Source organism: Notamacropus eugenii, chromosome 2, assembly GCF_028372415.1.
Source record: "Notamacropus eugenii isolate mMacEug1 chromosome 2, mMacEug1.pri_v2, whole genome shotgun sequence".
Lineage (NCBI taxonomy): Eukaryota > Metazoa > Chordata > Mammalia > Diprotodontia > Macropodidae > Notamacropus > Notamacropus eugenii.
In genome coordinates, this window is record NC_092873.1 from 536,419,120 (window position 1) to 536,490,365 (window position 71,246).

The 71,246-nt window shown below is 45.9% G+C and overlaps 1 protein-coding gene across 3 annotated transcripts; it reads left to right on the plus strand.

Annotated features, from left to right (window-relative positions):
• Positions 1 to 2,183: 2,183 nt before the first annotated feature.
• Positions 2,184 to 28,297, plus strand: LHX8 (LIM homeobox 8). Of its 3 annotated transcripts, none has more exons than XM_072649865.1 (9): positions 2,184 to 2,587; positions 5,105 to 5,191; positions 5,567 to 5,728; positions 9,305 to 9,426; positions 11,505 to 11,725; positions 13,268 to 13,371; positions 18,244 to 18,339; positions 26,573 to 26,756; positions 27,679 to 28,297. In XM_072649865.1, the coding sequence occupies exons 1-9, from the start codon at positions 2,507 to 2,509 to the stop codon at positions 27,753 to 27,755; spliced, it is 1,134 nt and encodes a 377-aa protein (XP_072505966.1). In that variant the 5' UTR covers positions 2,184 to 2,506; the 3' UTR covers positions 27,756 to 28,297. The 3 variants fall into 3 exon arrangements, with proteins under 3 accessions (XP_072505966.1, XP_072505967.1, XP_072505965.1); XM_072649866.1 differs by lacking the exon at positions 2,184 to 2,587 and adding an exon at positions 3,448 to 3,552; XM_072649864.1 differs by lacking the exon at positions 2,184 to 2,587 and adding an exon at positions 4,299 to 4,431.
• Positions 28,298 to 71,246: the final 42,949 nt, after the last annotated feature.

The following is a 71,246-nucleotide window of genomic DNA, read 5'->3' on the forward strand; positions in this document are numbered from 1 at the left end:
AGAGACAGACAGAGAGACAGACGGGGGCAGGGGAGGAATGGGGAAAAACGCCAGCCACCTCGAGACCCTCCTTTGTTTGTAACAACCTCAAAAGACGGAGCGCACACTTCGAAGGAGAAGAGAACTTTCTCCGAGGAAGATAATTCGGAAACCGGAGTGGGGGGGGGGGGGGGGGGAGAGTCTGAATTGGGTTCCGCTCCAATTCAAATCAGCTGAAGCACCTGGTATATTTGAACTTCTCGCTACACCCACACCTACACACACACACACACACACACACACACACACACACACACACACACACACAGAGACAGAGACAGAGAGAGACAGAGACTTCTAAACTGTAAAGCCCGGGTGTTTGCTTCCAGTGCAGCCAGAACAGACTAACACCCTCCCCCACCCCAATACATCGATTAAAATGGACAAAAATAAAGGAAAACTCGAAGACAAAGAAATGACCACTTTAGCTGTAACTATATACCAGGACTGGAAATTTGATTTCATTCTGTTCCTGGTCCTACTTTAGACCCGGGTTGATGGATCCAGCATTCTGCACCTCCTCTGCCTTTCCGTTCAGAGAAACCGTCTCGAAGCAGATTCTATTTCATGGGAAATTAATTGTGAGGATTTCCACTCCCACTCCCTTATGATACAGGTTTATTTTTTTTTAATGAAAGGTACAAGCCCTCAGTCCCACCTCCTAAAAGCAGACTAGCCTTCTTCCATGTCCAAATCTGAGTTCCATAAAGTAATATAATAGACAAAATTCTTACGATATAATGTAATAGAATAAGAATATGGCACGCATTAATCGTACACCGCTCTGACGGGTTTAAGCGATGGTTAACTGGTCAGAACTATCATTTGCAGAATTTCTAATAGAAACTTGTGGGCAATTATAGCGAATTGGGTTATGGAATAAACAAGGATGTTTTATAGAGAAGTGTGTGTGTGCGCGCCCGCGCGCGTGTGTTTATGAAAAAAGGTACCTTGGGGGGCAAAGTCAATTGGCGTGAGTTGATCTGAGCAGTTGCATTTTTGAGACTCAAGCCATCGAATCCAGTGGAGTCCCGCCTCACGCCCTGGACAGTACTCTTGATACCCATTCCTACACAATTTTATATTTGCTTTGCTGGAGACATTTCAGAGATAGGAATAAAGAGAAATAAAAAACTAAATTAGATTCAACTGCATGCATATACTTTAGTTAAACACCAATCTAAAAGGTTGAAATGAAAGAGAAGTGGACCCCATCTGTATTGATTTTTTAAATTTTATTTTATTTTTTAAAATATGAAAAGTACAGTTGTTTAACAAAGTGATTTAGTTCTCTGTACATGTGCATATACATATAATATATATTTATCTTCCATTAAAGAACAAAAAAAAATACGCCCCAAGGAAGCTGTAGGATCTACTCCTCACACCCTAAAGAACAACCTTTTATCTAACACCTCGCACTCTCCTCACCCCCTGACGACCCTCCCCGGCTGTGGACGGCGACTCGTCGGGTTCCAGTTGGGTCTGGGTCGAGATGAAAGAGTCATCCTAATTAGCAACACGCTTCCTGTTTTTCTTGCGGGCTTGATTTCAGATCTACTGGCAAACATAAGCTTTTGCATTGCTCAAATAAATTGGTCTTTATTTTAATGAGAAAATTTTAGCAAAGGGACTTAGAAGCCCTGAAATAAATGGACAGCCAGGCTGGAAGCGGGGCTTTTCTGTGCTAGACCGCATCAACCCAGAGAAGGAGGGAGAGAGGGAAGGAAGGAGAGAAGCTTCAGTAGATATGGCCCAAAGAATTCCCAGTTCCCACTCAGTCCTCTTTCCCTTCTGTTTGTCTTCTGGGTTATTTCAGAAAAGAGATGTAACCTGAATCTGTGTTTAGGTTATGGTTGCCGAGTAAGGGCTAGAGAGCTACGACAAGCCAGGGGGACAGAGATTTTTCAGTCAAAAGTTAACAGGCTTTCCCCGTGTGTGTTTAATACAAAACCCCGAGTGAGCTGGATTGTTCTGATAAAGATCTTAACATGTAGAGAAGGCGGGTTTTACATGAGGAGGTGAGGCTAGTCATCCAGGAAAAGCCCCCCCTCTCCCTTCGTGGAAGGTTCCACCCCCTGGAAAACAAAACTTAGCCTTTTTTTTTTTTTTTTTTGCTTTTTTCCCCCCTTCTCTTTCCTGGAGCGAACTGCCATCAGTGAAGCGGGGAACGGATCCTCAGGAGTCGCTCACAGATTGCTCGCTATCTCCAAGGCCTTCTTGGATTTCTCTTTCTTTCTTTTTCTTTCTTAATTTCTTTCTTTCTCTCTTTTTCTTTCTTTCTTTCCCTCTCCATCTCTCTCTCTTTCTTTCTCTCTTTCTTTCCCTTTCTCTTTCTTTCTTTCTTTCCTTCTTTCTCCCCTTTTCAGCTATTCAGAGTGTGTCCCCTTGGGTACGAGTTAAAGCCGGAACGAGAGTCCTGGGCCCTTCCTGGAACTGGTATGTGATAACCGGGCCTCCCTGTGCCATGTATTGGAAGAGCGATCAGATGTTTGTGTGTAAACTAGAAGAAAAAGACGTGCCTGAACTGGCTGTTTCCACTGAGAAGGTGAGCCGGCAGAACAGACGCCTTCCTGCCGTCCCTGCGTAGGTCTGCCCATCCGCTTGTCCCGGGCGCAGTCCCCTGAGCTGCCCCAGCTGCTGGGCGCGGGCGCATTTCCCTTTGCAGCTCTGACTTGGGGGTATGATTGCTTATTTAACCACCATCTCACCCCTCCCAACTCCACCGCCAGGACAAACCAAATCTGAGTTATGGAAGGTGCCGTGTGAGAATCGAAGCCTTCGGTGTAAAGCTGCTTCGGGTACAAGTGAGTGGGAGGTCTGGTTTTTCTCGTTCGGGGTCATGGTTGCGGCGGTGGGGGTAGCGACGTGGGGCAGGCTGGTTAGCATTAGGATCTTTGTGGTGGCCAGGAGCTGCGGGCGTCTCCCGCATCGTCCTTTCCTGGGGCTTCGCCACCTCCCGGGTCAGCTCTCGGAACGAAGTGGAAGGGCATCGCCTTGGAGCCCAGCAATGGGGCCTGGCCAACCCAAGGGCGCTCGGAGAGCTCCCCTCCGGGTCGAGACAAAAGCACCCACCTAAAGGAGTTAGGGTTTTTGGGACCTCCTCGGCGTGCACAATCTGCTGCTCTGGGAAAAGAGCCGCGCGCTCTTCCTTGTATCTTTCGAGTCTGTGGGCCCTCTGCCCCACCCCACCCCCACCTCCCCCCCGAAGGTCCCGCTCCAGCCGAGGCCCGCAGCAGAGGGCCGGGAGGTGGCGGCTCTTAACGAATCCTCTCCATCAATCCCCTTAGCATGCCTGGGTGACGCCCGTCCCGCCTGAACGCTGGGAGCCGCCGCTGACAGGAGGCGGGAGAAAGGGTGCGTGCACACAATCACGCACATAGAGACACGCACACACACACACACACACACACGCGCGCGCACACACGTCTGAGTGCTGGCTGCCGTCTACCCTTCGGCCAGGTTTGCGGCCGAATTGGTGGCCGCCGTGGGACCTCCCCTGCAACGGCACGGGTTTGGTCAAGGTCTCGGGCTCCCGGGGCATGGGGGGTGAGGGCCGTCCAGGCTGCGGGCGGGAGGGTAGCTGGAATGGAAAGTTCGAGTCCGAAAAAGAGGAGGAAGCAAGAGGCGGTGGCGGCAGCCGCCTGGGGTTTGAGCCTCATCCCCGCAAACCTGAGGACAATCTGTGCCCACGATCTGGCGGGGAGCTAGTTGGAGGAAGGGAGGAAGGAAGGGAGGAAGGAAGGAAGGGAGAGAAAGAAAAGAAAGAAAGAGAGAGGAGAAAGAGAAAAAAGAGAAAGGAAGAAAGAAAAGAGAAAGAGGAGAAAGAAAGGAGAGAAAGGAAAGAGAGAAAGGAAAAAGAGAGGAGAGAGAAAGAGAAAAAAGAGAGGAAGAAGGAAAAAGAAAGAGAAAGAAAGAAAAAGAAAGAAAGAAAGAATCGAGGGGAAGGTGGGTTAGAGTGGGAGGGATTTTTGTTGTGCTCGTTGCTTTTTAATGGCTCACATTCGGTTCAGCTGGATGCTACCTTCCTTTGCCGGACTCGCTTTGGGTCAGTTTACCTATAATGCTTGGGCAGCTCTAAGGTTGACTCTTTTTCATTGAGCTATTAAGTAGCGATTTAGACCTAAAAGAAGCAGCCCAGGAAATCCACCCCCGACGCCCCCGCAGGCCCTGCCCCCTCCCCTGTCGCCGCGGCCACGGGGCTAATTGCGGCCCGTGTGCGGAGGGGCCGGCTGCGGGCTCCCGCGCCATCTGAAGCATTTTCATTCAAATTGCCGTCGGAACAAACCCCAGGCTGCGGCAATCCCGCCGCAATTAGCGTTCAAGTGTCCTATTAAACCTCTTCACCTTTGGGGTTAGCCAATTCAGAAAGGGCCCCCTTTGAAAACATACGTATGTCTTGCTCTTTTAATTGCGGCTATTAAAGAAATCAAGTTTCGAAGCGCCCCCCCTCCCCAGCCCCCCCCTGATCCTTTTCTTTTCTCCCCTCTCCCCTCTCCTCCTCCTTCCCCCTACCCCCCACACCCCTCCTGGAGCCCAGGGATCCCAGCTCCGCCGTGATTGACGCCTACAAAAAAAAACCGCTTTGTCCGTGGCTGGTGATTAACTTGTTACCCCCAGCGGGGGGGCAGGGGGCCCTTCGGAGCCCCGCAGCAGCAGGCGGGCGGGCGCGGTTCAGGCTCCCAGTCCTCGGGGGGCAGCCCGGCGGGGGGACGGGAGGGGGTCCCGGACGGGCCTTCCTGCCCAGCGCCGTCATCCCGTCATCCGTCCTTCTCTCTTTCTCTCTCTCTTTCTCTGTCTCGCCGTCATCCCGTCATCCGTCCTTCTCTCTTTCTCTCTCTCTCTTTCTCTGTCTCTATCCTCTCTCTCTCCCCATCTCTCTCTTTCCATCTTTCTCTCTGTCTCATTCTCTCTCTCTGTCTCTCTCACTATCTCTCTCTCTCTCTCTCTCTCTCTCTCTCTCTCTCTCTCTCTCTCTCTCTCTCTCTCTCTCCCCCTCTCTCCCCCCCTTCCCTATCTGTCTCTCTCTCTCTCCCCTCCTCTCTTTCTCTCTCTCCCTCCCTAGTTCCCCAGGCTCATGTCTGAGGAGTGCGGGCGGACTGCAGCGCTGGCGGCAGGGAGGACACGGAAAGGCGCCGGGGACGGGGGCCTGGTAAGTGTGAGCGCCAGTGTTTGCGGGGAAGGGGGACGCGAGCACAGCCCCGCTTGGTCCCCGGGGCGGCCCGGGTTGGGAAGGCGCTGGACCCTCCCATTCCATCGGGATCGGCCTCAGCTGGGGTAGAGTCAGTGAGCCACGTGTGTTGTGTGTGTGTTATGTGTTTGTGTGTGTGTTGTGTGTGTGCTGTGTGTGTTTGTGTGTGTGCGCGCGCGCGCACGCGGGGGGGAGGCGGGCGGGGGCGGATCCGGCCCGACGAGCGCCCGGGGGTCACGGGCAGGGCACAGCCCGCGGCCACACCGGCCCCGTGGGCCTCGGAGCCGTCGGGGGCTACAAGGGGAGCTGCGCGCCGGGCTCTGCTTCCTTCGCCAGGTGAGCCCCGAGGGCGCGGCAGACGAGGACTCGAGCTCCTCCTCGGCCCCACTGTCGCCGTCCTCGTCGCCCAGGTCCATGGCCTCCGCCCCCGGCTGCCCCCCGGCCAAATGCGTGTGCAGCAGCTGCGGCCTGGAGATCGTGGACAAATACCTGCTTAAGGTAAGGCCGCCCAGCAGGGCTATCCCGCCGGCCCGGGAGCCGGCCCACGGGGGACGCGAGGAAGCCCTCCCGGCCGGAGCCCCAGCCTTCCCCGTGGGGAGAAGGGATGGCTCGAGGTCTCCCTTCCTCGTGTGCCTGCGCTCCCCAAATCCTGACCCCTCCCCAGACCTACCCTGTGCCAAAGCCGACGGGAGTGGGCAGCCTTGGCTTTGCTCCCCTCCGGGTTCCCTCCACCTCGCCAGTCTCACCCGAAGGTGCTACTGCGCCCAGAGCCATCACCCCCGTCCCTGACAGAGAGGGTCCCCCGTTTGACTTGTGCCTCTCGCTGGTGAGGTCACTGCTCTTTGCCCTTATCTTGTTTCATCTGGGCCACCTGGGACACTCACAAGACCCCCCTCCCACGGTGCACTAAGATCCTCTTGAGCTCTCTCTTCCTTAGCTTATCTCGGCCTCTTCGGGTTCCCCAGTCCCCCTTCCCGGATTTCTGGCCTCTGCCGGGGCGCTCTTTGCTTACTTGAATCAGTTTGGTTTGGAGGTTTGGCCGTGGGCCTCACTGTGGCATGGATGCTGCTAGCTGCCCCTCCTCCACCCCCTTTTTGTATTAGTATTGAAAGGCTTGGATGTCCCTGGGAGTGAGGGGGTCCTCTATCCCAGCAGGACTTTGCCCATTTCATGAGCTCCCCAGCAGCGAACTGGGGAATGGTCATTTTCTTTCGGGAGGCCACTGGGACATGGAACTTGGAAAATAGTGTAATTTCCCCCTTAAAGTATGATCGTTGGTTCGTTTACAGAATGGGATTGCCCCTTTAGGTTTCAGGGAAATCTGCCTTTATTTTTTCATAGCTTTATTTTAGCTTTTCATAAATGCAATTAAAAAGTTCAAAAGCTAATCTCAATAGTAGAATTTGAAGGTGATCTCTTAATATGTCTTTTAAAAAACTTAGATCATAAATTTTTATTTTCCCAAATTGGTAATATTGTTCCGAGCAAAATAGACGAGATTAATTCTACTGTACTATCCTAGGCCTGCCTTTTTACCTGGAGCTAAGCCTTTCGGTGATCACCCTCAGATTTGATCAGACCCCTGCAGAACCGATGGCCATATTTGAGAATACATTGGTGAAAGAGCTGGTGCGTTCAGAGGCTTTGACTTTTGCCTCTCTGATATAAAAAGCTACTTCCTAAGAGAATTGTAGTGATTAGGAGCACTGGAGTTGGACCCTCCAGGCCTCAGCTATACTCCACCAGTTTGGGGAAAGGTTAGGGGTCCAAGTGTTAAGGATCTTTTGGAATATTCTGATATGGCCTAAAACCCACGCTTGATCCCTGGCTTAAAGTTTCACTGGAATATGCCGCCACTGAGAACATCAGGTTATTGTATTTGGCAGAAAAATGGATCCATGACTGAGCGTGACTTCTTGGTACTGTCTAGTGGGCCTGGTTTTTGTCAGACTTCGGTTCAGATCCAAACCAATGCCCGCATTCTGTCTTTCACGCTCTCACCAAGAGGGACTCTGTCAGATGGCTTGTTTAGTTCCTATTGAAGTACATCGTCCCTTTGGGGGAATTTAGCAAGCTGGTGTGGCATCATATGCCAATATGGTTAGATGTACATTCTCTCAAACTTTGCCTTAGTTCAGTTTGGGGGAGCTTTTTAAAAATGGAGAGAGGCTTTCTTTTAAAAAGATTATAACTCTCTAAAGGAAAACCCCAAATCTCCCTTTGAAGGAAGATAGATCTGATAGATTAGACATGAACCCGGCTTTACCACAAGGCAAAGGGCCTTTTCTCGAGGTTCTGAAGCTTTCAATCATTGGTGCTGAGAAAGCCCTGATAGAACAAAAAAGAGAAAGGTCTGCCTTGGCTCCTCCTTTCTCAGCTAACGCGTCAGCCCTCATACTTGGGGTTCTGCATGGCACTGGATTTCCAACCTGCCGTTTTACAATGACCACCGATAGTTCCAAGGAAATGCCGACTTTCTTAGGAAGAGATCTGAAGTTTGTGCAGCTTGTTTGCTCAGTTACCCTATAAACCAGGCTGCTTGCTTGGTTTGGAAGAGGTCTGGGTTGGTGTATAATTGGGAAAGGAAGCCGAAGGGGCAGCTTGAGTCTCTAGTCATGCATTTCATTTTGGTCAGACCCTTTGGCTGCTATGGGACCTCCTTCTCTGCAGGCTCAGATGAGATCCTGCTTGCACCACGCTTGCCAGACTCCCAGAAGCATCCTTACTGTTTGAAGGTCAGATGCTTGGATGGTGTTGCCTTTGGAGGAGGGTTACAGGGCCAGAAACGTTGTTGTGCAGAAGACATAGTTCTGTTGGTTTGAGAAGTCAGTCTCATTGATGTGTCCACCCACCATCAGGGACGTAGCCATTTGGCACCAGCACTAGGATTCTGTCACCTGGGACCTAATTAGAAACCAGCACCTCGCTGGAATTTTTAGACAAGAAGTCAGCCCCACAAACACATTTTTGTTACTGATTTCAGTAACAGATTTGTGCCCTCTCCTCCCCCCCCCCCCCCCACTTATTTTTCTGGTACTATCACCTGGGTGACATCTTTGAATATTTCATGTCAGAGTTGAAGTGGTATTTCTGATTTTTTTTCCCATTGTATGGCCAGTGATAGGTGAAAGTTTTTGTGGGTTTGCTTGCTTTTTTTAATGAGTGGGGAAACCAGGAAGAGTAGGCCTTAAAGCTTTGCTCCTGTGAACTGAAAAATTCAGATGACCTTTCTGAAACTAGCTGGCAGGGTCCAGAATCTCCTCCCCTCCGGTGGTGACCAGAACATTCACCATCAATAACTAAACCATTCCTTCAACACAAGGCTTGCCTGTTGGTGGAGCAGAGGAATGCCTAAAACTGCCCCCAGTATCTGGCTCCTGAGCCTGGGCAAAAGCTAGCCTGGCAAATGAAAAATGAAGCTGAGCTTACCTTTGGAAATCAGTGCCCGTACTTTGTGGTTGGGCAAACTGGGGTAGGGATAGGGCCCACTTCTGCAGATCCTGGGTTTGCTTAAAAATCTGACTCAGTCTGAATTTTAAAAACAGCAGAATCTTTTGTGGTGCTTTACAAGAAGCATGGAAGGAACTTAAAGGTTTTCCTAGTTATCATTTCTGGGAGATTTGGAGGGGATTGTAGGGAATAGATACTGGTGCACATTTATGAAAATGGTAGCTGAAGCTCCTCAGGTTAGAGGTGAATCATAGTGTCTCACAGTAAAGCTGAGGACTCAGCCCTCCCTGGGACACAGGGGCCTCACCTGTGGATGGAGCACCTTTGGGTGCTGAGGTAGAACCCTATAAAACTGAGGCAGGAGTGAGTTGGTGATTCAGATCAGCGCAAGGAGTTTGCATGCCAGTTCTACATGCTAATCAAATGACAAGTCTTTCCTGCCTATGTCCCACTCCCTCCTCAACTACCACAGGATTTCAAATGGAAGACATATGTCCGTCTGCTGTGTTTCTGTGAGCAGTGACCAGGCTTTTGAACCTTAGACTGCATGGGGACTGTGCTGGGTTCTGAGTTGTTAGAAGAGCTTGCTTTCTCCTCCCTCCCACCTGTTATCTGTCTTTCCAGGTGAATGACCTGTGTTGGCATGTCCGGTGCCTCTCCTGCAGTGTCTGCCGGACCTCCTTAGGAAGGCACACCAGCTGTTACATTAAAGATAAGGACATTTTCTGCAAGCTCGATTACTTCCGGTAGGTTAGAAAGGCATCTACTCAGAAACTTTCACTTTGGAGGTTTGCTGAAGTCCAGTCTTCTAGTAAAGTTCTTTGTAATGAGCATGACTGAACAGCTTTCATTGGGATAGCCCTTTTAAAAGATGAGTCCTTTGACAATGTGTCCAAGAGCTACTTCTACTGTAAAGAAAAAAGCCTCACACAGTCCTCCTTTGGGGATGAAAGTTCAGATGGAAGGGTCTAACAAAGCTGGCTTAGCCTAGTAGCCCACCAAGATAATTCCAAACCACAGGGACCGCAAGTGAGGACCAAAGCCACGGCCAGCTTCTGAAAGCTTTCCCATTGAGATCCTTAGGAAATTGGTCATTGACAGACTAGATCAGTGGCCCCCACGCAGAAGGCAGCAAGCTACCCTCGGTACTGGTTGAGAAGTCCAAATGTACTTTCACATTCTACTATGGAGATGTTATTTGAACTCAAATAATCTGGCCTTCCCATTACCTTCCCTGGACTCTGACCTTCCACTTTGGTCTTAACATCATCTTCTTGGTATCGAATGTCACTGAAATGATTCCCAGATTCTTTATGTATGCTTTTAAAAGAACCAAACAACTCAGGGCAGCAGTGTACCAAAACAGGAAGTCACTTTTTGGATGTTGACCACAATTTTTCAAAATTCTCAAGAAAAAATTATTCTACCTCTAAATGGAAAACCTTTAGCTTTTACAGAGGCATGTCATATGTGAGAGAAGGAGAGCATTAAAGTACAATCCGGAGTTTGGGCTTTGAAGCTGAGTATAGTGTGGGTGATTTCATAAAAATTCAGAATTTGGTGAGGAGAAAAAGCAGAAATGCTTAGTTAAAACAAAATAGCTGACCTATCCTTTCTGTTAGGATCCCAAATGGGCTTCAAAGGCCCAGGCTTCCTCCCTTTGTTCTGCCTGCAGGACTGTACATCTCTAGTGATCGAAAGGACAGTGGTATGTGAGAGGCCAGCTGGAGTCGCATTTCAGACTAGGACGTTCAGGCAATTTTTCTTATATCGAGAATTGCTTTGGGGATAGAGTTAGTCAAATCCATTAAAGCAGTCAGCATGGGGGCCACTGCTGTTAATAGTAGTCAGAGCCCAGGATGGCTCCTTGGACATCACTAGATTGGAGCAAAATTGGACTGAAAACTTGGTAGTGCCCTCTTTTTTCTGCTTTCTACCCCTGGAATGCTGCTCAGATTGACAAATTCTCTCCAGGCACTGAATGTGAAAGGAAGGGAAGTGTTTTGGGGCAGAGTGGGGGGCGGGGGGGTGGGCGGCGGGGAGAGACTGTTGGGAGGGGAGGCATCTTGTACCTCACTAAGGTCCACAGTTAGTCTCTTCCTTGAAAGTACCAAATTGCAATTTTTTCCCCTTTATGGATAACAGCCCAATATCTTGGGACTAAGGGACCAGTTGAGTGCTGGTTTTGGTTTTTTTGGGGGGGAGTGCTGAGGTGGTCACAGAGTAGTCTCCATTTTCTATTCCAATCTGCCAGTTGATTTTACTCTGTTTACACTCTATAATACATGAACATGTTTTTTCAATCAGTTCTGGTAATGGAAGGTTTTGGAGTATTTAGAACTGATCAGCTATGAGTCGGGAGGCTGGGGACTCAGCCTTTTCCCTGGGCCGCTGTTTGGTTTGAACCCTGGGCGCCCTGAGCTTGTCCCCAATGGCGGCTTTCATGCTTCCTGCGCTTGGGTTGTGTTGGCTTATTTTCGCCCCATTCTTTAGATGTTTGAAGCCCTTGTCATGTAGCAAGTAATGACAAAGAACCCGAGCAAACCCAAAACTCCCCAACGACGATGATGCGGTAATGAAGTCACGACCCCCCGCTGAGAGGTGCCTTGTTGGGAATTGGGGAAAAATCCTATTTTCGGACCATACGGAGTGCTTGGAGGAGGAGAATCGGAAGAAAGGGCCATTAGGATTGGAATGTTGGCCAGGAGTCACTTAGGAGGAAGGGATCCAAAGAGGGCTCGTTGAGTTCTGGAATTGCTGGTGTTGACTCGATGAAATGTCTGTTTCCCTTTTCTCTTCCCCCCCCCCCCCTTCTTTACCGTAGAAGATACGGAACCCGCTGCTCTCGCTGTGGGAGGCACATCCACTCTACTGACTGGGTCCGCAGGGCCAAGGGCAACGTCTATCACTTGGCCTGCTTTGCTTGTTTCTCCTGCAAAAGGCAGCTCTCTACGGGAGAGGAGTTTGCTCTGGTGGAAGAGAAAGTCCTCTGTAGAGTCCATTACGACTGTATGATGGACAATTTGAAGAGAGAAGTAGAAAACGGTAAATCCTCGCAGCGTCTTGGGGGGTGGGGGGGAGGACGAGAGAGGGACAGCGTCATGTCAGGATGCTTGTGCGCACGTGGATGAGCTAGTGTTTTCACTTCATGACTGTTGTGTTGAAGATATTTTATTTACTCATATTATAGCCCAAATAATGGGGGGGGTGTGTGTGTGTAAAATAATTTTACAATGTAATTTATAATCATTGTACCCTGTTCTTTAGATTTAGATCTCTCTTTCTCTCCATGTATGTCTATATACATACATTTTAATCAAACTAAATTTTATTATTTCAGAAATAATCCTGCCATATTTCTCTGATGGATAGATTAGCTATTTCTGGATAGCTGGTGATAAACATATCTTCCTAAAATAGTAATTATAATTTTACAAATTCCATTTTGTTCATTAAGTAACTTCTTAAATGAACTTGTCCTGTCAGAAATTTACAAATTTTATTTACAAGGAAGTTGTTTCTAAATTAATAATGGATGGCGAGGGAAATCACATCAATAAATACAATATTCTATAACTAATTTGGCCTTTAGTGGAAAGGAGGGCAAAGACGTTGATCCCCAATAGTTCTGGGAGGGAAAATAGTTCCACATTTTAAATGACAAACAGAATCCTTTTTAAAAATAAAGGCAAAGATCCCAAGGAATTTAGGGCAGAGACCCCATTCTTTGACCTAGGCTGAAAAAGCCACCCTTATATGTATCACTACTCTCACTGTAGCTACGATACTCTTACTGTAACTACGTTGGAATGTGATACTTTGGGAGGTTTAAGCTTGAGGCAAAAGATGTTTCAAAATAACTAGTTTTAATGATTCAAAACTAGAACTTAGAAGTAGAACTGCTGACCAGGATGCTTCAGAGAGGTTAACACTTTGAGACTGGCTGGCCAAGGGATCTTCCCTTTAATTGAAATAGGAATATTATCATGGTATTTCAAAGGCATTGTCACAATGATCCTTGGCTCTTTCTTTTTTTTATAGATACTTTGCCTAAAATAGTGTACGTTCATGTGTATGCGTGCGTGTGTGTGTGCGTGTGCACGAGTGTGTGTGTGTGTCTAAGGGTACACAGGCTTCTTTCTCAATGACGTAGGAAGCTGCAACGTATGCTTCTGTGTTACTAAAGAAGTAGAGTGGTCTCATCTCTCACCGATGCATTTATAGAATCCTGTGCTTAGCAGTAGCCCTATTTCCTCCCACAAAGATGTGTGTACTTTTTCTTAGGGCTAGTGTAACAATGTTCTTTTTGTCCCATCGTGTTTGTGTTGTGTGGTGGCTTTGAATGTCAGCTCCAGATCTTTTCTCCAGGGCAAGGGATTTTGTTGGTGTCGTGCCAGGCGAGCTCTGACGTTCCGGCCTTTCTTTGTATCCTCAGCCCTTAGAATGGGACCTGGCTCTTTGAAAGTGTTTAATACATGACTGGCCATATATTGGATGAAAAAGAAATAGGGGGAGTGGGTTCTGGAAGCCTGGATGTGTTCCTCGGAATGATCAACACAGTCTCTCTATTTTCCTTTTGAACTTCAGGGAATGGCATCAGTGTGGAAGGCGCACTGCTCACTGAACAAGACGTCAATCACCCCAAACCAGCCAAGAGAGCTCGGACCAGCTTTACCGCCGATCAGCTCCAGGTAGAGGCTCCCCGTGGCGGGGGTTGGATATGTCAGTGACACCCCTCTCTGTTAGCACAGGCTCCCACAGCCTTTCCAAGGCCTAGCTTTGTAGCCTTTTAGGAAACCAGCTCGGTGGACCTGTAAAAGATCGCCGATGATCCCCAAGTGGTTCCAGAGGAGCAGGCATGTTCTTGAAATAGAACCAGCCGCTACTTACACGTCCCCCCCAGAAGCGGTTTGGTATTTTTCTGCACAACGGAAGCAAAGTGTTGATGGGTGGAGTCTGTCCAATTCAGTTGGTTTCTAGCAGTTGACATCACTGCACCTCATCTCTAAAGAAAACAAAACATTTTTGAGAATTTATGTAACATGAAGATGTATCAGCAGCATCTTGTCAAGATGTTAACATGTTAACCATTTCTACTCCCGGCACACCCCATAGTCGGCCCTCTTAAGGAAGGGTGAGGCAGTGCATTTGCAGGGTTGGAAATAATTGCAGTCACATGGATGTAAATAGGACCCAGCAGTTGGTGCCAATCAAATCGACCTTTTTCTTATTTTTAGAGGCACTGAGACTGGACAGTTGATGACACCCCCTGAAAAGGGAAGGCTCACTTTGTTTCAGTCTGGTGTGTGCCAGTGTAACTGTGATTGCCGTAAGCTTGAGTTCCCCAGATATTACGAGAAGCTGTCCAAAAGCGGTTTTGGAAACTGTCCGTCCACTTGTTTCCAAGGATGTGGCTGACACCTTCAAAAAAATGATTTCCTTCAAAATCTTACCTACAACTTAATGTACAAATTTCTGTCCTTCACACTTTCCACATCATGCTTTACAGTGGTTGGGAGGATCGTGGGAAATAGTGGATGAACAAGCATTCAATGCTGTTTTTGAACAAGGCTCTGTTCTAGCTGCCAGGATGTAGGGTTTTCTTAGGCAGGATTACTCAGCGTAGATACAGATGTACTTTTAAAATGTTGATTGTTTTAGCAAAACTGCTTTTAGGTATAAAAATGATTCACAATAAAAGGATTTAGGGGGCTGTAGGAGATTCCCAAATTCCCATATACCCGTAAACATGCTTCTGCTTCTCCAGTCCTGAAAAATTTAAAGAATGAGTGAATGAAACATTGACTAGCTGGGTTGCTAGGGGTTGCCACAGTGCCTGGAACTCAGGGTCTGGGGTAAAAAATCCAGCCTCAGCCACTTAATAGCTCTGTGAGCCTAGCAAGTCACTTCACCTTTGTCTGCCTCAGTTTCCTCATCTGTAAAATGGGTCTCATCATAGCGCTTATCTCCCAGGGTTGTTGTGAGGATCAGATGAGATAATTGTATAGCATTTAACACAGTGACACATAGTAGGTGCTATATAAATGTTAGCTATTTTGATTCTGACGTGTTTACTATGTACTAAATACTGGAGGGCAGAAACAAGACAGAATATTTCAGCTGCCAGTCAGATGGAAGGTCCCATGATCCTGAGGATGCAGGGGCAAGGCAGATGGATAGTCACACCTCGCCTTCACTGTCACGTCCAGGTGCCAGGTCCCACCAGTTTCTGGTGCTTCACCTTCTGACACTGGACCAGCCCCATAGCTATCCCAGAGTCCTTAAGTTGGGGATCCTGAGCTGTCTCTGTCAGGGAAAGTAAAACCTTAGACTCTTCATTCTGAAAGCAGCAGTGACCTAGAATGGGACCTGTTTTTATGGGAGTGGGAGCTAAAAATAGGATTAGGACTTGAAGCTAGAAAGGCCTTGGAAGCCATCGAGATCCATCCCCCATTTTACAGATTCAGAAAATGGGCCGTAAAGACTTTATTGATTTGCTGCAAGTCCCCTGAGTGACAAAATCAGGATGCAGACCTGAGTCCTTTTCACTAACATGCTGCCCTTAGCCTGGTGGCTTAACTTGCACAAAGTCCACTTTAAAATCCCCAAGGAAGAAGACATAGAAAGTGAGGTGTGTGTTCTGTTTGACCAAGGGAGATGAGCATTTGTGACATGAATTTGAATATTAGTAGAATTAAAAAAAAGACTTGTCTCCCCAGATTTTTTTTCCGGGTATTTTAATATCTCAAACAAAATATCCCGAGTGAAAGAAAGTTAGATATTTTAAGGTCGCCTTGACACTCGTAAAAGCCTTTTAAAACTGTTTGGCCAATACAAGAATGTTGGTGAAGGACCCCTGGATGCGGAGGAAAGTGAGGTGCCCAGGCTTGTTTGCTCCAATGTCAGGGACCTCCTTCCCCATTTTACTGAGAGGGCAGGATGCAAAGGTTTCCCTGTCTCTGTGTGGGAACATTCTGATAGCTTCTCTTTAGTTAGGATTTTACAGCTGTTGTATCACTGGATGCTCTAAATAGCCCTGGGAGTTTGACTTAGTATGAGACCCAGAAAGCAGGCGTCTGGATCCAAGCTTCTCAAGGATAACTGTTGTCTCCAGGCCTCACCTTTCCTGTCTGTAAGGACAAGTGATGGACTTAGAAGCTGACTAGACCTTCTGAGGTCCTTTCCACCACTAGTGCTGGGATTTTATTGTCTCCCATTCCACAGATGAGAAAACTGAGGCTCACCCTGTATAAAGTCACAGCTAAGACATGGCAGAGCTGGCTCTGGAACTCCCAAGTCATCTGACTCAAATTCCCAGGCCTCTTTCCACTACATACACCAGACAGCTTTGATTAGGAAAACTATTCTCCCTGCCCCTCCTTCTTCTCCCTGTTTCTCTCTCACTCACACATACACATGTACACACACGTACACAGAAGCCACCACCATGTGCAAAGGGCTGAAGATCTCTTCACAGGCTGTAGTGTAATAAGAACTTGTGTTTTGATGGTGCTTGAACATTACAAAACACATGATTTCATTTGATCCTTGTAAGAACAGTATCTGTAATGGGTGGAGAAAGGTCTCCAGTGAGGAGAGCAATTGCACGGCATTACGAAGCCAGGCTAGCATTTATTCAGGTGAATTAATATACAGTCAGACCTTTTGTAAATCCCAAAGCGCCATCTCACTGTCAGTTCTGAGAATGATGAGGAGGAGGAGGCCCACTTGGCTTGATTAATCCAATAAGGGCCCAGAGCTTGGAGATGAGTAAGGAGGGATTTCTGCTTTCTCTCCCCCTGGCATTGGAAGCACTGGCTGGGGACCAGGGCAGCAGGGCAGGACAGGGTTGTTGTCTGGGCCTCAGCTCCTGGCAGAATTCCCCAGGCCAGGAAGGAGGCCGGATTGGGCACCCATTTTTCTCTAGCTTCTCTTCCAATTCCAGGGCAGGCATGTTTGGCTTTGGTTCTGCCTCCAATCTTGATCAGGATTCTCCTTTCAGCAGGAAAATCTTCCTGATTTATATTCCTGATAACAGCCCACATGCCCGTGCCTAGGTGGGGTTTGCCAAGCTGTCTCTTAGAGAGCTTGATTTTCCTCTCGTCTGAGCCTGGTTCCCTCTTCTCATGTAGCCTCGGGCAGTTAGGGAGGCATGAGTGGAGGTCAGAGGCATTCAGGTCGTCCTGGCTCTGAGTATGCTGTGCTGCTCTGCCCATATGGCCAGGGATTTGGGCACTTACTGCCTCCTGGGTGATGATTGACCTGCCAAGGACTGACTTGGCCAGCCAGGAACTGTCATCAGAAAAACTCACCATTTGAACATAGCTTTGGACATTAGATGTGTTTTGACGCGTGAGCCAAACCAGTTTACAGGTGTATAAAAATGCTCCCAACTGGAGCAGTAAATAATAGACCTCCTGGCCTGGGGTCAGGAAGACTCATCTTCCTGAGTTCAGATCTGGCCTCAGATACTTTCTAGCCCTGTGACCCTGGGCAAGTCACAACCCTGTTTGCCCCTGTTTTCTCATCTCTAAAATGAGCTGGAGAAGGAAATGGCCAACCGATCTGGTGGCTGTTAACAGGACTCACCAAAAGCCAGGCGTGACTGGACAATCACCGGGAGGGGGATGGGAGAGTAAGAACCTGGAAGATGGTGGAGGAGGGGCTTATTGACCAGATTCAAGTCATATTGGGATTCAGTTTGGGGGAGGGGCCACACCCGCCTTAGTTACATAACTGTGCATGTATCATTACTTACCATCTCACAGAGACTTTGTATCGAGTAGTAACAAATGTCTCTTTCCAAACATTAGTGGATGGGGAGGAGGAGCTTTACCCACCTGGTATTTTGGTCAAAGCTTCCCAAGAGCCTCAAAGTGTCCATTTTCTGAGGGCAAAGGCAGGGCGTGAGAGAGGATGTTCCCTGGTGTTGGGGGCCAGCTGCCATCTTGCCCCCAGCCTGCCCCAAGTCTCAGCTTGGCCCCCCGTTGGAGTGGTGACATGGCACTAGGAGGTCCCAAAGCACTTTGACCTTCTGCGTGCAGAACTCTGGGAGGTGGTCATTGCCAGACCCCTTGGCCTCAGTTTACAGATTGAGGCACTGAACCTCATAAGACCTTAGGTGGCTTGCCCTCTGGTCACATAGCTAGTAGGAGACAGAAGTGGAATTCAGACCAAATTCTTAACTGACTCCAAGAAGATTGAGTCTGGGTGTGCTTTTTAAGTGCCTACTATGTGCCGAATACTCTGGGCTTTTTCCTTCTACTATGATGCAAATTCTGTTCATTCTGATACTGAAAAATAAACCTTTCAAATAGATATGCACATTTTGTTGAAGTCAGGGAGGCAAATTTATTCTGTTTTCAACTTTAAAGTTCGAGATAGGAAAAAAAACCCTTTTAAAATAGTGGTCTGCTAATTATTCAACTCACACCTTTCTTTGGTGGTCATTTTCCCTGTTACTAGCTTTGAAATAATCCGGTAGGAAGACCCTCTCTTGTCTTCCATTGCTCTTGATTTGCCTGATTTGCCAAGCTCACTGCTTCCCTTCTCTTCCTCCCCAGGTCATGCAAGCCCAGTTTGCTCAGGACAACAATCCAGATGCCCAGACGCTTCAGAAACTTGCCGAGAGAACGGGCCTCAGTAGAAGAGTCATCCAGGTGACTATTGGGCAGCTCGCTGCCCCCCATGCCAGGGGAGGGGCCCTCAGGAATCCTCCCATGGTGACTTTGTGTTTCTGAGCTTCCAGGCTCTGGGGGTGGGATGGGGAGGTAGACTGTGCCACTGAGGAACTTTCTGCTGGTGAGATAAAGTATGGACTCAGAGAAGGAAGTGCAGGTAGATCTTGGCCTTTCTATTTGGCAAGAGTGAGCATTTCTGAGAGATACACTTTCTGAATAATTGTTCATTTTATTAATTATTGCTAGTGGATAATTAATAAAAGGGGTCAGTGGCACTCTTGAATGCCAAAAGCTCCTCATGGAACCCATTCAACACTTATATGCCCTCTTGGAAGAGTAGGTGGGCCTGGGAGTGGAAATCAACTGTGGTTAACAAGTAATGAGGAAATGAATATTGTAACGAGAAGATGGCTTGTTATAAGGAGGAGGATGGGATTCTGATCACTCAGTCCTGGTCAGAGACTTATCTATACCCATACCACCCTGTCTAGGGTTATCTAGACAGATGGGGAGACTTATCTCACTAAAACATAATGGGCCAGATTTCACTAGACTAGCATCAGGGAAAATGATGAGAATTTGGAGGGTGAGAGAGCCATTCTGGGAGCTAGGAGCATTGTGAACAATGGACTGGAGAGACCAGTGCCTTGAGGAGGGTTTGAGTCCAGAATACACTGGCCAGAATGATTTCCAGAAGATGGGAGCAGAGTTTTGGAGGATCTTGAATACTAGCTGGGGGTTGGTACTTGCTTCTGAAATGGGCTGGGGGGCTGACTGAGGGTTTTTGGAAAGGGAAATGGCCTAAGCTGTTTAAGAATGTTATGCTAATGGCAATGGCAGATGGGGTTGGTACAGTGGTAAAGAGTTCAGCCAGGTGTTCATGGAAATAACTTGACTGTGAAGTGCGGAAGGCCTAAATTAACCATCTCTAAGGAAGCATGGTTCTCCAGGTGGTGGACACATAACAGGCCTCTCAGGTGTCAGCTCCTCTGCTGGAGGATCGAAAGACAAGATCCTTGCTTCCCCTGCCCCTACTCCCCATCTAGTAGGAGAGCCTTCACACAACTGTGAACAATAAAGGGGCAGGGGGCCTTCTGTGGCTGGCTTTCAGTGGAGGGAGATGACTTTTGTTGAAGGGGGTTCTGGAAAGAGCTCGAGGTAGCCTTGGAGTTGGCCCTTAAAAAGCAATCCGTGGTGAGGGGCCATCCTTCACAAAGGAATACCAAGAGAGAAGTCACAAAAGTGAGAAAGGCCAGGGAAAATTCAGGGGGAAAAGGAAAGAAGGGTCCAGTTTGGCTGGAAGAAAAGAAGAAAGCCTGCTGGGCTGGGCGGCCCCTGGAGGCTCTTGATGCCCCATGATGCATTTCAGTAGACAGTCAGCCAGAAATGGGTGTTAGGAAGAGGTCTTGGACAATGGATAAGCTAAATCAGGAGAAAGTTTGGGGGATGAGCAGAGTTTTGAGAGCCAGCAGCTTTGGGGTAACCTTGATGAAATGAAGGTGAAGAGGAGGAGCTACTTTGAGAGAAACAGATACCATTTTGAACCTCCCTCTCCCCATTTCTTCCAACTTATCCAAGTGGAAGTGTGGGCTGGGGAGTTGAGGTTGTGCATTGACATTTGGAAGAGGTGAAGGTGAGAGGTCAAAGCATCTTAGGGTTCTTTTAACATGAGAGCAGTAGTGGGGTATAGGAAAGAGAGAGCTGGCCTTGAAGCCAGGGAGTTGTGGGTTCAAGCCCTGCCTCAGACCCAAAATGACCATGTGACCCTGAGCAAATCAATTAATCCTTCATTATTGAAGGCAATGAAGACTCAGTTACAGAGGAGGGGCCAACCTGTATTGGTAGAGGGAGTTTCCTCACCAGGGAATGACATTCCAATTCCAATCCCTATCCCTGCCAACCTGTGACTGTGGGGATGGATGAGATCACTAGAGCAATGGAATAAGTGTATCAATAAAAGGCTGGGGAAGGGGTGACCGCAGAGGTAGACAGACATCCAGAAGAGGATGTTGTTGTGGAAGCCTAAGCAGCACAGGGTTTGGAGAAAAAAGTGGTCACCATCATGACATGGGGAGGTCAAGGGGAAGGAGAATTGGCCACTGCGCTGAGGAACCATGGAGAGGCAAAAAAATCTCCAGGAGATGAGTTGGTGTAAAGTCCTACGTTTAGGCTAAGAACACTTTGGACGAGGAGGAGTGTGGGAGATGGGATTTAGAACCGTGCATGTGGACAGCAAGTCCAGGGGTTTCCATCAAGTGTGCTAGGAGGCAATGTGTCCTTGTTATTTTAAGAAGCTCTTTCTTTTTCCTTTTTAAGTCTCGACCTAAGATCTCATTAGTGGAAACTCCTGCTGATGCAGAACAGTAACTTATCTGTAATTTGTCATCTTAATTTGGTTTTCCTTGAGGAACTTCTTCCAGGACATTGACTAGACCTCCCATGGAGGATTCATGAGAGGACATGGGCAAGAGGCCCACCGATGAGACAGCCATGGGAGGGTCATGGCCTATGCTGCAAGAGGAAGCCTGCAAATTCACAAGGCTCCAGATCAGTAGGAGTAATTGACTCATAGACTAGTTTATTGAGGGGATCGTTTTTCAGGAGCAGGGGGCTCAGTCGCATCCTACTTTGATCATTATGTGTCTGCGCTGGGGTTTGGATCTGAGCACTACATATGCAGAAGAGGGAGGTCAGACCAAAAGGGTAGAGGTTCAGAGAAGTGAAATCACTATTGTGCTGGAAACACAGAACATCACGTGAAAAGAGTGGAAGGGACAGGGGATGTGTTAGTCTAGAGAAGACATGAGGTGAAATGGGATTGGTGACTGCAGACACTTGAAGGCTAGTCTTTGGAAAGACCTAGGATTCTTTTTGTGGAGCTCTGGAGAGCAGGACAAGGACCAGGGGAGGAAGTTATCCAAGGGCTAAAATACTGAGGGTCTGTGGGCGGAGCCATCTGAAGAGCCCAGAAGGCCCTCTGGCATTTCCACGATGCTGGAGAAGAGTGACTCCTGGTTTCCATAGCAGGGTTCCTGCTAACTGGCCGTGAGGGTTGTAGAACACCTCAGCTGACTGGAACCAGTTATGTAGCTGAGCCCAGGCTCAGTCAGTCTCTCTGGTTCTGAGGGGTCACTTATGACCCTGAGATCTTTATCAGAAAGTCAGTGACACTTGGCAAAAAGCCTGTTAGATGTGGTTTGGAGGCTCAAGTGGCAATTCTCCACTGAGCACATGCTAGCTGTTGGAAGCCTAAGCACCTGTCACAAGGGGGTTATAAGGATCCAATAAGATCAGGATGTATGGCACGTACTCTGCAGGCTTTGAGGGGGGGCAGGAGGTGCCCTATTTCATTGAGGCAGATGCCCACTCTTGAAAGTGCCACTGCAGATGGGTTCCATATAACTTTTGTTAGCTCAGAGTTGCTGAGGGCCCCGAGATGATAAGACTTGTCCAAGTATGCCTGGCTTTAACTTTCAAGTTCAACTTGGAGATGAATGTTGCTGTCACTGCCACCAATAATGATAATAATCCCATAGTTGTCAAGGAGTCAGAGTGAATTGAGAAGGCAGGTGGGTGGCTGCCTCCCTCCCAGACGGGCCTCTCCTGAAGTCTCGCCTCCATCTACAAGCACAGGAGCAGACAGTGACTGTACTAGGTGGTGATAACGATGGATGGATGTGTCTGGAGCCCTTTGAAGGTGGAAGTTTGCTTGGCCCATCCTCTTTCCTTTGATCCATGCCACAGGCCTTGGCCAGGGGCACCTCCTGGAATAGCCTTCCCCAGTTGGCAGGTGAGCAGGTGAGGTTCATGAGATGTTTGGTGACTCTCCTCTCATCCCACAGCCAGTAGGAGTCAGAAATGGGACTGGGCAGCACTTTGCCATTGTTTCTCCCCCCTGCCAGATCGTAGGAATGTACAACCATTGAGGATGTGGTCTTGTTGGGGACAGGAGACTCAGCTGGTGTTCATTTTCTAAATACTGAGTTTTCTGGGAAGCTACTTCCTCTAGGGTTCTTGGGGCATGTAGGCTGTCCAAATGAGTATGTGAAATGGATTTTGTTCCTAGAAGGAAACCAGAAAGGGGAGGTCTGTGGGGTCATGGGTTTTAGATGTGAAGAGTTGACTGCCTTCTCCTAGCAAATCTTTCTTGCTTTGCAGTAAATAAGGAGTGGCTTGGTTGACTTTTCATGCAACATGAGGTTTGTCCCAGCATCGTACTCTGCCCTTTAAGTGGTGAGCCTGATTTTTGTCATCTTCCCCTTTCTTTCTTTCCTAGGGTAGGACATTTTAGAAAGACTTGGGCTCTTCGGTTCCACTTGGAATGTGCGAACTGGTCTGTGCAGTTTTCTGGAGGACTAAACGATCCATCCTGATCTTTTCCAATGACCATCTTAGCCTTATTGGCAGGGGGTAGAGTGATACAGGTGGAATTTTCCTTCCCTTCCTTTTAATGATTTGCTTCTTTTAAAATTTGTGCAAAATAGTGGGTAATTGGATGCTGCCTGAGAGAAAAAAATGGTACTTTAGGGTTTAAACAGATCCTTCCGTCCTGGAGCATCTATTTTGAAGGCCTGGAACTTAGTAGCCCTAGTATCAGCATCTTTGAGTTTCCCCACCTTAGAAATGATAGACTGCAGGATTGGGGTTAGTTGGCTAAGCAGGCTTTGATCACTGGGCCTTGTGTCCTTAGAATCAGACTAGGTAACCTTAGTGTAAGACTTGGTGGCCCTGGGGCCATATTTGGTGACCTCTGCGTCAGATTTGGTGGCCTTGGCATCAGTAGTTCTGGCAACCGTAGAATAAGGCCTTGTTGTCCTGGGTGGTCATTTCAGGGTCACTGTGCCAGACGTTGGCCTTGGGGATCTTGGGCCCAAGGTGTTTGGTGTGGGAGGGCCTAGTGCTCAGGCCTTGACAACTTTGGTGCTGTTGGCCTATAGTTCCTTCATCTCCCTCTTGTAGTTCTTGGTAAAGTGTGTGTTTCTCAGAAACTTGGTCACGTCCTTTCAGAGACTCCTATCTGCCACATGGGTTTCTTGATGCCATTTCATTTTGTGGCTGGTCATGGGTGGTATGGTTCTTAGATGTAGACATCTGTACAATGGCGCTACTGGCCACCCCACAGGTGGGAAGAGACTGTGGCAGGGGGAGCAGAGTCTTCTTTCTTCAGGATTTTGTGTAGAGAAGCTTTATTTTTAGGGATTAGGGGAGTTTGTGGCAGTGTGCGTTCATCTGGAAGCTTTTATTAACTACCTACTATGTGTTAGGCACAGTGCCTGATGTGGAATGCAAAATGCAAGTCCCTGAAACAGATGCCAAACAAACACCAATAAATGTATGTGAAATCAAAATGATTTGAGGAGAAAGTGAATTTAGGTGGCTGGTGACTCAGGCTCAACCTTGAAAGAAGCTGGGACACTGAAAGGCACAACTGAGGATGAAGCCCACTCTCAGCATGGGGGACGCCCTATGGGAAGGCTGTGAGACAGACAGAGATGGAGAGAAGAGAGAGAGAGACAGGCCTCCCCCACCACTCACCCAACCACAAACAGAAATACCGCTGGAGAGTAGGGAGAGACACGCCCACATGGATTACTTGAGCTGGAATTCCGGCGCTGGAGAAGACTAGTGCATGGTAGGCCTGCGCAGCACTGATGAACTTCGTATTTTCTTCTAGATTGGTCTGGAGCAGTCTCTTTGTCTTTAAGTCATTCGGTAAAGCAGCAGGTTTGATTTTCACGGGAAAGCTTTAGCTCTAAATGCCTCCAAATGAAATTCCCCATGAGTGTTTCATGCTCAGGGCCAGGGCAATGAAAGGAAAAGGAAGGTGCCCTGGGGCCTTCAGCATGACCAGAGGAGCCTCTGCACCTCAGCTTTGAGGTAGGTTTTGGCCTGGGACCCTGGGCAGAGCTGAGCAGTGAGTGAAGTTGGCCCTGGCAGCCGCCGTGTCCCTGCTCCAGCCAGCTCCGGACACAGCATCCATGTGGCCCTAGAATTACAGTTTTCAGAGATTATGAAGATTTAGGTCCCTTAGTTTTATTTTTTTAAATGAGGAAACCAAGATCCAGAGACTCCCTTGTTTACCAGTTGTTCCACAGGAATTAGATGGCAGAGCCAGTCCTTGGGGTGGGTCTTTAACTCCAAAGGAGCTTCTGCTCTTTCCTTCAGCTGCTCTCAGTGCACATATATTAAGTGCCTTCTGCATGCAGAACCTTGTGCTAAGCTCTGGGGAGAAAAGAAGTTCAGGCGCTGCCTGCAGAGAGATATTCTAGAAGTTACCTTCCTCCCCAAAGAGAGTTTACTGTGGCAGGGCATTGTTGTGCCAATGGGTGATACCTGGCCCATCCCGAATTTTGTTCTTTGATTGGACCGGATCGTGAACCCAGAGGATTTTTGGTTCCTTTGCCCTTTGTCAAAAGACCTGGGGATCTTTAGCCTCAAAGATTCATGGGAGGACATAAGGCCACCTTCAGGTATCTGCAGGGCACCCTTGTGGTCAGAGGAGTGCAGTTTGGCCTAAGAGGGGTAGACCACGGAGCTGTGATTACGTGTGAAAGATTAGACATAAGGAAGAACTTGGTAAAGTAGAGGGTCTCAGAAATGCCATGGGGAGGGGTTTCCCCAAGTGAAGCCTAGACAGCCTGAAAACATCCTACTTGGCCATCTGTGGCTTTGGCATTGGGGAATGGCCCATCCACTAGGAGAAGTGGAGGCCTGCCCAGCAGAGGAAAGGCCATCTGGCCCAGACCAAAAAGTCTGCCATGTTTTTCCTTCACATCACCTTCAGAGGGCTTTAACTGAATGGGACTCATAACCCTCCATTCAGTGGGCTCCCTGAAGGTCATTCGTAGTCCTTTTATCTTGGTCCATTTTGGATTCAGTGAAAACCACAGATTTTTTTAGAAATGGCAGGTTTATGCCCCAGCTGTGTACATGCAGTAGGATTTGAGGACCTCTTGTCCAGATGGTTAGATTTTAAAAGAAGTTCCCAAGGCTCTGTTTTCTATTTACAAATGAGTTATTTTTTTCAAGTGATGAATGGTCATTTATTGAGTGTCTGGTATGCCAGGCCCTGTGGTAGGTGGTAGGGCTACGAATCTGTACCAGAACATCCCCTGCCCCGAGGAAGGCACACTCTACCATTGACCACACATACATCTGTATTTGCATGGGGGGCTGGCATTAGCCCCTCAGGATTTACCCAAGGGATATGATCTGTGCACATTAGGAGTTACCATTCCATTTGGGGCCAGGCTTTCTCACTAGTCCCTTGATCTCTAGTATACGCACATGTGGCTAACCATGACTTCCCTCCCCCTAGTCTCCAGGCATAGGATGTTCCTCTCAGGGTTCTTGCTAGATACATCGCACCCGTAGAACCTGTCCAGGGCTTTCCTTCCCCTACTGCCTTTCTCTTGAGGCTGCTGCCATCATGCCAGCCATCTCCCTCCATGGGCACTCAGCTGCCCAACTCTGCTGACTCTGCATCTTGAACATCCGGCCCCCTCTCTCTGTTCCCTTGGCCCTGCTTGTGCCCTCAGAAATGCTGAACTCCACATTGTGTTATTGCACTAATTCCTGAAAGTGGACTTCTGGTACTTTAGGGATTTTAGGGTTCTCACATGCAGCCTTTTCCCCTTTAAAACCCTTACAGGGTAGGGCTGACCAGGTCACTGCATGGCTTAAGAAGTCTCTGGGGCTCCCCTTGCCTTCCTTCCCCTCCTGGTGCCATGGCCTCTTCCCAAACTGATTTTCATTTCTTCCTCCACTCTGCCCTCAAGCCAGACTGACTGACCACTGAGCTGTGCACCATGCCTGCCACTGACCTTCCACTGCCATGCCCATGGAGACTGCCCTGCAGGCCTGGAACATTTTCTTCCCTGCCCCTCATCTTGGCAGCTCTATCTCCTTTCAAGGTTCAGCTCATGCCACCTCCTGTAGGAAGCATTCCTGTTTTCACCCAGTGGTTAGTGTATTCCCCCCCAGCCCACTCCTGGGCACTTATTCTGTGTTTCTTTTTCTGAACCTAATGGAGCCCCTTCCAGGGACTGCTTGATCCTTTCTTTGTATTCCCAGCCCTTCCCACAGTGTACATAGTAGGTGCTTCATAAATGCTTTTTGAGCAGTTGACTGAGTGCTGAAGTAGCTATGGTTGGCTGAGTCTGGACACGTCCCAGGGCAGATCTGGGGTCTTGAATTGTCTTTTTCCCCCTAGGTTTGGTTCCAGAATTGCAGAGCACGCCATAAGAAACACGTCAGCCCCAATCATTCTTCCACGGCTCCAGTGACGGCTGTTCAGCCTTCACGGCTTTCTCCTCCCATGTTAGAAGAAATGGCTTATTCCGCATACGTGCCCCAAGACGGGACGATGTTAACAGCCTTGCACAGTTATATGGATGGTAGGTATCGACTGTAACCTTTGGTGTTCTGGCCTGTCAGGACCCACAGTGGCAAGGAAACAGCGAGACCCTGGTTCTAGAGTTCCTGTTGGCAAAGAGCAGCTTGGGAACATTTGAGAACAGAAGGCAGAGATGAGTTTGGAGGTCTCCCCTGGTGATGGGACCAGAGCTCAGGAGCAGTCATGGGCTGTGGATCTGGTGGGAGATCCAGCTACCACCTTGGGTTTGTTAGCTAATTGGAATAAAAACGGATGTTGGAGTGGCCTCGTGAAAAATCAGGTTCACATTTTTTACATTTGTTCTTGTTAGAGTTTTCATTTAATTTTCTGAAAGCCGTGATAGAGAGGAGCCAAAAGTCGTCCCCACCCCGATGCCTAACTGGGCTTCATGATACAAACTGTATTACGGAAGTGGATGTTTGGTGGCGAAAGTGGTTTTCATGCCAGAGATTTAAGTGTGTTCGCTTTATATTTTTGAATTTAGCAAATTTTCAGTAATGCCTTCAGTAATGGAAGAAACGTCCCTTCCTGTTTGTTTTCCGGAAGATGAGAGATCTGGGGCTCCCACCTTCCAAACCCTAGTGGTGAAACAGGGCCCCTTGGCCCTCCCTGCCCCCAGCCCCTGCCTGAGTCTTCTGCTTCAGGATAAAGTACAATGAGCAGGTCTTGCCTGGAGATGGCATTGAAATGGGGACAGCTTTGGGCCCAGAAGGATGAGTCGGGGCAAAAGCCTTAGTCCAGTTTGACTTCATCCTGTTTACCGTGTGTGCCCAGGAAGGCCAGGGCCACATTCTGGGGTTGCTTGAATAAGTGAATGAAGAGAGTGCATGGGGGGCAGGGTGGGAGGGAAGGGGCGGGGCCCATTTATTTTATGAGCTAACCTCCATCCAAATTGAGCTGTCCACTCCTTTCTGTTTTTGTAGCTCATTCACCGACAGCCCTTGGACTCCAGGCCTTGTTACCCCACTCGATGACACAGCTACCAATAAGTCATACCTAACTTCTTTGTTTCAGGGATAGAAATTCTTAAGGATATAATCTGAAGTCATTTATTGTGTATTAAATATCATTGAAAAATATTAATGTTAATTTTTTTTTATTTAACATCCAAAGCATCCTCAAGATCATTTTGTTGCCCAGGTATGTACGTAGAGTTGGCCTGCAAGGCACTTTTGTTAATTCTCCCTTTTTCTAAAAAAGCAAATGTTTACAAGAAGATGACTCCACCCCTTTGTATTGTCTGGAAGTAGTTTGCTCTAGCTGTGTGTCCGTTAATTTATTCATCATCAAAAGAGCACTTTGCCTAAAAGAGAGGACTGATAAGTGTGCAAAATGTTTACAATTCTTTGTGAAATTGTAGTTTATCCTCCGTTTGTATCTGTAAGTTATTGTTATGAAATATTACCTGGACTTTTTTGAGTTACATACAACTTATACTTTTGAAGTTTGTAGCTGTGAATTTGCAACTGAAATTTATTTTGCCGATTGGCTTTTCCCCCTGAATGAGATGAATAAAGCTTTTGTTGTAGCATGCCAGGCAAAGCTGTGCCCGCGTCCTTTGGCTGTTACCTTCTGGCTGTAAATAACACTGGAGTTGGACAAGCCTGCCAGGCTGAGTTTATTAAAAGTTTTCCATTCTTGTGAAATGGCATTGTCCGGCATCTTGTCTGCCCTAATTTTAGCAACAGGATGTTATAGGCTCTGGGCCTATGGACAACTCACCTTTGCAAATAAGACTTTTTGTCAGCTCTTGTTGATGCATATGACAAGCCCACTGCAATCCTGGAGGGTGTCCCAGGTCAGAATGGGATGTCTTGCAAGATACTGTGCTTTCCTCCCTCCCAGGAGGTTTCCAGCAGAAGTCTGGGATGCATTTGTTGGGTATTTTATAGAGGGGATTGGACAAGGGGGATGAGGTGACCCCCTGAAGCTCCTTCAACTCTTGAAATGTCCTCAGATTCTGTGACAAAAACATGAACAGAAAAGAGCACAATGTGTGAGCCTGCCCTCCCCAGGTCTCCTTGGCCTTTAATAAAGAAGATTGAGTGGCTTGGGGGAAGGGGAGATTTCTCCTAGAAATAACCTTTCTGGGAATCTCACACCACCCATGAAAGGCACTGTGTCAACGTCCTTGTCCAGAGTGTGGCATGACCACTGGAACACTGGCCTGGGAGTCAGGGCCTTGGTTCGAATCCCCTTTGGACCTTGCTGTGTGACCTGGCATAAGGCTTACCCTCTCAGTGCCTCTGTTTCTCCAACAAGGGGGGCATGGCATGGTTAGGGAGGGGAAATGCTACTCTGCCTACCTCCTTGGGCTGCAGGAAGGAAAGCACTTTGTAAAATGTACAGTCCCTGTAAAAGCGAGTGTGTACTCAGGCAAGGTAGGAAAGGGAAGAATATCTTGTATGCAGAATTAAGAGTGCCCAAGATAGACACCCTTTCAGTGCTGAGCTTTTCTTCTCCAATTGCTTCTCCCCCAAGTGGGTGTTGGGAGAAAAACCAAACCTTCCCAGAGCCTTCCCTTGGAACTGCCACTCTAGAGACTTCAGCCTAGAAGTGGCTGAAATCTCTTCAACAAGGGATATACACACTCTCCACCATAGAGATCTCTACCCCTGCTCCCATTTCTCATGGTAAGATCATAGAGTAGAAGCTGCAAGGAGCCTCTCTAACTGCTTCATTTTATAGATTAGGAGCCCAAGGGCCAGAGGAGTGACTTGGATGCAACCACATGTCTAATGAGGGCCAAAGGCTGGCTTTGACTCTAGGTCTTCCCAAGTGAGTCTAGGGCTCTGTTCACATGTTGTGCCGACATTTTCCGAGATTGATGTGATGATGTACTGGGATCAATAGGCAGCTGTCCAAGGGAGGCAATCTGAACCCAGTTTGTCCTGACTCATCCATGATGCTGCTGCCTGCCCCTCAGCCTAACCCTTGGGATGGACTCCACATTTATGTGGAGTGAGATCACTCTTACTGCCCTCATGCTAATATTGGGAGATCAATGGAACCATTCTGGGTTGTCCTCTTTATGCAAGGAAAGAAAGAACAATGATGGGAAAAAATCTGGGCTTGTTGGATGGGTTCAAGTCTATACCTTTTAACTCGAAAGAGGAACCACATCTGGCTGGGGAACAAAATTGAAGGAGGTGCATTTGTAATTCTATGCTTGACATCGTAAATGCAGCCCAAAGCGATCACAGGCACAGGAGAGCTTGAGAACAGTCTGAGATCAGGGGCAACAAATCGGAGTCCTCTGGACTAAGAAGAATGAAACCAGATTTTTACCTGTTACTGCAATTAGACCCACCCAAACCCAAGCCTTTATCCAGTGATCATTTTCTCCCATCCTGTGAGATTCACAACAGAGTATCATGGGCTCTGTTGGTCCTAAGCGAGAAGCGATGAGATCACTTACCTTTACCAGATGTCTAGGGAAGCCCCCATAGTCTAGCTGAGAGGCACTCGTAGCCCCAATTTATAGCTTTTTCAGCTGGGTGTAATTGGAGTTCTTTAACTTTAGAGAGCTTTGACTGGTTTAGGGTTAGCCTAAACCCTCTTTGTTCACCCGCCTTCTATGCACAATGACAAATACTGTTAACCCCAGGACTGGTGGTTAGTATCAGCTTCCCCTAATAATTCTCTAGTTTCTGCTGTGCTTTGCTCAGGCGGGTCAGACCTTATCTTCAGGTTTGTGCTTACATTTAGAAGGACATTGAAGTGCTGGATAGCATCCTTCTAAGGGTCCACCAGGATGGTGAAGGTTTTAGAGTTCATGCCATTGGGGGAACCCAAGGAATCAAGGATGCCTGGCCTAGGGTGTGGGGAGAGGCCCCTACTAGCTGTCTTTAAAGGGCCCACATAGGAAGAGTCATTCACTTTATCCTGTCGGGCCCCAGGGGCAGAACTTGGGGCTATGGGGAAAGCTATGCTCCAAAATATCTCCCATTGTTAGAGTGGGAAAAAGCCGCCTTGTGACCTGTTGGGCTCCTCTGTTCCTGAGGGCTTCAATCAAAGGCAGGATGGTGGATTATGTTGTGCAGCAGATTCTTGGATGATCAGACTCAACAGGTGCCAAGGGCCCATCCAGCTCTGGGATCCTCCAGGGTTAGAAACCTCACCTCAGCGGTGGAGTGTAAGAATGTAACGTGTCTTATGTTCTTCCTAGGAAGGGACCGACATTTATATGTGGGCTGAGAGAACAAGTGTGAATGTTTATAGAAAAAGCAGTGGTCTGGAGGGATATGGGATCACAACGTGTTAGCAACAGGAGTTGAAAGTCCTCAGCCTCCCTCCTGAATGAATGGGCATGTTGATAATGGCCGCTTGTGGAGGAAGGAAGAGAGGTGTTTCCAGGGTCCTGCTCAGACTCTGGGAGAAGCAGTCAAGAGATGGACATGGGGTGTCATCCCCTCGAGGATGGATCACAGAATCCTCAGCCTGCCCTCTCCCAGCCTCTGCCCAGCAGGCTTATCCTGCCCCTCAAGGCCCATTCCCCAGGCCAGTCCGCATCCCACTCCTAGGAAGCATCTTAGGCTGGATTTGAACTCCAGGCCCGATGCTGTGTGCATTGTAGGAAGGGAAGGGGTAAGGAATAAACATTGATATAGTACCTACTAATTGATTAACAAATAGGATCTCTTGATCCCCCAACAACTGTGGGAGCTTGGTGCTGTTACCCCATTTCACAGTTGAGGAAATGGATGCAGGCAGTAGTAAGTAAATGACTTGTTCAGGGAAACAGCGATTAAATGTATGAGGCTGGATTTGAATTCAGGTCTTACTGACCCTACATATAGCACCCACCCTGTCCACGGTACCACCTCCAGGCGCCTACATTATCCTTGTACGTACAACCTGGGCACAACGCAGAGGGTTAGACACTCATTGAATGGTGAATGTCACCCAGACAAAACGTCTGAGGTGGTTCTGTCAGACGAGGCGGTCTTAATGCGCTGAGCATAATTGGGCATATTGGAAATGTCGTTCCTAGAATTCCCCAGTCCTGACTCAAACCAGATGGACTCAGAACATACAGTATCAGATGATAAGGCCTTGGTGAGGCTGAGCTCTGACCTAAGTTGTTCCAGGCATTTGAAAGGTGATAGCAGCAGGATTTCTAAACCTGATGAAATGTGTAGGTCGTTCATGGAGCAGTCTTGTACAGAGGTGAGGAGCCAAGGGCTGAGAGGACCCTTTCTGAAGAAGCCCCTGCACCTAACTGCCCAAGGCCCATAGGCTGCTTGGAGGGCCCTCACCTGTCTTCCAGAAGCCACATTCAGTAGCCTAGGAAAAACAAGACACCTCCCCAGCCCAGCAACATGGGGCGGGGGGAGTGCGGGTGGTCAGAGGCACTTTCCCTTCCAAGCCCCTTGGAGGCAGACTCTTTTGCCTTTTTGTATCTCCAGTGCTTAGCACAGGGCTTAGCAAGTAGTAGGTGCCTAATAAATGTTTACTGTCTGACTGACCTTTGACCTCTTGTTGAATAACCTTGGGTCTTCTAGACCCAGGTGATCTCTCTTCCTGTTCTTAGATGGTTAGGATAATGCATTGTACTTATTAATAGTAGATGTTAAAAGGGTACTTTAAGACATAGACTTACCCTCAAGGTCATAGAGTAAAGGATGATAATGTAAGAAGATGGGCTGCATCAGAGGTGGTCAGTGGTCCAGCCTGCTTGGGATGTCAGGAGACATCAAGGAAGGCCTCCAGGCCACCCAGTGGACCCTGTGATGAATGGAATGGGGGAGATGGACAGATATCGATAGGGCAGGATGGAATTGAGGAGAGGCCGCAGTTGGCATGGCCTGAAGGAGTGTAGCAGTCAGGCCCTCACTGTTTCTCACCTGGACCAGGAATGTCAAAGTCATCTCCAAAAGCCCAGGATTGGCTTTACCACACCCCTTGCTATGAGGCTCCAGGTTCCCAATGCTCTCTCAGTTAAAGCACCAATCCTTTTGTTGGGCATTCCAAGCCCATTTCAGTCTGGAGACTCCAGATGCAGATGGTTCTGGCTACAGAAGTAGTGGGGAAAAAAAGGGTGCTCCTAACCACATGGTGGGCTGACCTGGAATCTTTGGGCAAGGGCAGACTCTGCTGTTTTAAGCCTGTCTCCCAAGTGTGTGATGTGGGTGATGCCCTTTCAGGAGCTCCAGGTACATGCCAAACCCCCATCACATACCAGAGAAAGCAAAGCAAGTCGAATTTCCATTTTATGCACAGGAACTTCCTATTCTACAAAATGTATATTGAAAGGTTCATTTTGTTTGGATGGCTTGGTGCTTAAGACTTTAAAAAATAGAATTCTTTTCTTTTAAAGAAGGAAATAGCCATGTCACACAAAGAAACTAGAACTCAGAATGGAAAAGCAGAGTTTGGAAATAATGATAACAATAAGATTTACTAAATGTGACTCTGGGCAAGCCACTTGACCACTGGCTGACTCAGTTTCCTCCTCAACAAAAAATGGGAGAATCATGAAAAGTGAGATCACCTTTGGAAAGAACTTCACAAACTTGGAAGCGCTATGTAAATGAGGACAGTTGTGCCCATGGTAACGCCTTTGATCCTCACAACCCAGGGAGGCAGGTGCTGTGATTAACCCCACCTCGGAAATGAGGAACCATGGACAGTGACTTGCCGTGGGTCACACAACCAGCCAGTGTCCGAGGCCGGGTACCAACTCCCAAGCTATGGCCACTGGACCACCTGGTCACCTGGGGCCCTGAGTTCCGAGTTGGCAATGCTGATTAAGGAGGCCGTTGGGCCAGCCAGGTGAAGTCGATGGGCAGAGTGGAAGCCCCATGGAGGCAGGGCCACTTTGAATTGCTTTAATCTCCCATGCTTAGCTCAGTGCCTTGGACACAGTAGGTGTTAAACAAATGGTGTCTGTGGGAGGACCAGCAAGCAGTTAGAATTCCCCACCAGGAGCTGAGTTTTAGGGAAAGTTGTATTTGCCAGCCATCTGTATAGAGGTAATGACTGCAGGAGGGTGGGGGGTGGATGAGCTCTTCTGATCTTATCAACAGAGATGGGAGACTGCCTTCCCTTGGGGGTTAGAGGAGGAAAGGGGACTATTGATGGAGACAGAAAGGGTGCATCACCCATTCCCTAAAAATATGTGGAGTGTGGTGATAGTGTACAAACAAGGGTTAAATGCCTTTTATTTGTCGGATCCTTTACTGATTATTCATTCAGCAGATATTTGTTGTTGTTTGGCTCCTGCTTAAACAGGCCTATCCAATGAATGGGCATTGCCTCATCCTAAGAGAGTACCTGCAAAGTCCCAGTGCATCCTGGGTCTCCCAGTGCATCCTGGGTCATCTCCAATCATCCTGAAGAATATCTGGTCCCTGGAATCAGATGGCTCTGGAGAAGTGAGGCAGGTGACCTTGCACAGCCCTCCCTCACTCAAAACAAAGTCAAGTGCAAGTCATGTCATCATTTCTCTGATGGCATGGTCTTCTTCAGCAACAAAGGATGAACACAATTTATTGTTGTTCAGTTGTGTCTGACTCTTGGTGACCCCATTTGGGATTTTCTTGCACCAACGAAATCCCATGTATTTGCCTCCTAGATGTGCTCAGTGTCAGATCAGCTCAACTACATCAGGGTGTTAGGACTCAGGCAGACTGACCGTTGCTGCTGTGTCCTGCCCCCCAGGTCCCATGTTTAGAGAGGGGCTGCCTTGATGATTGCCTTTCCAGCTTCCCTAGGGTTGGATGGCCCAGCGGCTTCAACTTAGTCCTTTTGACTTTGTCCTTTTCTCAGGAGAAAGAAAAACACTTTGGCTCTGCCTGACTCCCCCTGGCTGGTCTTCAGGGTCTGTCCCATGGGTCACTCGAAGCCAACCAAAACAGACCCAAACCAAGAAATATATTCAAATACCCCCGCCCCCACCCCCAGGTAAAGTCAGTTTCCAAAGCAGTGACAGGTGTTCTCTGGACTCTCAGAAGTTCACTGCCAGAGTCCTACACATTGGTGACCTTGTGTCTTCCTTACTGATAGATGAGTCTGTCCATAGATGGGTCCTGGGCTCAGTGCACCTGGGGGCAAGGTGAGCTCAAAGGGCCCCAGGTTGGCTGCATCCCTTCTTTGTTGTGTGTGCATGTGTGTCTGAGTCTGTGCATGTGTGAATCTGTGCATGTGTAAGTGTGTGTATATGTGTGTCTGTGTGAGTGCATATGTGTGTGTGTATGTGTGTGCATGTGTGTCTGTGTGTGTTGCAGTAAGGTAATTCCAGACTGTCCAGTTCCAAGAGTGTCCTTAGCCAGGACACTCTGTGCCAGCTCCCTGGGCACCAATGACAGTGCAGCACTTCTCCCCCCCATTGTCACTGCAAAGCCAAAAGGGCAGAAGGGGGGGCATCAAAATAGCAACACAGCCCTCTCTTTTGCAGATGGAACTCCCTGGGGCTTCTCGTGGGGCGCTCAGCTCCCAGACCTGGCTGCTTCTGGTCCGGGCACCTTCTGTTTACAATACCCACCATCGTCCCAATATTACTTTGACTTGGCCGACAATTGGAAGGGCCTCCTTTTTATTGAGGCATAAACATATAGAGGGACTGAGGAAAGGAGGAGCTGGGATGAGGAAGGGGAGGGGGCAGAAGGGGAGACATGGAGGGAGAGGCCGGCCTCCTCTTTTCTTCTAGCTGCTTTCCTAGCAGGAACCTGGACCCCCAAGGGCACCGTCATAGGGCAGAGTGGGGAGACTCTCGAGCATCTGCAGGCTCTAGACCCCCCCCCCACTGAGCCATCCTCCCTGGACTGCACCCAATCCAGTCCAACGAGCCTTCCTTAAGTGCCTCCTACTGACCAGGTAGGAGGTGATGCATTGCGCTAGGAGGGCTCACCTTACAACTAGGAAGAACTGGGCTCACTCCCTGCCCCTGCCTTCATCTGGATTGTGTGACCATGGGCCAGTCCCCTAATGTCTCAGTGCAGGTGCCATGGCTGTATGCTGGCTCAGCACCATCCCAGGTCTAGTCCCTGTCCTTCTTCCTCCTCTCAGTGCCATGGATACAAAGCCAAAAGCAATCCCTACCCTCCAGGTGCTTCTCTTTTATGGACAGAAATCTTGTACTCAACACTGGGCTTCTAGATGCTAGAATCTTTGGGTTTGGCTCTGGTGGCGGCACCTCCCTTCTACCTGCTTGGGGCAGTGAGTTCAAGATAGCAGCTCTTGAGGGGCTTCTTGGCAGACCTCTGTCTCCACAAAGCAAGAGCACCCGGCTGAGCCTGTATCGTGTAGTTCAGGCCACGGAGGCAGCCGAGGGGATGTTTTCTTCCCTGGATTATCCGAATTGGCCGGCTCCCCAGTCTGTAGGTACCAGATAATTGCTCAATCTTCCACTTGGCTTTCTCTGTGTAAATGTGGCCACGGAACCCTTTAGTTTCTATTCAATGCTTCATTCCACCCTCCACTGTTTAAAAAAGACCTTGTGGGGGAAGTGGGGCGGAAAGAAAGGTCACCTTTCAACAGCCGCATGGATCTTGGTTTCCAGAATGCCATTACAGAACAGGAACCCAAGCTGGGTTTATAGAAATTGGGTTTTTTATACTGTGTGGATTCAATTGGTTCCCTGCTACCCTTCTCATCTTTCCCACTGAGCCCACACACAACTGTGACTCCTTAAGCCACTGCTTAAATACACTGAAAACTTTGGTTGTAGTTTCACTCTGAGCTTGTCTTTGTGGTGTCACTCATCAGGATGCCCATTTTGCCACTTGTCCCTTTCTTAACCTTGAACAGCACTGGCTCATCTACCGGAGGGATTTGGACAATGTCCCTGACCGACCTGGCAGAAACCTCAGTGGTCATGGGGTCCAACCTCCTCACTTTCCAAAGGAGAGAATTGCAGTCCAGAGGACGTTAGTGATTTCCCCATGGTCACATAGCAACTGGCAGGGCTTAGAAGTTTCTAAAAGGCATTTCAGCCCTCTCTCCTCCTCTGGTTCAATTCTGGCTCTGATTCTTTCAACACACACATATACATATATACATCATATGTATAACACATACATACATTATAATCTGACCTCAGACACTGATTAGCTGTGTGCCCCCTTGGGTAAGCCGCTCAACCCTGTTTTCCTCAGTTTCTTCATCTGTCAAATAAGCTGGAGAAGGAAATGGAAAACCACTGCAGCATCTTTGCCAAGAAACCCCAAATGGAGTCATGAAGAGTCAGATACAACTGAAATGACTGAAGAACAACACTATATTTGTAAATATATATATATGTATATATATGAATATATTTGCATAAACATATTCACAAGTACATACATGTACATGCATGCACAAACAAGTCCCTCATCCAAGCATTTGCTTCTCTGTGAAGGATGATATGCTGTTGAAGGATCACAGATTCCTTCCTTCCAGGAAGCCCTGTAGTCTTCAAGGGACTGAGGTAATCAGCCCAGGATCCCTGATATTAGTGGACAAAGGGTTGATGGATGAGGTGGTCACTCAAGGAATCTTGAACAATTCTGCTCATGTATGATAAATGCCTTATTGAGAGTGAGCCCTCAGTGTACTCTTAAGAATCAAATGGGGTTTGATTCTGTGTTCAGCAAACAGTGACACATCAAGATCTCACCTCTTCATCTTCCAGTCAGTAGTGACTATTCCCATCTTTTGTCAGCTTTGTCAAATTTCTGAATGGTGGTTTATGTTTCTCTAGTTACTAGTGTTTTTGGAGTATTTTCTAATGTGGTTACTAATTATTTTTGATTTTTCTTAAAACTACCGTTCTGCCTATACCTCCCCTGCCCTTTTCTACTTCTCCTCCTAACTCTATGACCATTCCTCACTTTCCTTTCCTATTATGTCATCATCCATCTCCCTTCTTCCAGCTGGTGTCCCAGAAGCCTTTTCCTTCTTCTCTGCTTCTTTCTCTAGACTCTCTCACTGGACAGTCTCATCACCTGCCCCTGACTTCAATAATCATCTCCATGTGGATGACTCCCCAAATCTCTCTGGAGCTATCCAGCCCAACTCTCTTTCCTAAGCTATCATCTCAACTTTTCTAATTCATGTCACAAATGCCAAGTGGACACCTCCAACTGTAGCAAGCTTATGCACAAAACAGAATTCACTATCTTCTCAGACCCACCCTTCTTCTTCACTTCCTCATATTGTTGTGGTTTGTCCTTCATTTTTAGTAAAATAAAATAAAATAGCATCTTATTCCCCTCCAAAAAATGTCAAGAAAATTTTAGGCATTTGTTTTTACAAGTTTTTGAATTCCAAATTTTTCTGCCTCCCCTCCCCACTTCCTAAAATGGTAGGCAATTTGATATAGGTTATCCATGTGCTATCATGTAAAACATGTTTCCATATTAGTTACAGCTGTGAAAGAAGAAACAGATCAAAAGAAAAAAAGCACAAAAAAGAATTAAGTAAGTGGAAAAAGCCTGCTTCGATCTACATCCAGAGTCCATTAGTATTTTATTTGGATGTGGACAGCATTTTCCTTTGCGAGTGCATTGTACTTGTCTTGGATGATTGTGTTACTGAGAAGAGCTGAGTCATTCAGTTTTTCATCACACAATATTGCTGATACTGTGTAGAATGTTTTCCTGGTTCTGCTCATTTCACTTTGCATCATTTTGTACAACTCTTTCCAGGATTTTTTTTTTTCTGAAATCTGCCTGTTCATCATTTCTTATTGCACAATAATATTCCATCACATTCATATACCACAGCTTGTTCAATCATTCTCCAATTGATGGGCAATCCCTCAGTTTCCATTATTTTGCCACCAGAGCTACTATAAATATATTTGCACATGTAGGCCTTTTTCTTTTTTTAAAAAAATCTCTTTGGGATACAGACCTGGGAATGGTGTTGCAGGATGAAAGGGATATGTGCAATTAGGATGCCCTTTGAACATAGTTCCAAATTGCTCTCCAGAATAGTTGAATCAGTTCACAACTCCACCAATAATGCACTAGTATTTCAATTTTCCCACATCCTCGCCAACATTTGTCATTTTCTTTTTTTTTTGTTATGTTAGCCAATCTGACAGGTATGAGGTGGTACCTTAAAGCTGTTTTAATTTGCATTTCTCTAATCAGAAGTGATTTAGAGCACTTCTTCATATGCCTATAGATAGCTTTGATTTCTTCATCTGAAAACTCCTTGTTCATATCCTTTGATCATTTATCAATTGAGGAATGGCTTCTATTCTTATAAATTCACTTCTCTCTATATTTGAGAAATGAGGCCTTTGCCCATAAAGATTATTTCCCAGCTTTCTACTTCCCTTCTAATCTTGGTTGTATTGGTTTTGTTTAGTCAAAAGCATTTTAATTTAATATAACCAAAGTTATCTATTTTACATGTTGTAATGCACTTTATCTCTTATTTGGTCACAAACCTATAGCTCACTTAACTTTTCCTTTAAGAATTTGGGTGATGTTTATTATTGCTACTGCTTCATTGTCAATGGTACCTTTTCAGTAAGATGTAGTTTTCTTACTTATCTCTTTAATTAGGTCTATTTTTGCTTTTGCTTTGTGTGAGATCAGGATTGCTACCCCTATTTTTTTTTTTTACTTCAGCTGAAGCATAATAGATTCTGATCCAAGCCCTTACCTTTATCCTGTGTGTGTTTCTCTGCTTCAAGTGTGTTTCATGTAAACAACATATAAGATTCTGGGTTTTGATCCACTCTGCTGTCTGCTTCTGTTTTATGGGAGCATTCATCCCATTGATATTCACAGTTATGGTTACTAACTGTATTTCCCTCCATCCAATGTTTCCTCCTGTTTGTTCTCTCCCTTCTTTCACCCTTTCCCTCCTCAACAGTGTTTTGCTTCCCCAGATTTGGCCTCTCTTCAGTCAGTCACCTCTTTATTTAATCTCCTCTGCTCCTACTTCCCTGCCAGTTAAGATAGATTTCTATATTCAGTTGCTTGTGTATATTATTCCTTCTTTGAGCCAATAGTGATGAGAGTAAGATTCAAGCATGCCCATTGCCCATCCTCTCATCTTTTCCTCTACTGTAATAGGTCTCTCTTGCCTCTTCATGTGAGATAATTTACTCTATTGTACCTCTCCCTTCCTTCTGTACCCACTGTACTCTTTTTACTCATCCCTTAGTTATTTTTTAATGTCATCCCCTCAAGTTCACCTTATAGCCTGCCCTCTGTACATGCATATTCATTCAACTGTGTTATTAATGGTACAACTTTTAAGAATTACAACTATCATCTTCCCATGTAGGGAAGATGATAGTTCCACTTCATGGAGTCCCTTATGTTCTCCTAAAATGTTCTTTGGAGTTTTTATTTTGGAATCTCTTTACTGAGACGATTGGTGGATTCTTTCAATGCCTATTTTGCCCTCTGGTTCCAACATATCAGGGCTGTTTTCCTTGATGATTTCTTGAAAAATGCTGTCTAGTTCCTTGTTTTGATTATGGCTTTCAGGGAGTCTAAGAATTCTGACATTGTCTCCCCTGGATCTATTTTCCAGGTTAGCTGTTTTTCCAATGAGGCATTTCACATTTTCTTCTATTTTTTCCTTCTGTTGAATTTTATTGATTAATTCTTGATGTCTCATAGAGTCATTAGCTTTCACTTGCCCAATTCTACCTTTTAAAGAGTTATTTTCCTCAGTTAGCTTTTGTACTTCCTTTTCTACTTGGCCAATTGTCCTGTTAAAGGACTTGTTTTAATCCATGGATTTTTGTGTCTCCTTTTCCATTTGGCCAATTCCATTTTAAAGCAGTTCTTTTCTTTTTTTTTTCCCCCTAAGCTGTTGACTCTTTTATTCTTAATTCTCTTGCACCACTCTCATTTCTTTTCCCAATTGTTCTTCTATCTCTCTTATATGACTTTAATGCTTCTTTTTGAGCTCTTCGATGAGTTCTTTCTGGGCCTGAGAGCATTTTCTACTTTTCTTTGGGGTTTAGCCACAGGTGCTTTGACCTTGTTGTCCTCTTCTGAGTTTGAGTCTTGATCTTCTCTGTCATCGTCATAACTTTCTATGACCAGATCTTTTGGGGGTTGTTTTGTTTTTTTTTTTTTTACTGATATTTTTGGCTTTATTTCTTTCTTTTAAATTTGAGCTCTGCTCTGAGCTTGGAAGGGGCACTGTCTCTGACTCTTTATATCAGGAGCTGTAAGTCTTGGGCTTGTGCTGCACTGCTGAAGTCCATGGGAAACCCTCATATCTGGTGCTGAACTGACGGAGGAGGGTTGGGGGGTGGCTGGAGGGTTCTGGCCCTTCAGCTGATATTGGACCAGGGATCCATGCTGATGTCTGATGTGTGTTGAGGCTGCTGGGGTGGTTCTGTGTTTCCCCAGGGCTACATAATGAAGCATATGACTGTCTGGCTACTGGAGGCTGCCTGTTTGCCCAGACCTATGCTGAAGCATATGGTAGTTCTTGGAGCCAGAGTCTCCCCATTCTCCTGGCTATGCTAAGGCATGTAGAAGGTCCTAGTGTTGGTGTCTGTCTGCTCCACCTCACTGGGACTCAGGATCTCCCACTGGATTGCTGAGGTGGGGCTTGCTGCTGACTTATGGGATGTGTCCTGTCCTCGACTGCATTCCCATTTTATATGAGTGAGACAGACCTTCCTTCTGATCCTCCAAGTTTCCCAGGCTAAAAGACTGCTCCACCCAATCTTTTTGCTGCTTTTGCTGTTCCAAGATTGTTTTGGGTTACTACTTCATGATAGTTTGGAGGTGAATATGGCAGAGTGATGGTGATTACTGCTTACTCCACCATCTTAGCTCCCAGAAGTCTGCCCTTCATTTTTGAAGAGGACCAATGACTTTATGGAGTGGTTTTGCCTTGCCTATGAGTTGGATTTAAGCAAGGCAGAGCTGTGCCAAGTCATCAGTCACACTCTCTCTTCTAGTGTCTAGTGGCAGGACAAAAAGTCAAGCTGACCTGAGATGTCCCAGGATGCAGTGAATGATCTTCAATTTCTGTCCAAGCTGTAAGCACTCCACAGTGTGTTCTTCTGCTGTCTTCATGGCCATTGGGACAAAGTGTTCCTCATGGATGTTGATTGAAACACCATTTTTCCAGTCACCTGTGTTCCCAGCTGTCCTTCTTCTGGACACGTCTCTCTCCCTCATCTCCCATAGCCAGGAAGGCCATTGGCAAGTTACAGAACATTCACAGGAGGCTGACCAGGATGCTGAGAATAATAACTGGCCTGTACAGAGGTCTTTAGAGTTTGCAAAGTGCTTCATGTATGTTATCTCACTGGAGTCTGATATCTGCCCTATAACGTGGGTACTGCAGATATTATGAATATCTTGAAAATTTTTAAATAAAAATTTAGTTTTCGATCAATGAAAATCCTCTTTATTTCCCTTCCATAATCTGTTTCTGATCCCTGCTCCTCTTTTCTTTCCCTTACCTACAGTGCATTTATAGTCTTCTAGATCCACCAGCCTCCGAGTTTGGTTTGTTTAAGGCTAATTCCTCTGCTTAGGGCCTAATTCCTCTCTTAATCCACCCTCTCTATTTCTTCTCCTCTCCACTTTGTCCTTTCCCGCTTTTCCCTGTTCCCTTACTGACTTACATTTATTCTGTGTTCAGAGGGGTGTGTGTGTGTGTGTGTGTGTGTGTGTGTGTGTGTGTGTGTGTGTGTGTGTGTGTGTGTGTGTGTAGTCTGCTCTCCTCTGATCAGTTCAGGGGTGAGTGAAATCCAAGTGTTTCCTACCCCTTCTCATCCCTTCCTCCTTCTTGGTATAACATCAGCCTATCCCAATTATGTAAGATCATTTTCCTCATCCTTCCTCTGACTCCCCCCACCAACATAATTATCTTCTCCTTTTCCATTCTTCTCTTAAGATCCTCAAAGCATCAGAATCACTTCCAGACCCTCTGGGTACCAGACTCTCTCCATGACCCCTAATGATGAGAGAGCTCTGAGGGGACACGTGGCCTCTCCCCATAGCAGAATACCCGTCCCTTAGGATGGCTTGTTCATGATTACGTTTTTCTGTTTTTCTGAACTCCTGTGTTTATATTTCCCAGTGTCTCTGCAGCTCTGAGCTGTCCATCAGGGACACTGTTTCAATAAAGGCCCATCTTAGGTTACTAGTGAGTTCTTGCCCCAATACCTGGCATCGTGGGTTTTCCAGACGCTAAGGGACCATGCATATGTTGTAGCCATATTTCCATCATTCTCTTTATTTCTTAGTCTAAGAGTTCTTAAATTATCTCTCCTCCAGCTATTCCAGGTGAGCCACTTTTGCTGTGAGATATTCTAGACTCTCTTTTATATTTTCATTCTTTTGATATTATTTTAATATTTCTTGTCTCTTCTATTTGATGCATTCTAATTTTAAGGGACTTTGTCGTTTAGGTAAGTACCTCTTCTGCCAAGCTATTAGTTCTCTTTCCAATTGTTTCTTCCTTAGCTCTCATTTCTATTCTTTTGTTAGTGTTCTCATTGCATTTATAAAAAAATAATAATTTATTTTCCCCCAACTCTTGCTTCATCTTTTCAGGTATTCTACTTCAATGTGTGCCCAGTTTGTGTTTTCCTTTGAAGTTTTGCTTGTAGTTGTTTTGGAACCATTCTCTTCTTCTATGTTTCTGACTTGATCGTACCTGTCACCATCACACATCTTTATGGTGAGGTTGTCGATTTGTTTGCTCATTCTTCCAGTCTGCTTCCTGACTTCAGATATTGTTAGTCTCTGTTTCTCTGCAATTCTGGAGGAGAAGTCTGGGCTGATTCTTTTCCCTGCTGGTTTCTTGGGGTATTAAATGTGTTTTGCGAGAATCTTAGGGAGATTGTGAGCTTGGGACCTGCAAGTCTTCATTGTTCTCAGAGTATTTTGATTTAGGCTAAATTCAGATCACTGCCTTCATGGTCTGAGCTCTGTAAGTTCCTGATCTGGATTAAGGTCTGAGCAATATACTTACAAATTTGCCTCTGATTGGAGTTCCAGACTACTGCTGCACTCAACCATCATCAGTTAGCTAGAAAGTTCTGTAGACTCCTTTTTGTTCCAGAATTCCTGCCCTGGTTATTGTGTCGCAGGCCATGGATTGGACCAGAGGCTGATTTTGAGACCCAGCTGTGTTCCTGGGGTCAGATCCACACAGTGATTGTTTGCTTCAGAATTTGTACCCTGTCCATTTCATGGCCTAAGATGTATGATGACCCTTTATCCTGGAATGACCCCCTCCACCCCCATGGTCAGGCTATCCAACTTGGATTTGTGACCTGAAACTGGATAGTGAGCAATAGGGCTGCCGATTGGCACTGCCTGGCACATGAAAGGTGTGGTTTTGGGACCTCTTCTTGCCTTGGTCTGCAACTTCAGTCTTCTTTTAATCTTTAGACTGGAATCTCATGGCCATTCCTGGCTAGATTCGATTCCCCAGTGTCTATGCCACTCTCTAACCACCTGTGCCAACCTGGTATGAAAAAATGGTTCCCTTAGATTTTTGTCTTGGATTTCTTGACAAGACTTGGTCTAATGCATTCTGTAGGAGTTTATGGAGGAGTTGTAGGGGAAAGCTGGGCTGTATTCCTTCCTGATACTCTGCCATCTTGGTTCCTCCTCTTGCTTATTTTAATGCCATTTTGCAGAGGAGCAAATTGAAGCTCATATCCATTCGGTGACCTGCCTCTTCAAGACCATACACATGATGAGTCATGGAGACAAAGGATCATAGATCTAGAAAAGGAAGGAACCTTAGAATTACAGATACATCAACTGAGGCCTAGAATAGTTAAGTGACTTATTCAATTTCATACAGGTAGTCAGCGGCAAGGCAGGCTTTGAATCCAGGTCCATAGACTCTAGTGTTAAGAGCTGAAATGGGATTTGAATACAAGCCTTTCTGTATTTTCTCCCTTATGATTCACACAGACTGACTTGGCTACTTTATGGGGCATCGGGGAATTGTCAGAGAGAAAAGTAATGCAGGGACACTCATGGGCAGACAAACCAGCTGGGTTTGAGAGGCAGGAGTCCCCTTTGGCTTGGTCTGGTTAAAGTCCTGAGCAACCACCTGAGAAAATGTAAAATGCTTTCAAGATCAACTGTTTTGTCTAAAGTGTGGAAACAGCCTATTTTGCTGACTTTACCCAAACTGTGGTGGATGGAGGGCTGGCTACCTTGGCACATGGCATTCCCTAGTGCCTCTGGAAGCAACTGAGTCTTCTTTTCTACATTTGAGCCTCTGCTCATAGTGTGCATGCCTGCCATGTTTCCTCTCAAGAGGAGGAGGCAGGTGCCATGAAGTTTTGTTTCAGGTCCTGGATGCAGCTCTGAGGGCTAAACCTTCTTCTAAAAGAGCTGAGGTTTGGGCATCCATTAAGGCTGTCTCTTCTAATCTGTATGTCCTTTTTCTGGAGGAAACAGAGTCCCAGGTCCCAGAGAGGACAAGATGGGGCTCTACTGATCAAGAAGGAGAAAGCTTTGGGATGCTTGGTCTCAGTTTCCCTTATGGGCTTTGGAAAGGTGGCACAGTGGATAGAATGCTGGGCCTGGAGTCAAGAAGACTCATCTTTATGAGTTTAAATCTGGGCCTCAGACACTGGCTGACCCTGGACAAGTCACTTAACCCTGTTTGCCTCAGTTTCCTCATCGGTAAATTGAGTTGGAGAAGGGAATGGCAAATGATACCAGTATCTCTTCCAAGACCCTTCATGGGGGTCACAAAGAGTCAAACAAAACTGAGCAACAATCTCTTCTTGCCAACCAATTATAATTTTTTAAGCATTTATTATGGGTTAACCATTGGGGATGGAAGGACAAAAATCCAAGCAGCTCCTGCCCTTGAGGAGCTGATAGTCCAATGGAGGGGAAGAACAAGAAAGCAATAGGAGGGGACAGTGAGGAGATGGCTGGGAGGAGCCAGGGATGGTGGTGGTTGGACAGTGGGGTCATGGAGAGGTCAGGCCAGGAGGGCATCCCAGGTCCTGGGGACAGACTGCACAAACGTGGGCAATGGACATGGCCAGCAAGGAAGCCAACTTGACCAGAACTCAGGAAGAGAGGCACAATTAAGTAAAAGAAGTCTGGGAAGATTGGAGTTGGATTCTGAAGTTTGTGTTTCATGCTAGAGACAACATGGAAGTCTGGGAGCTTCTTGAGTGAGGATTCACCTGGTCAGACCTGGTCAATCACAGCAGAGGGACTCTAGGGAGAACACTTCCTTTGCCAACACCCACAGACAAGTACTCTAATCACTAGTCTTGGAGTGCTTCAAGGGATGGCAAGGTCTGCCACCATGGGTCATGGTCAAACTTGAACTTAGATCTTCCTAAGTCTGAGGCAGGCACTCTATCCACTATAACAAGTAGCCTTTCTTTAGGAAAGTCAATTTGGCAGCCAGGTGGAAGATGAATTGGAGATGGGAGAGGCTGGGCTCATGGAAACCAGTTAGGAGGTAATAGTAATAGTCTAGGTGAGATGATGAGGGAGTGAATTCAGGTGAGAGGAAATGTCGAGGAATGAATGAATGAAGAAAGCTTTGATTAAAACAGCGTTTACTGTGTGCCATGACCTGTGCTAAACACTGGGCATACAAGTGAGAGAATGTGTGTAAGGGATTTCACAAATCTTAAAGGGCTTTTATGAATGCTAGCTATGATCCAAATACAGATGAGCAAGCTTACCCCCACCCTCAAGGACCTTATGTTTTGATGGCGAGTGGGGTCTGTGGAGAGGGGTTTTGTCAGCGTTGATATGATTGCTGTTTTTAGAGCTGGGGGTGGTGGTAGGCTATGTGGGGTGGGGGCAATGTGAAGATGACTAGGAAGTAGTGAGATGGATCTGGATTGAGACTGCTGATGGTATGTACTCACCCATCAGAAGCCCAGGGTTACCAGATGGGAGCGTGAAGTGATAGGCTGTAGATGGGAGGCTAGAGTACAAAAGCACGGTAGCATTAATATGAGCAGGGAGGACAGGGAATAACATGGAACATGTCATTGTTATCACTGAAAATGAGTATGCTTGGCCTGTGTCCATTCTACTACAGAAGCTATGGCCAATTAAGCTTCCATATTGAATACTGAGTCAATAACTTGGCAGAGTGGAGGGATAGCTGCTCAGGGTGAATGATGCCTGACTGCAGAGGCCAGGGATCTTCTAGGAGAAACCCAAAGGGGTCAGTGCAGTGGCTGCTTGTCTGGTACCCCACTCTTGCCAAAGCCCCCCATCTTTCATCTCCTGGAGCACAGAAATGCTTCCCTTTGAGCAAGGTCATTCTTTGACTTGAACTTCTTTGTGAACCCAATGGAGTTTTACAATGGCATTTCCTGACCTTGTAATGTGTAAACTCTGCTGCTTGTCATAGCCTTTTGGAATGGTTCCTCCAGGCATATGGGGCAGTGTGTGCTGGACTTATAAAACCACCATTCTTGTCTGTAACTGACTGATTATGCACATCAGGAAATCTGGCCCTAATGCCTTTTGTTCCAAGGGCCAGTGGATTACAAATGCCAATGCTACTATTGTGCATTCAATTCATTTTTTAGTCAAATTTTGAAAATATAATCTCTTGCCAGTTTAGCAAAGAAAAGACACTGGACCAAACCCCTGATACTTCTGCCAGAGACAGGTTTTTCCTTATCTGTACACACTTGGTTTTCTAGAGCTCATTTTATGAGATGATGACTAGAAACAGATTTCAGAAGCTACTGGGGAGATTCTGACCAGGGCTCCCAATCAAGCATGTCTACCAACATTTTCATTTTGCTGTAATTTTTTGGATAAGACCTGGGATTCCTCTGGTAATGGATCTGCATTGTGAGTTATAATGTTAGTGGGTACCTGCTGTTACAGGGGCCTTGGTAGTTTAAGTGACTTGCCCAAGGTCATACAGCTAGTAAGTATCTGAGGCTGGATTTGAACTCAGATCTTCCTCACTCCAGGCCCCATGATCTATCCACTGTACCACCCTTTCTCCTTCCATCATTTTTGAAATGGCTGTATTATATAGGCATCAGGACGCCACATTTGAAATGAAAGGACCTGGGTGCCAGCCTGTGTCCTGCTCATTATTAATTCTCTGACTTTGGTTGGATCACTATCCTCATCTGTAAAATGAGACTCCATGTTCTCTGAGGCTGTTTTTAGCTCTGAAATGAGAGCTCAGGGAATCAGTGCCCGACTTTCTATTTCTACTTGTGTGAGTCTTTCCCTTTCTATGGGTCAGCCTTTTCTTCTTCTGGTATTGGAGCAGTTACTTTATCCACCTACTTCTTTAGCCCTGGTCTCTGCTTGGTGCAGGGAGGGATACAGAAAATTTCTAACATATTCTCTGCCTTCCAAGAGCTTATAGGCTAGACAGCAGGAGGACAAGACAAAAGGGCATTAAGTAGTAAATAGAAACTGACAGGTAGATATTCAGACATAAATAAATACTTTATTAAGAACTTTGTAAATTCCAGGTGTTGCGTTAAACACTAAGGATACAAATGCATACAAGCAAGACAGTCCCTGCCCTTAAAGAACTTAAATTCTAAAGAGAAAATGAAAAGGGAAGAGAGGAAGGGCACCTGGTGCCTGCTGGGACATGGGAGCATGACTGGGATCCTTCCTAAAATGTGGTATCCAGGGAGGCAGGGCTTCCAGGGAGAGGTTTGTTCAGGACATCAGCAGTCAGAAGGAGAAAGAGCTGGTCGCAGATTCACAGAATTTCAGATGTAGAAGGATCCCAGAAGCCATGGAGTCCAATACACACTTTGAAAAAATCTCTCTCTGCAACCCACCCACTAGACAAAGGTTAGACATTTAACCTTTGCTTAAATGCTGCCAGCAAAGATGCCTTGAGAGGCAGCTCCACCCACTTTGGGCACCTCTAAGGGTCAGGGAGTTTTGTTGGATATCAACACTAGATCTTCCTCAACAACCTTTGTTCATTGCTTTTGGTTCTCTCCTGGGTCAAAGGGCAAACCAAATCTAGCTCCTCTTCTATGCCAACCCTCAGAATGCTTAAACGTGATGTGAATCTAACCAAATATTTTTTGTGCCCAAAGAATAATTTATATGAGCGATTCAGAGAAATGGCTTCAAGATTTGAGGGAAAAAAAAGATGGATGATGCCAATCCCACTGCATGTTACTGAAGGAGGGAAAAGCCTCTAGGAAGAAGCAGACATGAGAGGAGCCAGCGGTCTCCATTATGGCTCTGTCCCCAGGTTGAGACACTAGAGGTTTGGGGCATGTCCCCTTTGGGTGAGATCTGGGACTCTCCTCTCATGGCTGAGCTGAGTTACCTCCCTCCCAAAGGGAGGGCTACACAGCTCTGTATTGTCTGGTACACATTCTCATGTGTCTGCTTCCTCTGATTTCTGTATTGCTATCAATTTAGATAATTTGTTTTGTTTTGTTCATGTTGTTATTTGCTATGTGCATGCCTTGTGGAAATGGTATTTGGTAGGAAAGAAGTCAAGCTTTGCATATAAAGCTTGGGATTTGCCTCTCCTCATTAAGACAGCCATCAGAGTGTTAACTCAAACCTGAAAATGACATCCTCTAGACCAGAAGTGGGAAATGTGTGCTTTGGGGCCACATGCAGACCAAAATATTTCCAAGTTAAAACAGAGACAATATTCCAGTATAAAATTTAGTCACTCTGTGGCCCACAGACATCCTCATGTACTGTTTAGTGGCCCTGTTTCTAGTTGAGTTTGACATCCTGATCTAGTCTAATAGTATTTACGGGAACAGATATATGGGCTTCTAGCCCAGTACTCCCTGCCCTGACGAGAGCAGTGTGGTTGAGCCTTTGCCCCAAACTCCTGCCTCCCCTCTCTCTTGGAGGAGAAGCTGGATATAACTCTTTGATCTCCCTTCAAGCCCACACAGGACACGTGGTCATTTTTACCACCAAGAAGAGAGTTCCATATCAACCCTAAATGCGCTTTAGGGCTTGGGTTGCTTCCAATCTGTTGCCTTCACATAATGGTAGAAACTGATGTTTAGTTGGAGCCCTGTTGTCCTCTGCTTGGCTCTCCATCCATGGAGACATCCTTCTTTCACTTTTCTTGTCACCAAAGTTTGTCTTTATGTGGTCACTTCTTGCTTTGTAACTTCTCCAGCAGAACATTTCCAACTCTGTATAAGTCAGCTGTCAACTCCTTTGTCGTTGTCCTCTGGATGTGGCAGCAGCCATCTTAAAATTTGGCACCCACAACCATATATGATACTGAAGGCATGATCTGGCCACAATAGTGTGGGAGGGGGATTGTTCAGTCTTGTTTCTCCCTTACCTTCTTCACTCATTCCACAGTTTAGCCCAACTGGGCTGCCAGACTGACATCTTCCTCCTTGGTTCATTTGTCCATGTGGGGAATAAGTGTACTTACCTCCCAGAGATGCCAGGAGGATCAAATGAATGATATATATGAAATGGTATATAATTATGAGCTATGTTATTGGGGTGGTGATCATGACATGCAGCACTTAGGGCTGGACAGGACCTTTGAGGTCTCATTTTATAGATGAGGAACCTGAAGACTTGAGAGTGGGAGGGACTAGTTCAAGGTCACATAACTGAAGTCAGACTTGAACCCATGTCTGCCTGATTCTAAGTCTGGTGCAAACGATACACTTTGCCACATGGCCAAAAGGGGCTGATGGTGACACCTGGAATGAGCTCTCTCCATATCTCGATCTTTTGGAATCTCTCTTTCTTCAAAACCTAGCTCAAGTAACACTTCAATCAGCTCAACAAAAACGGCATTTCTGAAGGCAGCTGCTGATTATCAAGCTAGAAATACAAGAATAAAACTAAACCCAGTCCCTTCCTGGAGCTTACATGCTCTTGGGGTGTGGGGGTGGGGTGGAGGAAACTTTTACACAGATAAGTAAATGCTGATCATCTCTTCTTGAAATCTCCCTCCTCCCCACCCCAACCCGCAACATCTCCTGGCTCCCTTTCTAACCTTTCGTAGGCATTTCCATTCCTAAGGGCTCCCTTCCCATTGGTGAGTTCTTCGTGCAAGCTGTATGACCCAACCTAGTCGTGCCTCATTCTTCAGACTTTGCTCCTTACGGAACATCTAAGGGTTGGCTCACCACCACACCGCTTTTATGTCTTATTTTCCCCATTAGAAGGAAAGCTCTTTGAGAGCTTCTGTCTTGTTTTTTCTTGTATTTGTTTTTCCAGAACTTAACACAGAGTTTGGGGGCACAGAAAGCACTTCCTTAGGGTTTGTTGGCTAACTGGCTGTCCTTTATGTTCTAGTATTTCTGAGCATGCTTTATCCCTGCCTCCATGGTAGACCAGACACTCACTGAAGGTAGAGCTGTTTTTTTTTTTTCCATTTCTTCACCCCCAGTTCATATATAATGCCTTGCACACTGGACAGTCATTACCTGATAAAATCTTTGTTGTAGAATCAAACGGATATGGGGGCCTTCAGCTACTTTCTATAACGAAGACCACCGAATGGGAAATAGCCTGCGTATGGAGCCCCAGTCCGAGCAAGACTGTCTCTGCATTGTCGTATCATCACTAAGCTCTGCTCCTGGGATGCCATCGGTTTCTCTCCCAGGAAGCAGTTTCCATGTGGGTGTCTATTGGCTTGGCTTATCCCTCTTCACTTTTCCTTCAGGGTCAGTTTCACTGTTGTGCCTCCCACCAAACTGGGTGAAGCCCACACAGGTTTTTCTCCTCCTCCTGAAAGTTTCTGCCTTCCTAAGAGAGGCTTGATTTCCCCATCTGCGTTGGCGTGTGTCAGACTTAACTGCTCTTGACATCTTGGCCTGCTCTTGAGAAAACCCTCTTGCAACATTTCAACAGGAACTACCCCCTAGAAATGGTATCACTTAGCATCTGCCATCACAGACGGGATCAGAGCGATTTCCCAAGATATCCTTATAGGAAACAGCTGGCTCCTGCCCCAGCCCTCTGAAAGATAACCAGCAATGTCCAAACACAAGCAGCCTTCTCTGTTCAGAATGAAGTGAAAACAAGATGCCTTCAAATAAACAGAAAAGTGGCATGCTTTCCCCTCCTCCTTTTCTTCCTTCGCTAAAATCAATCTCTGAGAAAGCTTGCCATCTAGACTTGGGGATTTAAATGCAAGTTACTAGGTCAGTCAAGAAACTATTCACTTATAAAATATCATTAGAAATATAATTCCAAGAGCATGCAAGCCTCTCAGTGTGGGGATATGGGGAGAAGCCCACTTCCCTGATTCTGGCACACAGGAGAGGTTGCAGCTAGTGTATACACTCAACTTGGTGGCTAGCATGACAACAGTGAGGTTGGAACATGACTTCCCCCCACCCCACAAGGGGTAGATAGACAGATCTCATTAGGATCCATGGAGGGGCTAGTGTTAGATTGAAATGGGAGGTTTTTTCAGTCATTATATTCCAATGGATTTCATTTGGGCCCAAATTTTAGCATAGTGCCTACAAGTTCAGGGCATTCTGGACAAATCACAGCTTACTCCCACCTGGTTCCCTCCCCTTCACTTTATTATCCAGCTGTTTTGAGAGGTGGAAGAGCTTAAATGAGTGTCTTCTAAAAGACCCCTTCTAGTTATTTTGCTAACATGGCAGACCAACAATATATTTTAACATTTTTTATGGATCCTTTTGGATTTTTTCAACACCTTCAACTCCCAGAGTATCCCTCCTCCCATCTACTCCATTAGAAGTCAAGCTGCCGAAGATGGGGGAAGGCATGTGACTTTCTTTGTGATCCCCACCCGGTACCTAGCAAAATGGCTGTTTGCTGCAAGCCAGTGAGTCATCCCTTGTAACAAGAAAAGAAAAACTTAAAAGAAAAAACAACTAGTTGACAAAACAGGCCAGTGGAGCTTAGCACAGTCCTGGCAAATAGTAAGCGCTTAATAAATGCTTCTTGACTTACGGACAGTGTAGGCAGCGATCCACATCCAGGGTGCTCCACCTCTGTAGAGAGGACAGATGCAAAGTAACAAGAGTTTGGCCTCACGGTCACTGCGGTACTAGTTATCATCTGTCGGGAAGTCACCCATTCCTTTAGAGGCTCCCACTGGTTACTCAGGTTCAAAGCTGTGGAATCAGTTTTCAATCAATCAGTCAACATTCATTAAGTTCCTACTATGTGCCAGGCACTTTTCCAAGTACAAAAAGTGGCAAAAGACCATCTCTGCGTTCCTCTTCCTTCTCCCTCACATCCAACTCTGTGACTCCTCCTCTACCACCTCCCCCCCAAATAACAATTGTCAGAGGCTGTGGATTGTACCCTTGTCACATCCGTTACATTCACCCCCCAAGAGATGGTGTGTCATGGGCAATGCACTCATTACTCTCCCAGTCTCCTTCACTCTGCCCCTCTCTCTAACCTTTCTTCACCACACTTTCCAAGGCATCTCACTAATGCAAAGCTCTGACCATACTTACGGTTCTGCTCAAAAGCCTTCAGTGATCGCTCACTTTCTTCCATTTGAAGGGTGACTTTCTCATCTAGCTGTTCAATTCCCTTCAGAATCTGGCCTTGCCTCTCCTTCCAGCCCTATCTCATCATCCTCATTACCATGGGTAGAGATTTGGAAGGGACCTCAGAGGTCAACAGGTCCATGAGGAAAACGGCCCAGGGACATTAGATGTTCTACTAATGGATCCCCAGCCTTGCCCCAAGGGGCAGAGTAAATGTCTTGGAAGAGATTTGATCCCACTCTCCCAATAACGAGAGCATTATATTAAAGCTTAGAAGGGACTTTAGAGAGCACCAAGTCCACATCCTCAAGCCCACAGCCATTGTGCATGTGAGAAACAAAAATGGCAGGAGGTTCAGGGGTTTGCATGAATATGAAGGACTGAAACTCAAGTCCTCATGACTCCATGTCCAGTGTTCTAACTGCTACCTCTCATTGCTCATTGCCAATAAGCTGTCTTCCAGTTCTGAGATTTTGCAAGTCTTTGTTTCTGTGAAGCTGAGTTGATCATTGATGAGGTATTCTGGATTGGTTTGGTCAATGTAGTCCAGACTGTTAGCATGGATGAGGAGGGAGGAGACAGTACATAACCAGTGGAAAATTGAGCAGAGCAGCACAGCTATCCTAGTCTAGACTCAAAGCAAAGACTCCTGAGCACTGGTAAGTATTATATCTGGCCTTGTCACCTTCTCTCCTGCTACCTCCATTTAGCTTTACTTTCCACCACCACCCCATGTCACCTGTTTATTTGTAGCCTTTCAGACATTTTTTCCAAGCATAAACATGAAAGTGTCACCTCTACTTCTATAGAATTCAATCCATGGTCAGGAAATCATTCAGAATCACAGGTTTCTATACCCAAAAGGCCTTTGGACCCTTGGCTCCACTGAGGGATCACCATCATGGAATTTTAAAGTAGAGATTACTAGTCTAAAATGGGTTGGTTTATTTGGTGCAAGAAGGTTGGCCCTAATAACCTTGATCTCTATGAATGGTAGATGTCAAAAGTTTATGGAGAGGCTTTGGTGGGTACCACCATGGAAGGCTATCAATCTACCAAATTTTAAATTTAATTTGTCAGATGAGACCTGAGATTTCATTCATAAAGGGAATTCTCACAAGTCCACACCCACTGTACAATTTAGTTGCTTGGAGTATTGCCTGGGGCCCTGAGAGTGACTTGCCCAGGCTTGAACAACCAGGTTTGAACAACTAATCAGAGGAGACTCTTAAACCTGACTCTTCTTGATGGTACAACTGGTACCCTAACCATTGTACTATAGTGTCCCTTCATTCAATTTATTTTTCAGAAAAGTTTTAGGGAAAAAAAATATCTTCTTGCCATATTAGAAATAAAAAGAAGTAGCTAGATAAAATAGTCATAACTGTGTTTTTTTTTTTAAACAGAATTGATCAATTTATTTTTTTTTAAATGAGTTCTGTCAGAACACTCTAATTAAGTGCACATGGAGGATGGAGACACAGCTTAGAATAGCCTTCAAGGCTCCACCAGCTAAAGTAAATTCTGTGATCTGTGGTGCAGTGGCTAGAGAGCCCTAGGCCTGGAGTGAAAAAGATCTGAGTTCAAATCTGACCTCAGACACTTAACTAGCTGTGTGAGCCTATAGTTTCCTCATCTGCAAAATGAGCTGAAGAAGGAAATGGCAAGCCACTCCAGTATTTCTTGATTGTTGAACTATGAAAGCCCTGAATTTGAATTTTTTCCCATTGGAAATCCCAGTAACAACTGGATTGAGTGTTGGCTTTGGAATCAGGACTGACTGGGCTCAAACCCTGCTCTGACACTGATTATCCCTGAGAATGCCGGAACCTCTTTGAGCCTTAGGAAGCTTCTTGCCACGTATCTAAGGGTTGGCTTCTGTGCTGGGGCATTTCCACACCGAGATTCCCCACCTAAAGAAGTCACAGATTCTTTGGTTGTTCTACCAAATTCCGTGTGTCTCTAGGGTACCAATGATTTGAAAAAGAAATTTCAGGAAGAAAAATTATCCATGGCTATACGAGTTCTGATGAGTTAGATCTTAATGAACCTTTTCTACGGGATTGGCAAATGGCCTCCGCATTCATCAGCAGGATTCTGGGGAAACCCATGAATTTAATGTAATGATTGTAACGATTTGTACTGATCTCTGACCATGTCAGAGAAAAATGTGCCTTGATGAATGTTGAGAAGCTCATCTGCTCTAAACAGAATAATTACTGTTGGCAGAAGAATGCAGACTCTTTCACTTCAAATAGAAGGGGAAAGCTTTGTGGAGTACTTTGACTGGAAAAGCAAATGCTAAAAGGTTTCTTTTCTTGCTTGAATTATCCAGAATGTTCAACAACGGGTCCCTACCCAACTTCCACTCAGTGGCAGTGTTTGGATGCTCCTGGCTTAGAGTGAATGACAATAGTAACAGTTTCTCTTTGAAACACCAACCCTGAGGCTCCTGCCCCTCCCAGGGAGATTTAATTATATTTTTTTCCTTTTCTATTAAAGGCGCCATCCCCCTGACTACTTTTTAAAGAGGCCTATCCACTGAATGGGCATTACCTCACTTTAAGTGAGTACCTGTAAAGGCCTTAGCCTAAAAGGCCAAGGTTTCCCATTGTATCCTGGGCCATCTCCTGTCATCATGATGACTAGATGGTCACTGGATCCAGAAGACTCAGGAGAAGAAGTGAGGCTGGTGACCTGCACAGCCTCCCTCACTCAGAACAAGTCAAGTGCAAGTCATGTCATCATTTCTCTGATGGCATGGTCCTCTTTGAAAACAAAGGATGAACACAATCCAGAATGTTCCAAATGGACTACCTCAGTTTCCCTCTCTCCCTCCTTGACTGTGCAGACTCAGGTCTTGGCTGAAAGTGTTTTATATCATCTTATTAACAATTCTTGATCTGTGATTTCATCCAAAGAGGACGCTCTCACTGAGAGAGTGCCCCTCCACCAAAGCAGACAGGCATGTGCTTAGCACTTAATCATCTCAGGAAGATGCCTGGAGCCCTGAGAGGTCACGAAAGTAGCCCAGTAGGTGTCACACTATCAGGATGTGTCAGTGGGATGACCTGAACCCAGTTCTTCCTGGTTCTAAAGTCCTCTCTCTATCCACGACAAGATCCTTTCTCTGCCTTAGTTCCTTATCTAGGGCTGAGGATTCAAATAAAGAATCCATTTATTTTTTTAAAAATGTATTAAAAAGTCCTTGGTAAAAAGTAGTTCCCTAAGTGATTAAAAGAAAGTTTTAGAACAGCTCCCCAAAAAGAGGCTAAATGCATTGAGTCCGAGGTTCCCTGGGGTCTTGGGAGCTCCTTGGCCACTTTCTAAAAGCCCTTTTAGACTTTCTGCTCCCAAAGGCCCACAGCTGGGATGGGGAAGCAGAGTGAACCCCGTGGAGGCGGGGAGAGAGATGGTTTAGCTCCTGCCTCCTCAGTTCCACCAGGGTCCTGGCCCCCAACACATCTGCACATATAATTTCAGAACAAAACAAAACCCTCTTCTTTCCTATGTGAAGTTTTTGTTTCAAAAAACCTCCCAATGCTTCTGGGATCTCACTGCTGTAGGTGTTCCCTCTATTGGAGTAAGCTGCAGCCCCTCCTGAAGGGTCTGGGACTGTGTTGTCCCAAGGGGGGTTCACAGAGGATCTGCCCTGTAGGTTGGAGGCTTCCTCTGGGGTCTTTAACACTTCAGGGTTGCCAATCCAACACCAGGGCTATCTATCTTCACTCCTTTGCTCTAACTTCATGATGGACTCACGTCTTCTCACTGGTTGGGCATTGGTTAAAGGGCTGGACCTGTAGTTCGGAACACCTGAGTTCAAATCCCGCCACAGTTGCTTATTATGTATGTGACTCATGGCAAGTCTTTTAACCTTTGCTTCTCTGTAAGATAGGGATCATAACAGGCCGTATCCCTCGGGTGTTGGGAGGATCCAATGAGATAATATTTGCCTTAAAACACTCTCCTCATGCTAGCTATGATGATGATGAGAATGAGGTCATTTCTTCCCTTTCACCAGGGCGTGCAAGTCACAGGGGCTGGAACTGGGATTTCATCATTATGGGGGCCTCCAGATGAGGAAATGCCTTCTACCACTGTAGGTCAGCCCTTCTCTGCAGCAAAGGCCATCAGAAGTGGCCAGAGCCACTAGAGGTGAAGTCCAGGGCCACAGAGTCAGGCTAACTCAGAGGTGAGACTGGAAGCCCTAATGCATGGTGTCACTGGAAATGCACTGCAGCTGATTAGTGCCCACTGTCAACTTTTCCTCGTGCTCAGGGTCACCCGCAGCTTTGATCCTGCAGAGATCGTGATGCCCCAATGTTTTCAACTAGGAAGCATGAGCAGGAGACCAGGGCTATTAAAGAAGGTATGCTTTAGCCCCAGGAAACCACATGAGGTCAATGAAAGTATGAGCTACTTTCCCGAGAGCCCAGCTCATTCCTTCCTTCCTATTCAGTATCATGTTCAATGTCTTGTCTGTTTATTTGCAGTGCCCATCTCAGGTACACAGACTGACTCCATGGACTGACCATCCCATTGTACATCAAAGTCTGAATTCTAGGTACTCCACATCACTTCAGGCTTCTTGTATAGATTTTTAGGAACCATTTCTTTTGAGGAATAAGACGCCTCAATGAGAAAATCATGATGTTTGAAACTGTATGTTATTGACACAATAATCATATTAATAACTACCATTTATATAGCATGTTAATGTTGGCAAAGCATGTTCCGCATATTATCTCCTTTGATTCTCTGTCACTACCCCCATTTTATAGATGAACAAACTGAGGTGAGTGAGGTTGACTGATATGCTCAGGGTCCCACACAGCTGGAATCTAAACTCAGGTCTTCAGGCTCCAGCACTCTAGTCCCCAGGTGACTTAGCTGCCCTAATATCCTGCAAACAAGAGTATCAGGAGAAGTTCCTCATCTCCCAGTGAGCCTTCTTCCATTTGGACCTTGAATAGCACACTTACATGCTAGCAGCAGACACCTTTGACAGGCATTTAGCCCTTGAAGTGCCTTGTGGTATTAGATGGAGCTATCTTACTTGTTCTGTTTGTCTAGGTTGAGTTTGACGCAGGACTAAGGGCTAGCTGAGTGGATGAGATCCTTGAATGCCAAGTTAGATGATTTTCTGTGATTCACAAATAGCAAACACAACAGAATCTTGTATACTCAGTTAATTTGAGGCAGTTGATTATGTAACTCAAGAATGAGACCTATTAGAGGAGATCGTTTGTGAAAATCTACCTGTGTGTATATGTTTGTGTGTGTGTGTGTGTGTGTGTGTCTGTTACAGTTACCACTGATATTCATGCAGACAATTTTCATACAGATTTTAGAAAGATGGGTCAATCAATACTGATAGTCTGTCACTTACCATTTGGGGTATTAATATTCACAATCTCCCCCCATTTCTTTGATATTTTTTCCCATTAAGAAATACTTTGTAAAGTAGCTTGATTATCTCTAGATTTTCTTCCCTCCAGCATGGTTTTGTTAGAATAGAATATACTTGGTTGGGTCTCACTGTTCTTCCTAATTTTGTCTTCTTAAGTGCCATTTCAGTTTCATTGTAGAAGAGGGATTGAGTCACCGGTATCCAGATCTGTCAGCTCCCTGAGGATGGAAATGTACTATTAAGAAAGCAGCCAGATCTGTTCCATTTCCTGCTTATTTGTTGGCCTCCTGCCCGTTTCATCTCAGAATGCTCTGGGGACAAGGTGGCTCTGCTGGATCTCACACCTACGCACCAAGCTGTGCTAAATTCATTTTGCCTTCTCCCAGTTCAGGAGGGGTGACTACTCCAAGTCTTTCATCATGCTCTTCTGCAACATTTTAAAAATACATTAGTGATCTAAGTTGGTGGTGTTCCTTTGTACCTTGTCTCAGCTGGAGAAGGCGGTCCAAAGTCATGGGATCAGTCAGTCAGTCTCTCAATAAGTATTAAACACCTACGATGTTCCAGGTACTGGGTTAAGCTCTGGGGATATAGAGAAAGACCAAAGATAGTCACTGACCTCAAGTTTATAGTCTAATGGTGAAAGGCAGCACAGAAATGTCAGCTTTGTGGGAGGGAAGGAGCTACTGCCAGGGGCAGGATGAAATCTAGTACCCAGGCGGGAAATGATGAGATGCCTGCTCTGGGCCCCATCCTTAGAAAATCTGGGAAGATCTGTTTGATATCACCATCTATGGTCAGAGGGAGGAGAGGCTCTGGTGCGGGCTGATCTTGGAGGAAGGTGAGTTTGTGATGCCAATGATGAAATCTGTGGGAGTACCTGGGTAGCAAATGATGATGTGATCCCAGGGGTTATCTAGCCCAACCGTCTCCTTTCACAGATGAGGAAACTGAGGCCTGCAGAGGTTTAATGATTGCCTAAGATCACATAGGGACTGAGGAGCAAAGCTAGAATTTGAACACAAGTGTTCTGACTGCGGACCCTCTTTTTTCTTCATCATGTAAAGCTGCCAGTGGTGGGATTGGGGCTCTTGGGACCTCATTTGGACTCCACTTGATATTGGCTAAAATTTTTCAGAAAACCATGATTACAGAGGTTGTTATCTTACCTTTTTCCAATTCCCTTTTAGCAGCCTCAGCACCTCATTTTAGTAGGTCAGGTTGAAGCTGTTGTAGTGTTTCTCAGCATCTTCTTATTTTCATTTTTTTCCTAATTTGATATTTATTTTGACCTTTTTTGTAACTGGTGGATCGTCTGACACAGACAGTTCATTCTCCTATTAAATCCCACATCAGTGACCATTAAGTCAATTTCTGTCTAAAAAACAGTTTCCTTCCCTTCCTCCCTTTCTTCCTTCCGTCTATCCCTTTCCTTCCCTCCATTACCTCTGCCCCTTCCCTCCTTTCCTTTCTTCTCTTTCTTTCTTCTCTCCCTCCCTCCCTTCCCTCTTCTCCTCCTTCCTTCTTTTCTGTTATTAGTTCTCTATATGTCTAATACTTTCCACTTCTCTTCTGGAAGAAAGTATTTATCGTATGTAGGCGTCTGCATTCTGGGTTATCTACATACTTTGGGCCTCTTTTTACTTCTCAAACCCAAGTGATGTTTTCCAGCGTGTTTTTTACCCTCCTTCCCTAGGCTTATCTTTGCTTTGAAATCATCAAGACATAAAGTTGGCATTGACTTTGGAGATTCGGAAGAGGTCATCATGTCCATGCAGATCAATCCACCCTTGAAAGTGATCCCCACAATGAGACACCTGGCATATGGTCCTAGCCTCTACTCAAAGACCTCCAAGGAGGGTGAAGCCAATATGTCTCAAAGCAATGTTGGATAGCTTCTCCCCTCTTCTGGAGCCTGAACTTACTTCCTTACAGCTGTACACCTTGCTCTTGCTTCTGTCCTCAGGGGCCAAATAGATTAGATCGAATCTCTGATCCACAAGAATCTTTCAGTACTCAAAGACAACTCTCAGGCCCCTTGAATCTTCCCTTTTCCAGGCTAAATGTCTCTCGTGCCTCCAAATGATACTAGATTCAAGGCATCTCACCATGCTGGCTGCCTTCCCCTGGATTCTCTCTAGCTCATCAATGTCCTTTATGAACCCTGGTGCCCAGAATCTTGTTGACTTCATATCATTTCGGTCCCTCTTCATCATCTTCAATCATAGTTTTTGCAGAAGTTTGAAGCCAAGAAGATTCATCTTTGTGATTATAAGTCTAGGCTCAGACACTTGTGAGTTGTGTGACCCTGGACAAGTCACTTAATCCTGTTTACCTCCACCCCTCATCTATAGAATGAACTGGAGAAGGAAATGAAGGAGGAATCCAGTTCAGTATTTTTGCCAAGAAAACCCCAAATGGGGTCACAAAGAGTTGGACACAAGTGAAAACCACTGAACACACACATATAGGACGGATGGCCATCCAAAAACATTTGTCTTTGTTTCAACATGGCCAAAGATGTCAGCAGACTCATAGGGCTCCCCTTTCCACTTAGCTTGGATGGTCCCCAACCTCCAGGCTCCGCCCGTCCCAGGAATGATAGTCTAAGATTTTCCAACATGGCAGAATTGACCAGACTTCAAGAACTTCATGTATCTCTGACATGACATCGAGAACTGTGCCAAGAATTTTCGAAGTTAGACAGCATTACTCAAACTGACCATTCCTAATTTGCTCTATTTTTCAGAAAAGAGAATGTTCTTATCTTCTATTATTTAGTCTTCTGCATTATTTCAAGAAATTGTGTGCTCTTTCTTTCGGGAGTAATCATTTCATATCTCATACTAAGCAAGTATCTGTTTGAATCAGGGCTTCTTAACCAGGGGTTTTGGGAGCTTTGATGAGAAAAAAAATCCCTTTATTTCAGCATGAATGATTTCCTCTTGGAATTCTTTGTGTTTTATTTCATGCATTTAAAAACCTGAATCTGAGAAGGAAGAAGTCCATAGTTTTCACCAGATTGCCTAAGGTGGACTGGGGAGGGACAAAATATGTGACTCAAAAAACGGTAAAGCCTTGGAATACATAGAGTCCTCATCTCCTTGGTTTTTAAGAGAAGCTTACATCCAAGTTTCACTTGTAGAATGTCATATCACAATACTGGCTAACATTTATATGGTGCCCTGAGGTTTATAAAAAGTGCTTAAGAATGGAAGGCAGATGCTGTAATTCTTATTGTACAGATGAGGAAACTGAGGCAAAGACTAGATGACTTCTCCAGAGCCACACAGTCTTGCTGCCTCAGGGTCTTGTGCCCGGCGGTAGCCTCTGGCTGCTTCGTTTGTGCTCTAGCCATGGTAGAATAAGAAGGCATAGTACGGTGTTAGAATTTGGCCAGATGTACATTTCACCCAGCTATTTCTGTGCATATCTGAGTACTACTGCTTCCTCTCAAAGATAAATAGTAATGTTTAAGATGCAAATTTAATGTGCATGAATGCGATGCAGGGAGACTGTGATGGGTTAGCTGGTTTATTGATGCTTATGATCACGCCCAGCATATGAGGAGATGAATAGCTGCCTACAGGGAGACAATTGTACCTAGCCTCCTTTGCCCCCACCATACCGATGGCAGCATGGCCAAGGCCGGTGGTGGGATGGACCCTTTGCTTAAGGCCCCAAAGTGACTGGAAGCTTGGGTTTATGAAGGGTTTCCAGTCTAAAGGTCTGCTATGTTGCTGATGGGGTGATGGCATCAGGGAGCATGGACCAGAAGCAAAATGAGGATGTCTAAAAATTAGTGGGAAGGCTTCCTCAAGAGGAGGAAGGGGAAAGATGCCGCATCAGCTGGCTTGCTGGAGTTTCAGCAGCCAGTTCTAACTAGATGTAGGTGCAGTTTAAACCTTACACATATCCAGTAACTGGAGATGATCTTAGGTGAGTGGGCCCATGGTCTTCTCTGTATTCAAAAATACCAAGATGAAAAGCACTCCCTTGGAAAGACACCCAAGCAAGAGCTGTGCTCAGGGATCCCAGCGGCACGCCTCGAGGCATTAATGTATTTATTCAATTATTTGCTCCAGAAGTGGAAGTGAGATATGAAAGCAATGAAGAACAAAAAGAAAATGAGAGAAAGAAAAAAGGGACTTCGAGCTTCATCATTTGGAGAAAATGAGAGCCCGGATCTTCTGATGCTGCTCCGGATTCCCTTCCAAATGGCCCCAAACTCTGTATGTTTAACACAGAAAAGTTAAAATTGATTGCCTGCATACACAGGCCAAGAACATGGAGGAGAAAACTTGGGATTCGACAAGATGGAAAAGGAGCCAAGACAGGAAATTGCCTTGGTTTAGATGTGCGGAAAATCAAGGCAACCCCTTCCCTCCCTCAAATGACATTAAGGGAGATCTGTGGGAATCCATCTCCCTCCCTTTGTGCCCCACCCTCAAACCGAGTTCTCTCTAGCTGGGTGGAGTTCTTTGCGCTGTATCAGCAGCTCCCTTTGAGGGATACACCTCTGAAGCACATTTCCCAAAGAAACAGGACAGAGACTGCACAGGTGGTACCTGATGAGAGTCTTGGTCAAGACTCTGTGAGTCAGCTATGGCTGGGCCCTCTGATCCCTCACTTAAGAAATTCAATTCCTTTGAAGAGAAATTCCAACAGTGAGGCTGAGAAATGACAAAATGTGAGACACAGCTAGGAAGGCCTCATCTTCAGAAAACAACAGGAGCATTTTTCTCTTCTTATTTTACTGAAACAAGATCAAAAAGCCAGGCTTAGCAATAAGATAGTGTTCAACAAAGAACTAGAGATAATTGGAATTAATGCCATTAAAATGGATCTGGAAGTGGACTGAGGTTCCTAGGTCACATTGAAGCAGTCGTGATCTGAAACGACAGAGGAGGATGTGCAGAGCATCACCCAATGCATCACCCAACACCTCCAGTGGGCCCTGTGCAGCATGATCAGTACATCCTCAAGCATTTACTCTTCACCTGGAGGCACCAGGAACATTTCTCTGCGTGCTAGAGATACAATGAGAACAAATAAGCTGGTCTTTGATCTTGAGAAAATTACATCCTAGCTGGGGGGACAACATACACATACGGAACTAGTACATGTAGCATAAATAACCTTCAAATATAGGGTAGCTTGGTAGGGAGAGCCCTAGGCACCACAGGCACCAGGAAAGTCTTCAAAGGCAAAAGCATTGCTGGAGCTGTGTTCTGAAGGGAGCGCAGGATTCTGTGAGCACGAGGTGAGGAGGAGTTCATTCCAGGCACAGAGGATGACTTCCCCCATCCAAGGGTCTGCAAGAACAGTGTGGGGACCATGCCACCTAGGCTGTAATTTTTTAAGCTGATATTTGCCACCTATCTTACACGTTTCTCCTGACAAGAGGAAGAAAATTCTAAACTCTAATCCTGTTGCATGAATAGAAAATGTCAGCTTGTGAGAAGACATTTTTTATGGACATAGAAAATATTAAGTCTGCTAAACTTTATGGAGTGCTTATGATATCTATCCAAATGTCTCCATTATTGGATGTTTAAATTTTTAGTGTCAAAACAGGAGCAGAGATTCAGAGCTAGACAGGACAAGAAAGCCATTAACCCCAACCAACTCATTTTATAGATAAGAAAAGAAAGGCTGATGGCCCCTCAGTAGCTTGCCCAGGCTTCCATAGAAGGCATGCACCTGGAGCTGGATTTCAGCCTAGGGCCTTCTGTCTCCAAGTCCAGTTCCATGAGTGCTATGCCATCTTGCTTCATTCATGGCTGATGCTAAAAGAATCTAAGAAAAGGGACACACTAGGGACATGGTGACCTTCCCTGCTTCTACCTGGGGTAAAGGAAGCAGCATAAGTTCCAGAAGGCTATTCCAGCAGCAGACAAGCTCTCTAGGTTCTACCAAGGTGAAAAACTCTTGGATATGGGGCTTAGAAGAGATTGGAGGTTGGTCATCTGAGGCCAGGTAGGCTAAATTCTGAATGGCCCATTACCAGGTCAGCAGAAGGGAGTGGGCTGGGTTTCTTGTTAAACACAGCCATTGTGGAGGACTTAGCAAAGTCTTAGAGGGACTGTGAGCTGCAGTGGTGAGAATTCTCATAGTGACAACACTGTTGGGATGCAGTCAAAGGATGCAATGCTTCATTTAGGCTGGAATTTGAATTGTGTGGGAGAAACTGGGAAGTGATAGCTCTAGGTTATGGGAGTTAGCCCAAGGGATGGAGACCATGAGGTGTTTCCTCTGTTCCTCTTTGTGTGTGGCTTGCTTCCTCTGTTAGCATCTATAAAGCCCTTGAAGTTGGGACTTCTTCACTTTGCATTGCATCCCCAGGGCTTGGCAGAGGACTGGCAGGCACTGAGAGCTTGAGAAATACTGGCTCTTTGCTGGTTAGCCTGAAGCTCACTCATCTCCCATGATGTTATCTGTTTTCAGCTTGAATTAGCTCTTAAAGAAACTAGTTAATACAGGTTGAAAATATAAATTGGGTGGAGGGAAATATATGGTGGCATGATAGTAGAACAGCCAGGAGGAGGCAAAGAACCACATTGAATGGACTTCCGATGGTGAACATAGGGGAAGGCAAGGGCAACAGTAATGTGAGGTAAGCAGTGAAGGATGGGTTGCTATCTGTATCACTGAAATGAATGTTAACATCAGTGAGATTACAGATCCATTAGAATATATGAAGGTCAGTTCAAGAGATGAACGATTTCCCCAAATTTCCCCATTTTGTTCTACCAAGTAGAGAACCCTGCTCTTTGTCGTTTTGCTCAGAGGACATTGACTGTGCAAAATAGGACATTTCTTGATAAAGAGGCTTCAGTGGGGTTGGGATCTATGTAAAGGTTCCTGAGTTCTTGATCAAGATTTATAAGACAGAGAGAATAGAGCAGTGCTCTTCACTGCCTGCTCTGAGGGTTTAAATATATGGTTGACCTATCACTTCATTATTCTGTAGTCTTTTGGGTTTGAGTTTTTTGTTGAGGGAAGGACACTTATTGACCTTGGTGCTTCATTAAATGAAGCCATCTTGCTTTATCCCATTCATTGTTTCAATTGATTGATCTTTCCTCTGCCTCTAGAATTTTAAGAGAATGTGGCATGGAAGGACTAGATGAACAACCAGTGTGGCAAGTCTGGAACTCACATAGAGGGACATGATAGCTTTCCAAGTAATTGAAGAGGTATCCCAGGGAAGCAGGATTGGGCTCCCAAGGATAGAACCAGGAGTCATGAGGACATGTTGCAGAAAAGCAAATTTCAGCTTGACATAAAGAAAAACTTAGAGTTAGAGCTATCCAGAAGTGGAATGAATCATACCTCCAGCAGTGGCCCTTTCCCTGATGAGCTTAAGAAAGGGCCACTTCCTAGGAATGTTGTGGAAAGGACTCTTGCACAGGTGTGGGTCATATAGCTTCTAGGCAGAGCCACAACTAGGATGTGGTGACTGAGGCTTTGCTTCAGAGTACTGAATTTAGACCGTGATGACAAGAATTACAGTCCTTGAGATGCATAGAAAGAACAGTCCTGATTTAGTAAGAATAACTAATTAATTAAGTGAATTTAGGTAACAATTAGGTTTCCTATGGAAGCTACCAACTGACACTGTGATAAGCTCCACTCCACTGCTTTCCATAACTCAACTGAAGGAACATTATATTACTTAACCTGGGACCATTTGTGGCATTTGGTCAAGTAAAAGAATGACTAGTCATGATTCTGTCTCGTTGATCTCTTTCAACTCTGAGCTTCTAAAACCCTCTGTCAGACAGCTTCCTTGTTAGCAGGAATCATTTCTTTGATTTTCTCTGTATTTTCTAGAGTCCTTAACACTAGATTGGGCAAGCTGTGAATTCACTAAAGACTTTTGGAATGGAGTTGAATTTTAGCTGCATCTCTAAATCTAGTGATTCCTGTAACTTCCACACAACTGAGTCATAGGGATGTGATTGGAGCTGCCAAGACTTCCAAGCTTTATTTCATAGACAGAGGGTGGCAGATTGAGCTAATCCAAATTCAAGGGTGAATTTGAGTCTATGGCGTTCCTTCCGCCATCTTGACATAGTTTCAATCAATATACCTTTTTCTTAGGGATCTGCTGGTAGTAATGGTAAATACACACACACACACACACACACACACACACAACTGCTAAGTATGTCACTCCCCCACTTTTTCACTTTCTCTTTGTGTGGTGTCCTTTCCATTAGATGTTAAGGTCCTTGAGGGCAAAGACTGTCTTACTTTTAATTTGTATCCTCAGCACGTAGCAAAGTGGCTGTCACAGTATAGGCACACAAGAATTGTGTTTGACAGGCTGAAAAACACACACATATACATATACAAGCGTATATAGACACACACACACACACACACAACTGCTAAGTATGTCACTCCCCCACTTTTTCACTTTCTCTTTGTGTGGTGTCCTTTCCATTAGATGTTAAGGTCCTTGAGGGCAAAGACTGTCTTACTTTTAATTTGTATCCTCAGCACTTAGCAAAGTGGCTGTCACAGTATAGGCACACAAGAATTGTGTTTGACAGGCTGAAAAACACACACATATACATATACAAGCGTATATAGACACACACACACACACACACACACACACACACACACGGGGAGACATTAATTTATATTTGTTGCAGGAAGGAAAGCTGAAATTAGACCAGAACACCTTTGTCCCTGGCACCGTGGCAAATCTCAAATTGATACTATGTTTCATGTAGCTCACTCTTCTTTGCTAATTTCAGGGCTCTTTATTTCCTCCTCATTCTTAAATTTTGGGGAGCAAAGCCAGGATTTCGCTTCTCATGCTGCATTTTTTTCCATGTCAAGGCATTTCAGACCAAGCTTGAGCTCTTACCAAATGGTTACTTTAACATACCTCTTCATGGGACTGAAAGGCAGAAATGAGACCCGACAATGAAGAGCACTTGATCCAGACTGATTGCTGCAGAGTGAGCTCCAACTTGGTTTATGCACACATGCATACGGAAAAACGTCCCCTTTTCTTGTTCATGAAGGACCCATCCCCGTTTTCCAGCAATTCTCAGCATTGCCAAACATCAGCCTCAAACACTCACTAGCTATAGAATCCTCAGCAAGGCAGTTAACTGCTATTTGGCTCAGTTTTCCTCTTTGTAAAATGGGAATAATAGTAGCACCTACCTCCCAGGTTTGTGGGGAGGATCAAGAGATAATATTGGTGAAATATTTAGCATTGGTTCATTCTTATTTCCTCTCTTCCTTCCTAATTGGATATGGGGGTGGGGTAAGGGAGAGGCAAGAGCTAAGGATAATTTGGAAGCTGTGAATCTGGATGACTGTTAGTGGGATCATTTAGAGGAAGGAAGAGGGGTGCCGGGGATAGACCGAGTTCCATCAAAGACTTTAAGAAGTCTATGTGATGCCTGTCTGGACCTATCAAAGAAGCGACTGGTGATGAGGTACAACAGCTTAAGAAGGAGTCCAGGACTGACTCACCTGAAGTGAGAAGGTACTTTTAACCATGGGAAGTGGTGGATCACTGCGAGAGAGGGCACAGAGGGACAAAGGGAGAGGTTCCAGGAGAAATTCTTGGAAGACACTGGTGGCTTGGATAATAATGCAGCAGAGGAGACTGATTGGGAGCAGCAGACATGTAGGAGAACCAGGAGAAAACCCAGAGAGAGGAGAATATCCAGGGGGTGGGGCTAGTCAGAAGCATCAAAAGCTCCATAGAGTTAAGAAAGATGACTAAGTAGAGGCCATCAAGCATAGCCATCAGGAGATCATTGGTAAATCTGGAGGTAACTGGGGGAGGGAAAGTCCAGCCAAGAAGAGAGGAGGATGCTGATTAGTGTAGGCTGTGGGAGTGGAGAGAAGGGCTGATTTCCTTTGTTTCTACATTTCTAGAATGCCAACGGCAGTGACAGCTTCAAGCGCTTCCTTCTTGGCCTTTCCTCTTGGGGTTCCCTTTGGGGTTTAGCCCAAGCGCTGTCTCCTACAAGAGGCTGACTTTACTTTGTACTGACATCTGCGCAGATTGTGTTTCTACTTGAGGACAGGTCTGTTTTGCTATTTTAGTGATTAGCACATAGTAGGTGCTTAATAAAAACTGCTTCATTGGATTGAATTGAATTCCTACAATAGATAAAAATAATTTAAATCTTCCTTTGTGGTCACCATGACTTGTTGCTAGATCTAAATTCCCATAATTTCTCTCCCCTTTAGGGATAGTTTTCATTTTTCCTTCTCCTCACTGGCACAAAGTTGCTACTAGTCAATGAGCAAAACCAGAAGAAGTCAGAATTACTTGTCTCCACTCTTTCTTATAATACGATGTTACTCATCTGTTGGGAATTTCTTTGAGTCATACTTGAATTTCTCAAGTCATACTTGAGACTTGGGCATGGACTGAGCTTCCCATATCTACCCCATGCTGCTGCCAAGCCTACGTTGTATGTGACCTACAACCCTCCAGCTTCAGGCAAATCCCATAGGCCTCAACTCTAGGCAGGGTAAAGTCACTTTCTGGTCAAGTCTGACCCTAAAAAGTAAATGTAGGCTCCCTTGCCCAATAATGTAGAGTAGAATAACAAAATAAAACCCACCTTTCCACTGACTTCCAAAAATCCATGAAATCCTTACTGTCTGAGGGCAACCCCCTGAAATGAGTATCCATTTGTAAATAGGCAGCTGAACAATTATGTTATATTAAATTAAGGGCACCTGTGATTAGGTATTAGCCTATACTGAGATAGCAATAGAAATGTCCCCAAATTACCCATCCCCCAAACTGGCTTGGGTCTGGAAGTTAAAAGAAGGAAAGGAAAATTTTAGCAGGCCCTCAGTTGAGGAGTAGGGAGGTGACAAATCTCTGTGAAATCCCCCCTGGCAAGTCAAGAGGAGGTCTAATGTCAGTCACTGCTGACTCCAGGGAGAAAATGATGACAAGAATAGGAAATGTCATATGGGAACTATAATGAGGATATGGGAAGGAGAGAAGCCCACCCGCACTCTGGAAACATTCTCTCCAGTCAGTGTTCATTGGTGCTAGATTTGGTGACTGGCAGGGTGGGGGTGGGGCAGGGCACGACCACGATCCTCTCCCCTATGGATTCCTTACCCACTCTTTCTCTTTTCCTCTGAGGCCTCGGATTGCAGAATATCAAATTTAAATTGGAGAGGTGGCAGGCCTACGGGAAGTCTTCTTGGTAGAATACATGTCCATTTGAGTTTCTAAGTCTCCTCTGAAAATGCTAGAAAGGGCCGGGGGAGTGTCTTTAAAGTGACCACTTTGTTCTTAGGTTTCTTGAAGAAATCTGATAACAAAATTATACCAACCTGGACCCCAAAGCAGAGGTGGGAGAAGGCACCTCAAGTCCACCTTGAGAGGGGAGGTCAGAAGCCCGAGTGTACGGAGGGTGCAGAGGAAGCTGTCTTCCATGGGATTCCCACTTCCGGCTGTGTTTAGTTTGGAGGACAGCTTTTCTTTTTTTTCCATTATTCTGACATCTGACTCTCTAGGGGGAATAAGGGGAAGGATATGTTAGGAAACATAGATGACTGAAAGATGTCCACAAACATTGACATTTAATAAATCTGTGTGTGTGTGTGTGTGTGTGTGTGTGTGTGTGTGTGTAAGAGAGAGAGAGAATGAGACTGAGAAGGAATGAGAAGGAAAAGCTGAGAAAGGGAGAGAGAGCATTTCCCCCCCCCCCCACCCCCGCTTTCATGAATGCAAAGCCAGCATATCCTAGAGACAGATGTGCTTAATCCGTGCCTCAGTCGTGAATCCTGCTGGCACATCAGTCCCTTCACTTTTGGCTAAATGCTCACATTTGATTAGTTTTGTTACACAGTCGGTGTTAATGCCATTTAACAGGAGACTGAAAACATTTTTATTTGCTTAATTACTGGCGTCTGATTCGCTGCCTTGCTTCTCTTTTCTAGATGTGTGAATTGTACACCGAAGATATTCCATGTTCTCTTTCTTTCAGGGATTGGACAGATGTTTGGGATGCCGTGAAAAGAGCACTGGATTTGGAATCAAACAGCCTCGGTTTGAATCCTCGCTGTCAAAGCCACCCTCTGATACTTATCACCTGTGAACATAGGTAAGTCAATTAACCTCAGTTTCCTTTGTCTGTAAAACGAGGTTGAACTAAGTGACCTTTAAGGACACTTCCAGCCCTAAATCCTGGATTCCACAATGATCCTCCAGTTTTCCCTATCCCTCATGTCCATTGAAAGAGCATCTCTAGGGCTGTAGCCAGCCATTTCTATGCTCTCTTACCTTAGTTTCCTCATCTGTAAAATGGGAATGATAAGAGTACCCACCTCATAGAGCTGTGAGGATCAAATGAGATAATACACGTAAAGCACAATTGAAGTGTGAGCTACGATTCATTGTTCCTTTTCTGGCTTGCTTGCTGTCTCATATATGAAGTAGTGGGCCCAGGCAGACACACAGCCCCACACAAATGACTGGAGGAGACACTGCCGCACATGCCCCACGAATGAGACAAGCAGAGCCTCTGATTTACCTCACACACTGGAGAGGAACATCTTCCGTGATGTCTTGAACAGCATCTTTGCTAATGGGTAATCGCTCCATCTTTGCAAAGGGCCCAAAGAAGAAGATGAAGCCAATTTCTTAGCCCCTGGTGGTGTGGTAACAAGGGTGAGATGTTTGG

Excerpts from the sequence above, each read along its gene's own strand:
- LHX8 (XM_072649865.1), top strand. The coding sequence starts at position 2,507 with ATGTATTGGAAGAGCGATCAGATGTTTGTGTGTAAACTAGAAGAAAAA. Across the intron at positions 13,372-18,243 it reads TTACCGCCGATCAGCTCCAG|GTCATGCAAGCCCAGTTTGC; the intron begins GTAGAGGCTCCC and ends CTTCCTCCCCAG. Across the intron at positions 26,757-27,678 it reads CTTGCACAGTTATATGGATG|CTCATTCACCGACAGCCCTT; the intron begins GTAGGTATCGAC and ends CTGTTTTTGTAG.